Source organism: Drosophila kikkawai, chromosome 2R, assembly GCF_030179895.1.
Source record: "Drosophila kikkawai strain 14028-0561.14 chromosome 2R, DkikHiC1v2, whole genome shotgun sequence".
Taxonomy (NCBI): Eukaryota; Metazoa; Arthropoda; class Insecta; order Diptera; family Drosophilidae; genus Drosophila; species Drosophila kikkawai.
The window spans coordinates 4,924,420-4,996,508 of record NC_091729.1 but is presented as its reverse complement, the minus strand read 5'-3'; the positions used below and the strand labels follow the sequence as shown (position 1 = coordinate 4,996,508).

Here is a 72,089-nt window from a genome sequence, read left to right as displayed (position 1 = left end):
ATAGTCTTTGTTTATCTTTCACCCACCGTTCTCGCATCACCAGCCGCCACACACACACACACACCAGCGCAGGATCCGGGAACGATTTGGCCCCGTAAGGTGTTTCAGGTGCCTCGAACCTGGGCATATTGCGATCCACTGCAAGGGCCCTGTGGACAGAAGCGGATGCTGCATAAACTGTGGCGGGCCGGGACACAAGGCTGCTTCGTGCAGCAAGGAGCCGTCATGCTTCATGTGCTCTGCGGCTGGAAGAAAGGAGACGAGGCACAAGGCAGGAGGCAGGGGATGTCCAGCCTCAAATAGTGGGAACACGAATCCTAAGCCTGCATGAAGTTGATTCAACTCAATCTGAATCACTGCAGGGCTGCGCAGGATCTCCTGTCGCAGACGGTACGGGAGCTTGGCTCGGAGGTCGCAGTCCTGAGCGAACCCTACAGAGTTGGTAGCAGCCGCGACTGGGCCACTGACCGCTCTGGCAAGGCGGTCCTGTGGCTCTGCGGAGCGGATGCGCCGGAGCTGCGCGACACCAAAGCAGCGGAAGGATTCGTCCGAGCGAACATTGGCGGCATTTGGCTGTACAGCTGCTACTTGGCACCCAGTCTCTCACTGGAGGCGTTCGGCAGGATTCTGGACGAGCTGAGCAGCGATCTGCGTGGACGGAGCAACGTTGTGGTTGGCGGCGACTTCAACGCCTGGGCCATGGAGTGGGGGTCCTCCCCGACCAACGCCAGAGTCCGAGCGGAGCTGGAGACTTTCGCCTCCCTGGACGTAGTCCTTCTGAATGAAGGCTAAAGGCAGTCCTTTAGCATGGCAGGGGTGGGCTCGGTAATTGACCTCACCTTCGCCAGTAGTGCGCTTTGGAGCCCGCTGGAGGATCAGCGATGCCTACCGCTCACCGCACAAGAGGGCCCCTACTCCCAGATAGGAAGGCGTTCAGGCAAGACACCTTCAGGCCGCGGGCATTTGCAAGCGCCCTTGAAGGCTTCACGGCATGTGAGGACGTTGGAGCCGACGAAATGGCCAACAAACTAGCGGCTGCGGTTGATGGCGCGTGCAACCAAAGCATGCTACTGAGGAAGCCGTTTAGGAAGCATCACTCCCCGGAGTTCTGGTGGAGCGAGGAGATCGCTGACCTTCGCCGCAAATGCCTCCGAAGCAGAAGGCTGCTGCAGCGAGCTAGAGGCACCTCGCGCCTTCCTGTGTGCAACGACCGATACAAGGTGGCAAGGAAGGAGCTGAAGACTGCCATCAGGAACAGTAAACGCGAGTGCTTCCTCAAGCTGTGCGACGCCGCCGATGAGGATCCTTGGGGAGGAGCCTACAAAATGGTGGTGAAAAGGCTCAATGCGGGCGGCAGTGCCCCAACTCACCCGGCGACTCTGGAGAGCATAGTCGGCACGTTGTTTCCTAACGGACGGCAGGTCGCGATCTGCCCCAGTACCGAGTTGGGCATCCGCTGGGTTTCGGAAGCTGAGGTTCTACAGGCCGGCAGGAGCCTCAAGCTTAAGAAGGCGCCGGGGCCGGACGCCATTCCGAGCAGAACAACCAAGCTTTCTCTATCGCTGCTGTCGTCCGAGGTGGCCTGCTTGTTCAACAAGTGCCTCCTGGAGGGGACGTTCCCCGACAGATGGAAAAGGCAGCGGCTTTTGCTGCTGCCCAAGCCAGGCAAGCCACCAGGTGAGGCATCGTCTTATAGGCCAATCTGTCTGCTGGACACGATTGGCAAGGTCTTCGAGAGAGTGATCTCAACTCGGTTGGGCGAAGCCATCGAAGCCGCTGGTGGTCTCTCCCCTGAACAATACGGATTCACGAAGGGACGGTCTACGCTGGACGCCATTGAGAGGGTCGTCAAGATCGCGGAGGATGCCATTGCAGAAACCAGATGGAAAGGTGGATCCAAATCCTATTGCCCCGTCACCCTCGACATCAGGAATGCCTTCAATTCTGCAGACTGGAGCCGAACGCTAGAGTCCCTGAGGAAATTCAACATTCCGGGGTACCTACTGAATGTAGCGCTCAGCTACTTCAGCAACAGAGTTCTCACGTTGGACACGAGCAGAGAGTATAATATCTCAGCCGGAGTCCCTCAAGGCTCCGTCCTGGGACCTCTTCTCTGCAACGCCATGTATGACGGCGTACTGAGGCTTCCGATGCCTGCCTGCACCAGCCTGGTTGGCTTTGCGGACGACGTCGCTATCGTCGTGGCAGCGAAGGAGATAGCTTCCGTGGAGGCGCGAGCGGACACGGCCATCCAAGCCGTAGAGGCGTGGCTGGCTCTCGCGGGGCTAGAGTTGGCGGCTCACAAGACGGAAGCTGTCCTCATCTCGAGCCGGAAAGCAGTGGAGACGGCCAGCGTTCTTGTTGGAGGGACGAGGATCCGGTCGCAGCGGGCGATAAAATACCTGGGCGTCCTCATCGACACTCGACTATCCTTTAAGGAGCACCTGGGGTACGTCCACAAAAAGGCAAGCGGGACGGTAGGAGCGCTCTCCAGAATGCTGCCGAACACGAGAGGGCCGAAGCAATGTTCGAGGAAACTGCTATCGTCAGTTGTGACCGCGCAGATCTTGTACGCGGCATTAGTATGGGACTTCTCTTCGAAGGGCTGTTGGACGCACAGGCTGATCCCAGACCTAGCGCTATGGGTAGAGAGGGCGCATGGGCAGGTGAGCTTTCACCTTAGCCAGGTGCTTAGCGGCCACGGATGCTTCCGCCAGTACTTGAAGCACTTTGGCCATGAGACGGAAGACTGGTGCCTGGAGTGCGGCTCTGGCATAGTGGAGGACGCGCACCACGTTCTCTTCGAGTGCCGCAGGTTCGTCCTCGGGAGACATGAACTGGAGGAAGCAGCGGGATCATCGATTACACCGAGTACCGCACGGCGTGAGCTCTTATTCCCTCGCACCTTTCTTCGTCTTGTTGTTGGAGCATTATTGTTATTATTATTAATACTATTATATTAGGGAATAAATAAATATTTTGAATACAAAAAAAAAACACCAGCGCAGCGATGGCAAACTTACCACGAAAAAGTGGTCACATGACCCAATGCCGCTTAAGTGCGAGCGAGAGGGAACATACGATCGAGCAAAGAACAACCCCGAAAATAGGCACGCGCCAAAGGAAAGAGCGAGAGCCTAGGAGTACCGAAACTTCTAAAAGCGAAAAAGGAAGTTGCAAAACGTACAAAGGCACGTGCCATTTTTTTTACTCTGGCGGGCGTGACAAAGTTGAATAGACTTGCGAACGGAAGAATATTTAACTTCGAGACCGAGTTTTGCGAATTTAAAACGTGCGAAAAGTTGTGAACAAAACCCAAGGCGAATCGAGTGATCTAACCCGAGACCGACAGGCGGTTTTCGACGAGGAAGTGCCAAGTGACCAAGGAAACCACCAGGAAGGACTCGCTGCAGCCCACCAGTGGCCAAAGCGAAACCCAGCCTTCGACGCGCGAATTTTCAGCCACAAAATTTCAGCGCCAATTTTCAGCCACCGGCTGCCAACCTTGGAGGAGATCAACCAGGCGATCTCGAGGAGTGTGTCCCGGCCCAGGACCAGCTGCGGAGCACCAGGAAATCACGCGTGTGTGTGTGCGTGAGAGCGAGACGGGTGAGTGTTTAGAGTAAACCGTATTTTGGCCAGCGAGAATCACGTGCGATGAGAAATTTCTCGACGGCAAAGCCCGTGAAGAGAAAAAACACACACAGGCAAATATGCAGAACAGAGAGAAAGAGAGAGCGAGAGAGAGCTACCCTCTGGGTAGCCAATTCGGGTCGCGAGAGTCTCAAAAGCACGAGGTAGGGAAAAGCTAACGAAAACTCCCCACAGCGCAGCCATTTTGTTTTCGCACTTCACTCTCATCGTCGTCTCTCTCACACCAGCAAGCGTCAAGGAGTACAGTCAACGGGATCACATCGTTTTTCTCTCTTCTCATACAACCGTCGTCGAGTCTCTAAAACATCGTCGTGAAAATTTAGAAGTTTAAGGGGGGGGGTAAGGTATTTAATTTTTTTTTTCGAAAATTTTTTTTTATTTTTTATTTTTTAAGTTCAACATCTTAAGAATATTGTGTCCAATTTTTACATCGATCAGAGTAAAATTGACGAAGTTATGCGGAGTTGAACGAAGGTCGGTTGGTGTTCAAAGTTTAAAGCGCTCTCCTGAAAAATTCAATTTTTCAAATCGGTGTACACGATTACAGAAAAACTACTGGACCGATCGATTTGAAATCGATTCTTTAACTAATTCCTCAGGTATTCACGTCGGCCTTTTTGTTATTTTTAATTTTTATATATTTTTAAATTAAGAAATAACGTTTTTTTTTAGTCAAAAATCGGGTTTTTGACTTTCAAATTTCCTAAAAAATCACAAAAAAACTAAAAAAAAAAAAGCTTCCTGAATACCTCGGGACACTTATCCTTTAACAAATGAGGTATAATTTTTTTAGATCGGATGATCCTGTGGACTGTTAGGATGTACACCGCAAAACAACTTTTTTTGGAGGCGACTCGGGAGATTCCCTATAACTTCTCTACCTCTAAATATTTTTCAATTCAAAATTTATCAAAAATTATTCAAATGTTGTGTTATCATATGGTATTTAATTCATTAAGCTAACTTTAGCCGTTCCGCCACAATAATTTTTTGAAAAGTGGCCTTTTTGGCACCGAATTAACCTTACCCCAATCCCCCCCCCCCCCCCCTTAAATCACCGTCGAACCAAATCAAATCACCGTTGAACAAAGTTAAAATCGCCGTTGAACAATATTTAATCACCGTCGTGGAAAATTTAAACTACATCGTCGTCAAATTCGTGAATTAAAACGCCGTTTGACATCGAATTTTGTGGTCACCCTAGTTGCACGAGGGCAGTTTAAAAACTTTCTGTGGCAAATAAAATTTGATTCTGAACATTTTTGGTGGCAAATAAAAGGAAATTTTCGCTAAAGATTTTTATCAATTCGACCCTCGTTTGACCCATGATAGAATTATACAAGGTAGTCCCGTCGAAAAAAAAATAAGCCCTAGTTCGGCTTATCAAAGTGTGTGTGAGACGTATAGCCTGAAAGTTTGAATGAAATAACTCAATGAATAAGCACGAGCTGTCAAAATAAGCCCTAAAACCTGAACGATTTGGACCCGACGGGACTACCTTGTATAATTCTATCATGGTTTGACCCGTTTAAAAATTTTCTCGTCTTATCGGAGATTTCCCCTTGTTCGCCAATTAACTATTATTTCACAGCAATATGGGCGCGCGTTGGATTTCGTATCTCCGGAAGCGAGAATTGGAGGCGATTCTGAAGGTGTTTTCTTTGGAAGCAACCGGAACAGTTGAGGAAATGAGGAGCCGGCTGGCAGCTTTTAATAATTGGGATGATCACGTACTGAAGATAGCCGAGCGACTGCAGGAATGCGAGGCGGAAATCACAGCCGCGTTAACGGAGAGAAAACAACGCACACCGAGTCTGAGCCCGCACCCTCCGGGTCCTACGCAGCTTCAGGTACCAACACTTGTAGGCAGAGCAGCTTGCCGATGCCATCGGAGCCTTGGAGATCCACCCAGTCAGACGGGACATTTTTCCCAAGAAAACAGAGATGTCCGCAGCCATGCTAGGGGAGAAACTGAAGAATTGGGGAATCACTTTTGATGGAACCACGGACCCCATCACATTCATTCAACATCTCGAGGAAAGAGCCATCGCATACGAAGTCGACGTGGAGAAGATGCCGCAGGCCATCCCTGGTCTTTTGACGGACACGGCGGAGCACTGGTTTCGGACAAGCCAGCTGCTAGGAGAATCTTAGACGAACTTCAAGAAGGCGTTTCTTGACTTCTTCCTGCCACCCAGGTATTTTCAGCGACTCGAGGATGAGATCCGCACCAGAGATCAGCGACGAGGAGAGACCTTCAAACAATACCTAGTCAACATCAGACTCATGATGCACCGTGCGGGATATAACGCGAAACAGGAGTTGGAACGCATTTATGAGAATCTCCAACCGGAGTACCAGATGTACGCCAGGAGGCATGACTTCACGACTTTGGAGCAGCTTATCACGTGAGCAGTTAACTATGAGGTCACCCGCTACCGAGGGACAGGAAGCCATGCCAGAATGTTGGCCAAACCACAGCCACCGCTGAGAAGGAACGTCTACGAGGTCACAACATACGCAGGAGCGCCGCCATCGAATCAGCAAAATTTGACGCGATCAGTCAGGCGACCACCCCCACCAGCCGCAGTGCCGCAAGCAGCTCTGCGAGTAGGAAACATGTCGATGGTGACGAATTTCAGGTTTGCTTGTTGGAATTGTGCTCAAGAGGGTCATCAGCAATCAACGTGTCGCAATCCCAGAGTTCTCTTCTGCTAGGATTTTGGGCGCAGAGGAATACGCACTTACGAGTGTTGGCGTCTTACCCAGCCAGGAAACGAGAGGAGTCTTCGCCCACTCGGGGAGCGGGCGGAGACGGCCCTCAGGAATCCCCGGAATTAGGAGAGATTTTATAGGTTCAGGCTAGCAGAATTATCGCACAGGTGCAGATCGAGGGGCAGAGTTTAAACGCGACTATAGATACCGGAGCTAGCAGAAGTTTTGTGAGTGAGCGAGTTGTTCAACGCGTAGGAACAACACATAACGTACGGTCGGTACGCACTCATGTCAGCCTGGCAGAAGGCTCGCGCAAAGAAATAACCAAGTCTCTGGTAGCCAAAATCCAGTTGGACCAACCTTGGGTAACTTTTCCACTGTTAGTTTTACCTTCGATCATGGAAGACGTGCTATTGGGTATGGACTTTCTCTGTGGCGTGTCTGTCACTATTCAATGCGGTCGCGCTTCGCTACAACTGAACCCTCTCCAAATAGCCAGCCCCAAAAATGACAGCTATGCCTTCGCTCTTAACAAACGCATTCACTCCGGAAACAACAGACCACATAGAAGCCACAGAACCCGAACCGGCAAGCAACGATCCAGATACCGGGATGCAAGCCACCCTGACCAGCAGTATTTTAGGGCCTCGAGACGACAATGCCGTGCGAAATAATCCGTTTCGACGAAATCAAGCTTCTGCTTCAACAGAACCAGTAGCGGAAGTGCGATCGCCTTTCCCAGCCAGACCAGAGTACACACCTGACGCTGGAGAAGCACTAGCCGTGATCAAAGAAAACACAGACAAAAAAAACACCAACAACTATTTTGGGCATACTTGCAGTTTGGCGCCACATTTTAAATGCAATATTGTATTTGTTCCTCGCCAAATTTGTTACATTTTCGTAGTGAATGGTTAAATTTTCACTGTTAACAAGAAGAAATCCGAGTTGCACCGAAAAACTATCGCCTATCGCCAACAAACGGTGGTTAAATTTAAATGCGTTCTAACGCGGAACAAAATGAGAAATTTCGGAACGACAAAACCTTATGTGCAGTTTTTTTTTGTGCTTTAACAACGTAGTGATTTACTGTTGGTCGCAACTGATGTGTTATATTGACCAGATATTTATTTTTCAGTTGTAATATTTATACCCTTGCAGGGTATTATAATTTGAGTCAGAAGTTTGCAACGCAGTGAAGGAGACGTTTCCGACCCTATAAAGTATATATATTCTTGATCAGCATCAACAGCCAAGTCGATCTAGCCATGTCCGTCTGTCCGTCTGTCTGTCTGTCTGTTTCTACGCAAACTAGTCCCTCAGTTTTAAAGCTATCTGAATGAAACTTTGCATATAGTCTTCTATATGCTCTCACTGCTATATATGTCGGAACGGGCCGGATCGGACGACTATATAGCTGCCATACAAATGTTCGATAAGTTTTTAGAAAAAAAATTATAACTTAGCTGTTTTTCAACATATGTGCACTATTTTTTACATATGACCATTTTATATTATTTCTGAATTTTGGTAAAAATTGTATGAAAATCGGGCGACTATATCATATAGCTGCCATAGGAACGATCAGGAAATTAATAGAAAAAAAATTATAACTTCGTTGTTTTTCACACTATTTTTATCTACTCTGAGATATAAGCTTATTTTATTAGTTCAGAATTTTGGCATAAATTTTATGAAAATCGGACAACTATATCATATAGCTGACATATAAACCGATCGGTAGGTGTTCAAACATGAACACGGTTTTAGATAAGAAGCATCTGTTAGCGATTAAGTCCCAGCAGCAGAGCACGGCCTAGCACTTGTATGTGCATATCTATCTATTAATACAACCGCCACTTGAGCCTATGTAACAAGTAACCCGAAATATGACCTCCTGCGAGCGGTCTGGGTTTGTTTAAGATATGTTCTTTCGGGGTGACTGTTTGCACCCTTATCGTACTTTAAATATTTCTCACGATCGGGAACTGTCCGATGCGTGGGTCTAGAACTAAGATCTACAATGTACATTCTCATGTTAGCTATATAAGCTAGGGTTTGAATGAAATAAAATCAGTTTCTTACAAAAACTCAGCATATGAAGACTTCTAATTTATTTGGGGTTTTCATTTTGGTCAATAGAGCCTTCGGAGCATTTTTGCTTCGACAACTCTGCAGTTTCCCCCTCTATGGTAAGGGACTCAGAGTGAGGCCAGCTCCTTCAAGCGAAGCAAGTAACACTTGTAGCTAAAAGGTAGCAAAATAATTAACTCTTGTTTCCCCCCACCCGTGGTAAGGAACAGAGTATAAGATAAAAACAAAAAGACACAAAAGAGTCTTTTATGTTTTAAAAACATGCACCATGTAGGTTGCTGTAATACCATGAAAAAAATGGTAAGGCGTGCTGGAGCCAATAATATCAGTAGAAAATGTGCTTAAAGAAAATGTAAAAAGTGCATAAAATTATGTTATGGTATTTGAAATGGCCAACATATACCATATATATGCAAAATGATAAAAAAAGAGTCCTTCTTGTTAAAAAAAAAAAAAAAGTGATCGAGGAATCGACAAAATTAAAAAATAAATATAACAAATATTTATTGTGGGCGTTTTTTCGAGGCCTAAAACATCGAAAAGTCGCGGTAGTGAAAAAAAAAACCTATCGTGACAAAATTAAAAAAAAAAAAACACAATAATAAGAAAGTTTTTGTGGTCGTGAAATCGATAATTCAAAAGGTCAAAAAAGAGTCCCTTTTGTTTTTACACAAAAAAAATTTTTTCCAACTCCATTGGTTGGTTTTTTAAAATTAAAGGACAATAAGAGTCCTTATTAATATTTTTTTCCAACTCCATTGGTTGGTTTTTTTGTAAATGCCAGATATGGCAACCAGAAAATAAGAATAAAATAATTTTCTGGGGTCGAGAAATCGACTAAGATATTGTGTGGACGTTACCCAGCCCTTGACGGAGAAAAGGAGAAGGAGAGACGACCTCACGGCAGCAACTACAAATAAGTCTGCAACAACAACGACGGCCGCAGCGACGGTACAGATACAGGCGGCAGCAGGAAATCATCCTGCAACAACAACGGCGGCAGCGACGACAGCAGCAGCAAAAACAACAACATCAAAATTAAAGACGACGGCGGCGCGGCAGAAGCGGAAAAAGCAGCAGCTAAGTCGACTTAATTAAAATTCTTTTTTTTTAATATAATAATTTTTGGGTTAAAAAAAAAAAGAATCAGGAGTTGCTTAATGCAATATTCCCCCGGCAGGACCTCACTTCGGAGGTATTTATAAAGCTGGAGTTAAAGTCATAAAGTCAGTTTCAATACCAATTGTTTAATATAAAGGAAATTCAAAAATAATAGAAAAAAGAAATACAAGCGGATAAACAAATTTTGATGAATTAAAAATTAAAAGTTAAAAAGAAATAAAATTGTACATGTATTAAGCCATGATACGGAGGGCTTTGTAAAATATTAGTTGCAAAATTAATTATATCGAATGAAACAAAATAAATACAGTCCACTTAATTTTAATTGCAACTAATTTAAATGTACCCCGAATCTTGCTGGCCCTTGGCAGAATGTTCAAACATGAACACGGTTTTAGATAAGAAGCATCTGTTAGCGATTAAGTCCCAGCAGCAGAGCACGGCCTAGCACTTGTATGTGCATATCTATCTATTAATACAACCGCCACTTGAGCCTATGTAACAAGTAACCCGAAATATAAATAGGGTATTTAATTTTTTTTTTCGTAAATATTTTTTTATTTTTTATTTTTAAAGACCAACATCTTAAGAATTTTGTGTCCAAGTTTTATATCGATCAGAGTAAAATGACGAAGTTATGCGGAGTTGAACGAAGGTCGGTTGGTGTTCAATGCATGAGAATCGCAAAGTTTAAAGCGCTCTCCTGAAAAATGCCATTTTGAAAATCGGTGTACATTTGGAACATAACTTCTTTGGATAATTCTACAGGTATTCACGTCGAGCTTTTTTTAATTTTTAATTTTCTTCTTATATATATTTAACAAATTAACTTAATTTTTTTGTCAAAAATCGGGGTTTTGACTTCAAATTTTGATAAAAAATAGGGAAAAAATTTTACAAATAAAAACTCTTCGTGAATACCTCGGGACACTTATCCTTTAACGAATGAGGTATAATTTGTTTAGATCGGATGATCCTGTGGACTGTACACCGCAAAACAACTTTTTTTGGAGGCGACTCGGGAGATTCCCTATAACTTCTCTACCTCTAAATATTTTTCAATACAAAATTTATTAAAAATTATTCAAATGTTGTGTTATTATATGGTATTTAATTCATTAAGCTAACTTTAGCCATTCCGACACAATTATTTTTTTCAAAAGTGGCCTTTTTTGCACCGAATTAACCTTGTCATATGTGTCGTCTGTCGTAAGTCTGTTAATCACTTTTATACATTTAGCTTTCCATTTTAGATTGTGCCATTGACGTTTTGGTAAGTTAAGAAAGTAGTTTGAAAGTGTTGAGCCTCTCGAAATGTATTTGTTTTTAGAGTCCTCGTTCCATTTATTCTTTATTTTATTTTTTCTCTTTGATAAAGTCATATTCACTAAACTATCCGTTTTTTCATTTATGTCAATACCTTTACGCCCTGAGGCCCATAGAATGTCAAAATTTTCTGCTTCCGAGTCCTTTATCATGTAATGAATTGCCTTAACTATATATGATTCTGTGTTCTTATTTCCACTAATTTTATCCCCCCCTAACCCATCACATAATATATGATTAGACTTCGTTTTTTTTTCTGTTTTTGCAATATCACGTGCTAGGTTTATTCCGACTAGTTCCTACCGAGGATAAAGGGATTTCCTTATTTAAACTGTGCGTTCTTCCAATTGGCATTTCTAAAAACCCCACTTCACTGCCGCTAGAAGTGACAGAAGCACCAGTGGAGATTATCTTCCACCTTCTATTTGATACTACCCTAATATTTCAGCTAACCTGGCGCTGGGACGCACCTGGGTCCCGGGTTTCACCACCTACAACAAGCCTCTGGTTGCAGTATGTATACTGATAGCGCTGAAATGTTTATTAATCTTGTTCCAAATTAAGAAATTGTACATTTTTTCTCATCTTACACTTGTGATTTGCCGTTGTTCAATTCACAAAGTGACGCTTACATATATAGCCGTCTCATTCTCGCAAAAAAAAGTGTTTTCCAATACAAATTGGTGTTGGTCACTACAGCTTCAGTGTTAACAAATGCAAATGCCGTCCTCTTCAAATTAGGCATCTAGCGCAGGGCAGCAAACCTTCGCCAGCATCACAACATTCCCCACCTCGTAATTCTTCTGCGTGGCTACGCTGAGTATTACCATTCATGACGATGACCAATTAAGCCAACTTAATCGCGGGGCGAGTTACGAATCCTTCAGTTGATCGTACTACAGCGCTCCTTACTTGCCCATCCTTTCCGCAATGAACGTCAGCAATGATTCCTTTCGGCCAGGAGTCCCACTTGCTCGTCTCATCCACGACAATGACATCATTCACAGCAATTGGTTTTGGGTTCGGCTGGAACCATTTGGTCCGACTCGTAAGTGTCGGTAGATACCCTCGAACCCATCTTTTTCAGAAGCGATCCGCCAATTGGCCAGCTATCCGGAAGTTTTTAGCCAATCCAAGTCCAGTGCTCTCCATCGTGCCTCGTTCGCGTAGTCCACTTGAATTACCGATCAAGAAATGGTTTGGAGTCAGAGTTTCGGAGTTCTCAGATTCTAACGGAATATACGTTAAAGGTCTGGAATTTAACGTACATTCGGCATCAGCCAGCGCCGCTCGTAATACTGCTTCTCGCAGTCCGGCACGCTCCAAAATTTACGTCAGGATCGACTTTGTAGAACGCACCTTGCGTTCCCAGGCTCCGCCCATGTGAGGTGTTCCGGGTGGAATAAAGGCAAACGACATTTCCGGATACTTCGATTTCACGTCCGAAGTTAATATGCGCTCGATCTCTTTCGCCAATACTCTGCTTGCACCGCGAAAATTAGTTCCGTTGTCTGACAGCATCTTAACAGGAACCCCTCGGCGAGCAGTAAACAATTTCAGGGCTAGCAGGAATGAGTCTGTCGATAGAGATGAAACGATCTCTAAATGGACAGCACGAACTGTTAGACAGGTGAACGAACAATACTCTCCATCTTTTCTTCCTACGTCTTCCCACGGCGATTTCCATTGGTCCGAAATAGTCCACTCCTGTGTACGTGAAAGGCAGAGTGAACGGTAAAAGACGTTCCTTGGGTAAATTTCCCATTATTGGTGGAAGCGGCTGCGCGTGGAAGCGGATGCAGCAAGCCGAACAGTTTTTGACGATGTCCTTCACAAGTGCTCTCAGTCCTGGTATCCAATATTGTTGACGAATTTCGTTGACAACAATCTTTCCGTGCAGATGATGATATTTGCGATGATAGTATCCCACTATTAGATACGTTACCCTGTAGCGTGAAGGGAGGACAATCGGATGCTTCACGTTCGCCTCCACATCTTCAATGGCTTCGATCCTCTCTTTAGACAGCGTATTTAATCAGCAAACGCTTCTTCTTGGCATGCTCGTATAATAACAGTATCCATTTCCACATAGTGATTTAGTTTGAATAGTCTCACCAGTTCAGGCCCACGCGGTTCCTTGCATATACAGCGTAGAAAATCCAGCACTCGTCTTTGGGCAGCACGCAGGCGCTCAAGTCTACTGGAACGCAACGGATCCGGCATAATCGAATCAAAAGGTGACTTGTTCACCCACGTTTCCTCATCATGGTACATTAGTTCACACTCGCTACTAATGTGAACTCCTGTTCGCGATGGCCACTGAGCTGCAATAAAAATTCCGGGCCAGTAAACCATCTTCCTGAGCTGTTTATTTCGCAATTCTTAGTCCATTTGGTCCTTTCATCCGCCACATTCTGTTCCGAAGGTACCCAGCGCCAATCTTCAATCTCAGATTCTTCAAGAATCTCTCCAATACGTAAGCCACGAATTAAGGGGACTTACGGGCGTCGAATTTTATCCAGTACAAAACGTCTCGCGCATCAGTCCAAAATATGTTCATAATGTTCAACACGCAGATATGCTACTGCAGTATAAGCTGCAGGCTGGCATCGACAAATACATGCAACTGCACGCTTTTGACGGAACTTGAATAGGACATGTACTATTGCGTGGAATGCGGAGATCTCCAAGTTTCTTCAGTAAAGGCTTCCATGCTATCCAGTTATTCTCTTCCGGTTCTTTAATGGCGTCATCCCAGCTCACTCCTGATCTCCATATATTTTGCAGGATGATTTTGGCGCGGATGTTGAAGATGCAAGTATCCCAAGCGGATCAAAGATGGACATTACAATACTCAACACTCGACGCTTTGTGTGGGTTGCTGACCTCGGGCCTGATGACGAACGTTAGCATGTCTGATTCCGGTAGCCACTACATGCCTAAAACTTTCTCCTGAAGTTCTTGCTCCACGCCAAGATATTTTGGTGACGCCTCCCGTGAGTTATTCAGGGATTGAAGGACGCTTTTGGAGTTTGAAAGCCAATTTCTCATTTTAAATCCACCTAAGGTGTGGATATCTTTCACATTTGTTGCCAGTTGAATCACCTGATCTTCCGTATCTACCGACTCCAGCCAGTCGTCAACAAACGTGTTTTGGAAGATCGCCTTTATCGCGCTTGGATGTTTCTCGCCGAACTGCTCCGCATTGCGCCTCAACACGAAGTTGGCAAGTGACGGCAAACAAGAAGCGCCAAAGGTCATCACTTGCACTACATATGTATCCGGCGGACAATCAATTTCTCCATTTCTCCATAAGAACTTCTGCGAAGATTGGTCGGAGGCGCGAACTTTAGTCTGGTGAAACATCTCTCGTATGTCACCTGTTACAGCCACAGGTCGCTCTCGGAAACGCAGCAGTACTCCCATCAATGATACCAACAAATCCGGTCCTTTTAAAAGTGTATCGTTCAAAGACACGCCATCGACCTGTGCTGCGGCGTCCCAGACCAATCGTTTCTTTCTTTTGTTAGGATTTTCCACTACAAAGACAGGCAGATACCAAGAACGTTGATTATGAGTCAGCTCTCGTTTTTGCAGTTTTCGAATGAAACCCTTCTTCTCGTAGTTCCGCATGGTATCAGTAAAAAACTCATTCAGCTCCGGATCCTTAAGCATTTTTGACTCGAGACATTTGAGACGTCTTAGAGCCATGGGATAGGAATCAGGCAGCTCAACATTCTCGTATCTCCAAAATAATCCAGTTTCATTGGAAATGTAATTCGTAGTTTGACATGCAGCACACGTGGCGGCATGGCTTCGTCCAATCCATATCAGCCATAAACAGACCATCCCAATTGGGAACGAACCGCAATAAGATCGGCATTATCAGCTTCTTGTACCTCCAGTGGCACAGAGATCTTAATGTGATCCAGTCCAATGATCATTTGGGCTCTAGCATTTGAGTACGTCGAGACAGGAACGGACATTAGGTGATTGTGATCATTAAGCATCAATACTTTGCAATGGCAGATCCGATTTGCTCACAGTGCGCACTCCTTTCAGCACATATTTCACATCTAGGCAACCGGCAGCAACAACATTGATACAGATGAGCTTGGATTTGGCTTCAGTCTGCGTCATATCGCCGGTCCACTTCAAACAGAGCTCTTCTTCTGGTCCGTCTAAGCCCAACTTGCGCTCCATTAGCGTATAGGATGATCCCTCGTCGATAAGGGCCAAGACATCTACGGATCTTGATCCATTGTGCAAAGGTACTGGTATATATCGGAGCAGTGCCTTTTTTGTCGTTTTATCATGGAAGAAAACAGTTGACTCACTGGTTATTATATCGCTAGTTTTCTTCTCTTGTTCGACCTGGTCCTCGTTCTCAACTCGCTTCAAGCGTAGAACCTTATTGTGCTGTAACTTGCATCCATTGACATTGCAAGTCTTCTTTACTCTCAGTTCCGAGCAATATGCTTCCCAAAGCAACAGAAGCATAGTCGTTTTGCCTTTATTATGTCCAATCTAGACTTGATTGACATGGTCAAAAATACTTTGCATTTTACAAGTTCATGGTCACCGACACATCCCTGGCACGATGATTCTTGAACATCCTGCAGATTCTGATTGTTCTGGTCATCGCCTTCCACCGTATTGTGGACTCATAGGCGTTCCTTCACGTGTCTGCAACGTTTTTCTTTCTCTGCTGGCTGATAATCATAAGGCGTCACCAACGTAGCGCACATAGCTACGCCAAATAACCAATTATCAAAGGCGGCTAAATTTCCGCCGCCTGCTGCCAAACGATGTCTGCCCCAATCTAGCTTCAAATCGCTCAGCAGGGCTGAATCGTTTAGGTAATCACGTAGACCCATCGACAACATGGTAGCGCAATAATTCTGCACCGCAAGTGCCATATAGCATTCTCAACGTTCCAATCGCATATGGAAGCATAGCTGGAACCATAAGCTTACCTCGTACAGCATTTAAAGCTGATCCTCTAAGGCACTTCTGAAGTCTGATGAGATTCTCCTCCTTGCTAAATCCGCATCTTTCTGTTGACTGCTCATAGTTGCTTATGAATAACAACCACTCCTCGGGCTTACCGGAGAAAACAGGTAATTCTCACGATATAACTTGACGCGCAGCTATCTGAGTCGGCGTCAGCATAACTGCATTGTTTCCTGCTTCACCGGCATTAACTCCAGAATTGTAGGGTTGGGAAAAGTTCGTCGTATTGGGGTTACATTGTGGCATGAAACCCAATCCACTGATCGGCGGGGCAAATCCAGCTGAACCGCCTTGGAATCCAAACATGGCTGCGTTATTCGCCATGAATCCAGCAGCATTCCCTGGCAGTACTGGTTGCTCTGCTTTATTTGGTATGAATCCTGCCGCGCCCCTTGGTGCTGCGGCCTGTGCTCCATTATTTGCCATGAATCCAACCTCATTTCGTTGTGGAACCGGCCACGTTGTACTGATCGGTAAAGGCACAGCCGCGCCGTTTGGCGGTGCCTTGTTCCCTTGGATTTGTGCATAGGAAACAAGCGTCAAGATTGGACCACGTGCAGCCCTCTGTTGCATATAGGGAGCCGTTGTCCATGGGGTATTTCCCTTTACTGTGTTCATTTGCTGTGCAGAAAACTGTATAGCAGCATTTGGTTGCAACATGTCGTGACTGGCTTGATTCATACTGGTCGGCGTGCTCGCACTGTGAAGCGGCGCGCACCGATTCGACCCCATCACGGTCTGTGCAGTCTAGCTTCCATCGTAGAAACCTGCGAATGGTCCTGTGACGCTATGTTACAATTAGAGCTTCCAACAGAACCGTTCTTAATGCCCATGGCTTCAGCATTCTGATCGCCGCTCTCGCGATCCATTACGTCATCCATGACGTCACTCTCCACAGGCCAGAAAATCGCAACCCTTGTGCGATTCACTGGCTACAAACGTCCGAATCTGGATTCCAATTGAAGCTATCCTGTAAGGACCCTATTTGCCATGAAGCTCAAAACCCAGTCTAATAATTCCTTTAGGAAGTTTTCGCTTTCTAAGATGATTTGTAGAACGTTTATGTTTACACAATTGTATGCATTTTTCAAGTCAAGAAACACTACTGCTACGGCTTTTTTGCTTTGCTTTAATTGCCACCATATTTATCATGTCATTTATGCACATGACCGCAAATTTATTATTTTTTTTTGTCGGCATTTGACCTGTATGGGAGTATTGTGTTGTCCTTTATATCTTTCTCTAACATAACCTATTGATTCTTTTGGCTATCACAGATATTAGCGAAATTGGTCTAAAATTTTGTGTTAGTCAAGTCTTTATTTTTCTTTGGTATTGGAGTCACTTTTATTTCCCGCCATTCCTCAGGAAAATTACAGCTTTTAACTTTGACATTAAATAGATTTACTAGCTCTTCCTTAACTCCTTCTTCTTGCTCACAATTTTTAAGGTTTTTTAGAAAGCGCCATGCTTAGATTTTATATTTAGCCCCGTTATCCATGGTTTGTTGGCAACTTTTATCCATTTTATCCACCTCATCTTTTGATTTACTGATTCACAGTAGTTTTCAGCAGACGGTTACCAAAACGTTAGAATAGGGGGATGAACGGGGATGAGTTTTTGGATTGTGGTTAATAACAACACTCACAAGTACAATCTGGACCAATTAGTTACTTTCAGCATGGAACAGCTTCTTAGTTTTATTCCACGAAACACGGAGAACGCATGTTAGTTTTCTAAATAAATACACATCAATTGGAAATTACACAATACTAAATCCCTAGAACTACACATAAAATAACAATATACACTAAATAGTGCATACCTTGAAGACTATTTTCCATAATTTAGTTGAATTTTGTGGACCAATTTAAAGCGTGTGACACAACATAAAGCAACTAAATATTTTGGCGCAAATTTTATTGGGAAGTAAGCTGATCGCAAACTCACTTTTAAAATCTCTCAAAAAGTTTTTTTGGCGCTTTTAAAGCTTTTAAAATGTTTATAATGTATGATGAATTTACTATAAATAAAAAAATTAATCGACTTTATGCAAAAAAAAACGGAATCTGGACCATAGTGCACTCTACCATCATTTCCTTTATTTATCATAACATCTGTAATGTCATCATTGTGGGCAGCAGGAGGATCTGCAGATGGCCCAGAGGTTGTCGCAGTAGAGCGTCGGCAACCACATTGTACGTCCAGCGGCGGTAATGTCATTTTGATATTGCTGGAGCTCCAACGCCCATCTAGCAATCCTGCCGGTGGGGTTCTCTATCTGGTCGAGACATTTAAGTGCCAGGTGATCGGTGATGACGTCGAATCTATACCCTTCAAGATAGCATCTTAGCTTCCGGATTCTCCAGACAATTGCTAAACACTCCTTCTTCGTGGGTGAATAGTTCAGCTCAGCGGCGTCAAGTTTCCGGCTGACGTAAGCAATGACTCGCTCATGGCCATTGATTTCCTCTGATTTTTCCTCAGTAGGTTCGTCATGGCTTGCACTACCGAAGCGAAGTTTGGCACGAATCGCCTGTACCACGAGGCCATACCGAGGCATCTCCTCAGTTCTCGTAAGCTCGTGGGAGGGCTCAAATTGCGCACTGCGCTACCTTGTCCGGATCGGTGTGGATACCTTGGTCGCTGATCACGTGTCCCAGATAGGCTATCTTCCTCTTGAAGAACGAGTACTTCTCCTGGTTGATCCGCAGGTTGGCTCTCCTTAGCCGTTGGAACACTTTGCGTAGGTTCTCCATGTGTTCATCGAGACTCGCTCCGATGACGATGATGTCATCGAGGTACGCGAATGCGTGTGGGTCGAGGTCAGGACCGATCACGCTATCCAGTGCCATTTTAAATGTTGCCGGGGCCGAATGCAGCCCAAATAGCATGACTCGCCATTGAAATAGGCCTCTTCCAGGCACTGTGAATGCGGTGCATGCTCGGCTGTCAATAGCCATGGGTATTTGCCAGTATCCATTGCGCAGATCCAAGGTCGAGATGTATTTGTCTCCCAATGTTCTCTGTCGTTGTTCTCCTCGCGTGTTCTCAGCTTGCGTTCCACGACGCGCTGCCCATGTGTTTCCAGCACGTGGTACGCCTCTCGCTTTACTTTATTCTCCTCGCTTGCTTCCGTGCTCCTCTCTGCTTCGTTGATCTCGCCCTGTGCTGTAGTCTGGTTTCCTTCCCATGTTCCTTCGTTTCTTTGTGGCTCTGTGCCATATGATCTGGGTGTTCCGGGTTCGTTCGTATCCTTGTTGCTCCGTGGGCTTATATCGTGGTTGGCTATGCCTAGCCGATTCCGCAGGAGGTGGGTTCAATGGTGTCGTTCGTGGTCGAGTCTGGGGTCCTGATGCCGGTTGGTGGTTACTTTAATCGACATGCACTGGTCCGTTGTGCCTGGTGTTGTCGAGTTCTTCGGGTCGGTGTAGAGAGAGCGTGAGGCTTACCGTCCCACATCGGAGGGTGGTGCCAATAGAGGCGGGGAAATCCATCCCGAGGATTAGTGGCTCCAGCATTGCGGATATTACAAGTAGGGGAACCTGAATTGACTTCTGCGCGAAAGTCACATCAGCTAGGAGCAGCCTTGAAACTTCGACTCGAGACGTGTCGACGAGGTTGATCTGCGTGAGGATTTCCCTAAATTGGTGGGGTTGCCCCACTACGTCGGCGATGTCCTGGCTGACAAAACTTCTCGACGCTCCTGTGTCGATTTTGGCTAGGCGCACGTGTCCGTCGATGACGACCTCCGCAGCAATCCTCCCTCTCTCTATCCTAAGCGGTGCAGTTACTGATGATGCTCTGGATTGGGTCCCATCCCGTTTCCCTGTTGTTGACGTCGACAGCATTCGACTGTCCACACGTCTCGACGTCCGCAATCCCAACAGAAGTACTGTCGGGCATTCCGACAATCGAGGCTGAAGGGCCACGGCTCTCCGCAGTTGCGGCACGCATCTCGGACATCGATTCGCCGATCGGATGCGATCACCCGGTTGACCCTGGCGGGCACGGGTGCTCGAGGCTCAGGCTGTGCACGAGGCACGTTTCCCTGACTGGGTCTCGTCGGAGAAGGAGAACGAATCTGACGTCGAGGGAGTGGATTTCGTAAGGTTGCCGTGTCGTCGCTCGCGGCTTCGCTTTTGGACAGCCTCGAACTCGAAATTCGCTACGCCGGATATACATTTGATATTCCGGCGCGACGTTTTCGTATAGCCGATTCAGCTCTTGGGTCTCGTCGTAGCCTGCGTGGCGCATGAGAACGCGAAGGTCTAACATAAAATCCTTGAAGGTTTCCCCTTCCAACTGCTCGCGACTCCGAATTCGGTCGTCTAAGCGCTGGAGGTACCTGGGTGGAAGGAAAAACTCCAGGAACTCCCGTCGGAAGGTGGTCCAATCGGCCCCTTGGAGGCGACTCGTTTGGAACCACTTGTCGGCTCTGCTCGTCAGCAGTTCCGCCATAGCCTGCGGGAGAAGCCCTAGGTCGATCCCATAGGATACAGCCCGGCCTTCGACCTGTTCTCGACACTTTGTATTACATGGTGACAATAAATAACCCGGACAAACATTTTTTATCATAACTTTTTAAGGAACTGTATTTGAGAAAAATTGCAGATACACAACTAAATAGGTATTGTGTTAACATATATTCAGCCGGTTTCGAAGTGGCTTCATTGGGCTGCGATGCAGAGCCCTAAACGTTTCAGGTCTTCTTCCGATAATCGATCACATTCTTGGAGCAATGATTGCTTCAGCGCCTCTAAACTTTTGTGGCTTTTAGCACATGCCCTGGACTCCAAAATAGACCACACACTGTAGTCCATCGGATTAAGGTCTGGCGAGTAAGGTGGCCATTCATTGGATGTGATAAAGTCCGGAAAATTGGCTTTGCACCAGTCCTGAGTCAATTTGGCTCTATGGGCTGGCGCTGAATCCTGTTGAAACGTCAACTCCGTATCACCGAAGTGCTGCTGGGCCCAAGGAAGCACAACAGTTTCCAAAATATCCCGGCCTTACACTTCCTGATTGATTTTGACCCCTTGATCGATGAAAACAAGAGGTGTTTTGCCGGTGGCGCATATTCCTCCCCAAACCATTAAAGACTGCTCACATTGACGGCGCTCGATTATTGCAGAGGTACCTGGAGCTTCAGCCGACCAGCTTCTGTCATTTTGGTGATTGTGCGCCTGTTGGATGGTGAATATCTTCTCGACCGTGAAGAGAATACGCTCCCATTTTTGACCTGCGGCCCGACGCTTTAGCTGACGGCATCTTTGGAGTCTCACGCGCTTATTGTCATCCTTAAGAAGCTGCACTTTTTGGAGCTTGTAGGGCTTGAGATTAAGTTCATTTTTTTGCAATCAACCGAACACTTTCTCGATTCACTCCGATTTCACGGGCTATTTTTCTGACCGAGACTCTGCAATTCCGAGTGATTCGCTTTTTCACGATCTGGCGAATTCTGGAAGTTTTAGCGGTGCATGGTCTGCCTCGTCCAGGACGGTCACCTTCATGACCAAGCTCATTAAATCGCCGGATAGCGTCAGAGACCGTTTGTTTTTGTATGCCAAGCAAACGAACAATGTCGCATTGGCGATTTCCTTGTTGAAACAGTTTTAAAATTGCACGATTGTTAGACATCCCGAAACAAATATAAAATTGATTTAAATCACAAAAATGTAAATATATTTGTTTCAGAAAAGTACAAGCTATCTATAAATGCATTTATTTATTTATTTGCTCCCTACAGTCCCTGTTCGGGCGCCACTTGTCACGTAGTTCTCTGGCCGGGATAGAATCTCAGTCGGGGCCAAGGAACCTATACAAGAAAATTTATATAGAGGGATATGACCTGTAGTAGGAATGGTATGGGGGTGGCAGAGTACCGGGGAACGAGGCTAACCGTACAAAGACCCGTAAGAATTGTGTCGCAGACTGCGTATCCGGGCGCAGCACTACGTGGTTTGGTGCCAAGAGCAACTGCACGGTCCCACCCGTAAGGCTGATGGTAAAAATGGGGTCGCCAACACCACCTGGCGGGCGAATGAGTGAGGCTTCGACACCTGCGCTGCGGGTGGCAAAAACTCTGAAGGAGTCGGCAATCAGGCGCGCGTCACAGCGTACGAGCGGGCGTAGTAGTAGCGCGGCGGAGCACGGGTTCGCGTTGTATGAGCGAGGTGTCTCTTCATTTTCCGGTGGTGGCACGTGTCTTGTCGATGCGCGGGAGGATGCGGCGAACGTTCGCACGTCTGTCCTCGTCGGAGTCGTGAAGCGGAAGTGGAAGAGTGAAAAATCAGTGGTCGCACTTAAGCGACGCGTCGGGCTTATCGATCGGCCTCATTGCTTTCGATTGGCCTATCGATCGCGGTTAGTGCGATATCAAGTTAGGGAACGTCTTTCACGGGTCGTGTCTCGGCTAAAGAAAAGGCTCAAGGGTTGCCACGTAGGTTTTCTTGGGATCTCCATTTAAGGGGGTTTCCTGAATTAGGAGGCAAAAAAAATCGATTTTTTTTTTATTACTTAAATCGATAGATAAACTATCTAAGAATATACCACAAAGAATATACTCACAAAAGTGAGAAAACGGGCCTCAAAGTTCGCCAAGCGCCTGAAAACCTACCCGGCGCTCCTTTGCTTTCATCTCTGTATCTTCGAAAATACTTCGAATTGGCTTCTGAAATTTTTGTGGTATATTCTTAGATAGTTTATCTATCGATTTAAGTAATAAAAAAAAAATCGATTTTTTTTGCCTCCTAATTCAGGAAACCCCCTTAATCTTAGTCTATTATAATACGAAATTTTTACACTTAGCTTAATTTAATAATAATAATAGTTAACAAAGTATAAGCAACAAATGAAATGACTAATTCTCGGCACGCAGCTGGGGCAATTTGTGCGCCCCAGGATTTGGGGCGTTACAAATCTTAAATATTTATAAATAATCCAACTTATAATAAAAAGGGCATTCTGACGTCGGTGAAATACTCTTTCTTTTTGAAACCTGCATCGCCATATCTCTCTCTCCCTCTCTCTCTCTCGCAACCGCAACAACAAAGATATAAATTCGAGAAACCCTCGGCATTAGCCGAACGTACGTAGAATTTGTTTCGGCTATTTTGTTTCGAACTTCGCTGAACGAGGCCCATGTAATTTGTTTTTGTTTTTCGAGCATGCCGAATAAATTAAAATAAATAAATATATGTAAATTTAGTCAATATTAGTAGATTAGTAAGAGATTGTACATATTAATCTATATAAATTTAACACTTACCGTTGAAAACACGTACGTCTTGTCAAAAACTGTTCACTCACGTCCGCACAACTCGCCGGGCAAAAGAAAAAGAGTCGCGACGGAATAAGTTCCTCAAACAAAAAGAGTTGAAAGATGATGCAATAATAACTTATGTCCCTCCATTTAGTATTTGCATCTCGCTCATTTGCAGCAAAATAACAAAAAACAGCGACAAGCGACAAAAAAAGGAAGGAAAACAACCGTTCAGCGATTTCCAGAAATTTCGCTGGCGACAAGATTTTTAACGCGTGCGATGCGTTATAGTTTCCGTTAGTGGGCCATTTGCGGCATTTGCACGGGTACCAGTGTTCGCCCGTTTCAGTATCCGTTCTCGGGTCAGGTTTCGACAATTAGGCAAACCTATTGCGGTAAGTCCGCTATTTGGCCGCCCACTGTCTGTTAGCAATACGTTTTCGGTACATTCACGAGGAACGCCACAGTTTTGCTTTTCGTCTGTTTGCTCGTCCGTTTTTGAGCAATCCCGAACCTAATGTGGAAACTACGATTCTTTGTCCGTATCTAATATTTTTAGTGGACATTTCTCGGATCCATCCGCACTGAGGCCGCTCTTTGTCTGCTGGGTTTGTTTGTCCGTGTTTTTTTTTTTTTCTTTTTTTTTCGTTATATTCTCCAGTAATAGCGGTTTTGCATTAGATTTTTGTTTTGTCAGTTTTCCGTCTGTTCTATTAGTTTTTTTTTATGTCCAGTGTTCGCGTCTGAAAAACTCATGTATTTCGCTGGTTTGACCAGTTTGCCGAAAACTTACCTAGTTTCTTTACAGGAAAACACTAAAATTATGTTTATCTCTACACATAAACAAGAAAGGAAGCTAACTTCGGCAAGCCGAAGTTTGTATACCCTTGCAGATTGGTTTTGATGTTTATATTATAGTTTTAATTGCTGAGTACACTCACAAAACAAAGATTCATTACATTTTACCTATACTTATTATGTTTTGCAGTTTGACAGTTACAGTTTTACACTCCCAGCTTTACATATTTTATACATTTACCGATCGCTTCTATGGCAGCTATATGATATAGTTGCCCGATTTTTATGAAAGTTATACCAAATATCTACAATAATAAAAAAAGCTTATATCTCAGAGTAGATAAAAATACGCTGAAAAACAACGAAGCTATAATTTTTTCCTATTAATTTCCCGACTGTTGCTATGGCAGCTATATCATTTTCATAAAATTTTTACTAAAATTCAGATTTCAAATAAGTCAAGGCAACCTATAGAATGCGAGTAAATATGTATCTTTTCATATATAATATAAATTTAGATTTTTTACTACCATTTTATAGGTTGCCTTGACTTATTTGAAATTTGACAGAAAATAGTAGTAGATAATCAAACCAAAAAAGCGGTTTTATTCGTTTAATAAATCCAATAATGTCCTCATGAAAACGCTTTAAACCGAAATTAAAGAATACAATGAACAATAGATTCAATGAATATTTAAAATTAGTTCCATATAAGATTTAATTCTCAGAATTGTTTTTTCATCACAGAAATGTTGAAAATTTTGGGAGTTTAAACTTTGGCGTCGAATTCCAAAGACATGGGCACGGGTCCACGATTGGGACTATTTTTTAGTAGTGCCGTGATGTAGGTCCTACCGAAAATAATAAAGGTAAGTCCAATTATATAGGCCACGTAATTCAAAATGTCGGCAAACATCGGTTTTTTGTATTCTTAGGTATACCGCGGAACCTGTAGGTGATGGAAAATAATTTTGTATGGGACTTTTACTCAAGAGCACCCAAATATCATGGAAAACTTGAAATGGTTCGTGGAAATTTCACAAAGTTTAATTTTGTGTTCCTGTGAAATCGGTGTACACGATAACTCAAAATCTACTGAACCAATCGGTTTGAAATTTTGAACATAACTTTTTTAGGTAATTCCACAGGTACCCACGTCGACCTTTTTTTAATTTTTAATTTGAATATATTTTTTATTTAACTAATTAACTTAATATTTTAGTCAAACATCGGGGTTTTGACTTCGAATTTTTATAAAAAATCGGCAAAAAATTTAAAAAATAAAAACGCTTCGTGAATACGTCGGGACACTTATCCTTTACCGAATGAGGTATAATTTTTTCGATCGGATGATTCTGTGGACAGTTAGGATGTACACCGCAAACCAAAACCCCCCCCCCCCCCCCATTAGTCACGTTAGTCTAGCAAAATGAAAAGAGCAATATTTATTTCCTTCCCAATTCCACTCATATCGCATTTTCATAGTAAGCCTGCAACACAGTAAATAATCGTTATTTATTTTCTTTATTAAGTTACAAAAGTTTCACAAATTTAACAGAAATCTATCTAGTGTACTTTTTTTCTTATGTTTGAGCACTTTGGTACACACATGCTATATTGATAGTCTACTTAATATTGTATATATTAAATATACTTTAAACTGCTGCAATTTATGCTTGTATGTTTGTAATTTTGTTTTAAATTTTCTGAGTCTTGGTTCATTAAATATAAATAATATATATATATATATATATATATATATATATTTGTCATACCTAAAAGAGATTTTAAATGATTTAAATGAAACCTTTTATAAATAAAACGTTTCACGTACAAACTAAAAATTTTAAAAAGCAAGCATGATAATATACAAAGTTGCAACATACCAAATAGTTGTTTCGTTAGCAATTTATCGATTTCTATGTTGTTTTTTTTTCACTACAACAGTGTCGATCACTGGCTTTGAATTGGGTTAATTAAAGTATTAATACACATTCACTTTCACTATTTGCTTAACTTTCAAAAATTCTTATTTTTATGTATATTACTTAGTTTGACACTGTTTCTCATCCCTATTCTATTCGTTGTTCTCTCCAAGCCAGAAATAAGTTTTAAGATTATGGACCATTTTTGTATCCGTTCTCCGTTGGTTTAGTCGACTGCAAACAATCACAATTACAATTTGTGTCTTCATTACCAGTTAACTTTTTCTGCTGCTGCTTTTGCTTCTGGACCAACTCTAAGCGCGTTTTGTAAGTGTATAGCGACTGCAGGGGTACGTGCAAGAGCTCAACGATTTGCGTAAAGTCTAACACTAAAAAATAACAAACATATTGAATTTTCTTAAAATCTGTGTTCAAACCCGAAGTACTTCTTACCGTCATCAGCCGTGATGTGTCCATGGCGAATAAGAAAATCAATAACTACTGGCGCTGAAGTTGTCTTAAAATCTGGCGTGAAAACCCGTTCCACGCACTCCTTAGCCGGAAGAAGCTCAAAAGCTTGTACCTCGCCGTCAGCGTTATGGGGAACAAAGTCGACTGGCAGTTCCAAGTCAAATACGTATTCAGTATTGGGAAAAAGTCCTTGTCGACTTTCAAAATAAAATGAGACACATCCAGCCGACACCAAATTCTTAACAAGATCACTTGGAATAGATGCTTCCTCGGCAGCTTCTTTAATAGCTGTCTCCTTTATGCCGAAGCCGACAGACAGTCCACCGCCCACCATGTTATCCCACTTTCCAGGCCATGTTTCTTTGGTATTGGATCGCTGTTGCAGCCAGATGCATAGCCCTTGGGTTGGATGACGCACATAACCATTGATGTCGACGCCGTACTTACGAACACCAAAGAGGGGTGTAGCTGCTCGTTCCATTTTTAGCAAAGCCCGGTGCTCGGACTTTACCTCAAAGTACTCATCCCGCCATCCCTGAAGGGCGGGGAACAATCCTTCTAAGCGCAGGTTACGAAGTACTTTTTCCAATTGTTCTGTGCGCTCATTGTAGTCCCGGAATGCAGGATTTAGTTCAACTACACCCTATAATTGAAATTGAATTGGATTAAACAAATGGATATTATTCATGGTATTAATGGCTTGACCCACCTGTTTGGTTTGTTCACAGTCCCGAATGCAAAATACTTCTGGGTATTTCAAAAGCTGCTTAAATACTTCTGATTTAACAAGCCCTACTTGTTGACCCTCAACCACAAATGGACGTATGTCGCTCTTCTGGAGACCTGGGTTGCAACATAAAGATTAGATAAGCTACGAATTTTTAAAAGAAAAAAGAACTTGCCAAATGGCATGGTTTCAAAGGCAATTTCAATTTCATGAGCACATTCAAATAACTTAAAAAATTTTTAAATCTAAAAAAGTAATAACATGTCAGTATATATAATTATAAAAATTATAAATTAACATTTTCATTAGATATACCTATTTAGTTAACATTTACATTTACCAATTCCATTATAGCTTTTTCATATGCCTGCTATAAGAATTTAAATATTGTCAACAAAATAAAATATCTAAAGATTGAATCGCAGACACAAAGATAAGAAAATCGCTTGTTGATACAGAATAAAAATCAAAACAGGAACTATTAAGAGACCAAATGTTGAATATGGAAAATATTTACATTAAAACCGCGCGCGCGCATAATGACAAATGAAAAATTCGTCGTCCCTGGACAGGAGACAAATAAGATAAGCCTGGTAAATAGTCTTAGTAGTTATCGGATCGGTCGCGGCCCGATCTTATCGCATTGGTAAACCTTAGGGCCTTCAGCAACTCTTTATATAAAGTGGTTGGCTTTAGGGCCTCTACAACTTTTCTCTTTACCTGGTAAACCTTAGGGCTCCACAAACTATTCTCACCTTGGTAGACCTTAGGGCTTCCACAAACTGGTAGACCTTAGAGCCTCCGCAACTCTTCTCATTTTGGTAGACTTTAGGACCTCCGCAGTTCTTCCCATTCTTCGTAGACCTTAGGGTCTCCATAACTCTTCTCATTACTTGGCAGACCTAAGGTTTCTACAAACTGGTAAACCCTTAGAACCTCCACAACCTCTTCTCACTTTGGTAAACACTATGGCCACAAACCGTTCTCATTAACTGGTAGACTTTAGGGCCTCCACTAAACTTTTCTAACCTTGGAAGACCTCGGGGCCTCCAAAAACGTGTTCACAGACACCGACGTATTAGAGACAGGTCAGCTATACCCTGAACCCTAAATTATTCTGAAGTTGTAACATTTAAGCAAATAAAAATTAAGATACTTTTTTTCGGCATACTTCATTAGCGTTAGTCTGAATCTCTTTCAGGAACCACACCTGAACCCAAATAAATATCTGAGATAAATCCTGGCCATCCCTTGAACAACGACAGATACTCACAAATTAACTGGATTGAGAAATAAATCGGGAATTTGGGGGATCAATATTTCACAAGGAGTATACTGGAGTAACAGATTAAAAATGTTCAGGTCAGGAGCTTCCGTGCCCCCCGCGTCCCTGAAGCTCTCCCACTTCTCCAAAGGTCCTCCGCTTGCGCTCCCACTCTCAAAGCTGATGCTTCGGCTCTGGCCGATCTTCGCGTCGCTAGGCGAAGTTCGGCCGCTCGAGGACTCCAATTTTATCTCCGTTCTCCCGCTCCCGCTATTTAGTTAGTGATATTACTGAAGCCAAATAAAACAGACGTGAAGTCTACCCATTTATATTTATGAAAATACCCCGAAGCCCACAGCTATCTTATTTTCTGGAGGTTTCTTTTCGACTGCGTCGCGGAAGTTACTGTTGTTTTTTGATCGTAGTTTTTGGTGCTCAATTGCTCAGTGGAAAAACTCCAAGAAGAAAGAACTTCCCCAGCCCAACATTTGTTTTTTTTTTTTTTGTGTTTTTTTGTCGGGGTAGGAGGTGCACTTTAATAATAAATAAGGATATATGGTATAGTACGTATAACAGAAAGGTGCATACAATGTATGGAAGCATAAAAGCCTGAGATAATGTAACAAATAAGATACAGTTTGCAATGTATATTTTAACGAATATGAACCCAATGGAATCAACATTGGAAGCGGCTCAACGTTAATTAGACTTTACACCAGACTAGAGTCAAAGAGGTAATGTTGAAATTTAGTATTTTACAGTATCTAAACTCCGAAACCGTAGCCAAAGAATTAGTGAGAGGGTTTTGAGGGGGCGATTGCTGGGACTACTAAGCTGTGAATAAACAAGCGGGGGATCCATTAAATAGAAACCGATACCATTCAAATAAAAACAATTTTGCATAACCAGCGAGTGACTTGTGCCGGAATTGTAGTGACGCTTGTTTAGCACTTCTAAGAAATTGCTTTTCACTTTCCTCTTGCACACACTATGCCGACCACATACCATCCCAAACCACCTCATTCAGGATGTAACTCGGACCGTGTGTGGCATACAGGGCCAACTCTGAAAGCTGCATACCAGGAGTAAATGAAAGAAAGTGGGACAAAATTCTATGGCGTCAGAGCCAGGTTTATATATCCTATATGCGGTCGGAGATGTCTCCTTCTGCCTGTAACATACATGGTTACCGATTAAAATATATATACAGGTAGAGAATCAGTCATGATTAGAAAGAAGTAGACCACTGCCCATGATAAACAGCAATAGGGCAGTCCAGCAGCGTAAACTTAGTTGAAAGATTAAGCCAGGTGATCCTGGTTCACTGATCTGACGGAAATAAGTTCTAATAAGGCACACAAATTTGTCTATGCAACTGATTGAAAACACTGCTAGTCCCGGAAATAAGGAATCTAGACAATCAACACGGTATTACACAAAACAATCCAATTCTTTATTACGTAACCTAATCTAAAGCTGGAGACCGTGATGTGGTAAGAGGCAGGGTTTCCTTACAACGTTTCAAAAATGCCCAAAAACAGATTTGTCTGTCACATAATGTGTGGAAAAGAAGTGTTGTCGTTGATGGCACTTCTAGGGGATTGGACAGAGAATGTCTTAGCCAGTCGTCCATTCGTGAGACTGAATGAATTGTCGGGACCAATTGAAAGAACTGGTAGAAGAGAAAAAAAAAAGTGAGGTAATAGAGATAGCGGAGGACTCTGCTTCATTAGAAAGACAAACCCATACATTACACAACCATTTAAGGGTCCATTTTTTGATAGTTATGTGTCTAGAATATCATACTAAAACGGCAAATCGAAATCGGCCGACTTAAGAGGGGATATACATGTAAGCGGTCAAAATTTGGTCATTTTTCGTGAATTTTTTTTTATAAGAAATAGTCAAGCAATCGTCGTGAAACTTTGGATATAGTTAAAAGAAGAATCAGAGATGAAAAAAAAAATTAGTTATAAACAATATTTTACAAAATGGCGGACTTATGGAACATATGCCGTAGCGCCTCGAGCTTTGAGTTGCCGTGCTATGGACACGATAAAGCTCGTAATTCCTGTCCGAAATCCGTAAACTAAATTTAGTTGTATTCATTACACCTTTATCTTCTATTTGAACCTAAAAAACCAAAAAGAAATCAAGACAAAAAAAAATAATTTTTGATTTGAAGGAAAAAATGCCATTTTCAGGTGATCAGTTTTCACTTCCCACCCTCTTAAAAAATAGTAATACTCAGTTTTATAACAACCATGTAGGTTCAAATAGAAGATAATTTCATGCTAATCATAATAATTTTTGATTCATTCCGATATGTTACATAGTTTTTGTGAATAGTGTCCAGAACATAGGTAGAAATGCAAAAATTAGAAGCTAAGAAAAAGACGTTTAAAGTTTTTGATGCGCCCACGTTAACACTTGTGAACCTTGCGTGCATACTTGATTTGAGGCACTTAGAGCTGGAATTCGATAATGAAACTTACACACTATATTCTTTAAATAAGAAACAATTTTTTAAACCAAAAAAAAAAATTTGCCCAAAAAATTTTGGTTTACATGTATATCCCCCCTTAAAGGAGGTATAGAGCAAACATCAAATTTTAAAAGCGTTGTCTGGAAAACTACATTTTTCGAGCTGTCAGTCGAGCTTAATGTTTTTTTTTTAAATACTCGTAATGAAAGTGTCCATGGAATAGACTAGAATTACATTGATAAGTTATACATTGAATTTTTAATCGAAGTGAAGAAAATTTTCACGAAAAACAAAAAATTAATTTTGAATCGCCGCCATTTTTATACCCTTGCAGGGTATTAAAATTTCAGTCAGAAGTTTGCAACGCAGTGAAGGAGACGTTTCCGACCCTATAAAGTATATATATTCTTGATCAGCATCAACAGCCGAGTCGATCTAGCCATGTCCGTCTGTCTGTCTGTCCGTCTGTCTGTTTCTACGCAAACTATTCCCTCAGTTTTAAAGCTATCTGAATGAAACTTTGCGTATAGTCTTCTATATACTCTCACTGCTATAAATGTCGGAACGGGCGGGATCGGACGACTATATCATATAGCTCCCATACAAATGATTGATACATTTTTAGAAAAAAAATTATAACTTGGCTGTTTTTTAATATTTTTGCATCATTAAGATATAGCCATTTTATATTATTCTAGAATTTTGGTTAAAATTGTATGAAAATCGGACGACTATATCTTATAGCTGCCATAGGAACGATCAGGAAATTAATAGGAAGAAAAATTTTTATTTCGGTGCTTTCCAACGTATTTTCATCTACTCTAGGATATGACCTTTTTTTTATTATTTTAGAATTTTGGTATAAAATTCATAAAAATCGGACAACTATAGATGTAAAGAAAATGTAAAGCTGTGAATGTAAAACTGTAACAGTCAAACTGAGGGTAAAATGTAATGAAACTCTGTTTTGTGTGTGTTTTCAACATTTAAATTTATAATATAAATATCAAAACCAGAGCTTGCAAATAACTGTCGACAGTTTTTTTTCTTGTGTTCTCGTTGCGAGCACAACCGAACATGTTCATACTCCCTCGCTCTCGTTCTGAGCAAGGGAGTTTTGCTGTCTTCACTTCTGTTTTCTGTTGAACGCTTTTCGTTGAGCTCTTTTTACTTCGGCCTTTCAATGAGCAGTGCGTAAAGAGCGGGACGAGAAACGCTCGCACACAGAGAGCCAGCAAAAGACCAAGTGACCGAACAGCTCAGCGAGAACGGTCTTCACCTTTGTATGTTTATACCCTTGCAGGGTATTATAATTTCAGTCAGAAGTTTGCAACGCAGTGAAGGAGACGTTTCCGACCCTATAAAGTATATATATTCTTGATCAGCATCAACAGCCGAGTCGATCTAGCCATGTCCGTCTGTCCGTCTGTCCGTCTGTCCGTCTGTCCGTCTGTCCGTTTCTACGCAAACTAGTCCCTCAGTTTTAAAGCTATCTGAATGAAACTTTGCATATAGTCTTCTATATACTCTCACTGCTATATATGTCGGAATGGGCCGGATCGGACGACTATATCATATAGCTGCCATACAAATGTTCGATAAATTTTTGGAAAAAAAATTATAACTTGGCTGTTTTTCAATATTATTCCACCATTTTTGGGATATAGCCTTTTTTTATTATTCCAGAATTTTGGTAAAAATTTTATGAAAATCTGACCACTATATCTTATAGCTGCCATAGGAACGATCGGGAAATTAATCGAAAAAAATTATAACTTCGTTGTTTTTCAACGTATTTTATTCTACTTTGACACATGAGCTTCTGGTATTATTTCAAAATTTTGGTATAAATTTTATGAAAATCGGACGACTATATCTTATAGCTGCCATAGGAACGATAGGGAAAGTAATAGAAAAAATTATAACTTCGTTGTTTTTTAACGTATTTTCATCTACGAGATATGAGCTTTAATTATTATTATAGATATTTGGTATAAATTTTATAAAAATCGGACAACTATATCTTATAGCTGTCATAGAAGCGATCGGTAAATGTATAAAATATATAAAGCTGGGAATGTAAAACTGTAACTGTCAAACTGTAAACATAATAAGTATAGGTAAAATTTAATGAAACTCTGTTTAGTGTCTGTTTTCGGCATTATAATTTATAATATAAATATGAAAACCAATCTGCAAGGGTATACAAGCTTCGGCGTGCCGAAGTTAGCTTCCTTTCTTGTTTTTTTTTTATTTATTTATTTTTGTGAACAAGTGTCCATACAACAAAATGCTATTAAAAAGAAAAGAAAAAGTTTCAGACAATGTTGTTTTTAAATCGCAACTAAACGTTTAACGATTTGCTTGCCTATGCATGTGAATGTATACCAATACATACGCAAAAGAACCTTTTCACTGACCACGGTTCATGGAACAACAGAAACAAAACAGAAAAAATCGAGTTCGCTCTGAACGCGCGCGAGCTCATTCCAAGAACCCATGAAACGGGTGCTCTCTGAATCTTTTCGTAAAAAGTGAGAGAGAGACACTTATATGCAGACAACTAGAGACTGTCGACAGTTATTTGCAAGCTCTGATCAAAACCAATCTGCAAGGGTATAAAAAACTTCGGTGTGCCGAAGTTAGCTTCCTTTCTTGTTTTATTTTTTATTAAATTTTTATAATTCTAGTCTATTCCATAACCAATTCATACTAAACAAGAGCATCTTTGAATTTTTTATTTCAATCTATTTCTACGTCCTGCAGGACGGTCGCCAGAGGGGTTCCTTTTTTTTGCATTGGCTTACGTCGTCCTGTATCCTGCTTCAGGACATGCTCTAAAAATTTTGAAAATTTGCGCTAAATCATCTTTAAACTATGAGAAATAAACGTGCAAATTTGAACTTTCTATGTCTTTTCCCTTTGTCAAAAAAAAAATTCCTAGAGATTGCCTATTTTTTGGCACAACTAACCAGAATGGACCCTTAAAATAAAAATCTATAAATTTAAAATGTAAATGCAAATCAATAAGTATTTATTGAAAATGTTGGCCCAACTTGTCCCTCTACTTCAGTAAGGTCTTGCACACTTTGTTCTGGATACGGCAAGAGACTCGCTATAGTGCGGTATTCCGCAGAGGATCCCAAGGCGTTCAGGGCAATCCTTGAATTTTGCAGCTCCTCGAAGGTTGCTGGAGACATCCCAGCCAAATCCATGAACTTAATCTTTATGTTGCTCCATTTCTGATATAATCACGCTTTCGTCGTTCATTTTCGTAATTTTTTTTTGTTGTTTCCAATAACTCTAAACAAGCTGTCAAAAACTAACGCTATAACGTAGGTTTAACGTAGTATAAACATGTGTCTTGCGTTATTGCGTAAATTTCGATTTCGATAGGTGACTCAGGTCAGTGTAAATATACTATAAGTCAATTCGATTTAATGGGGGGGGGGTGTATGCTATTTACATTTTTTCCCCTAATTTTTTTTTTTATTATTATTATAAATGGGTAATATCTTTAAAAAAATTTTGTAATGATCATTTGGTGCTGAATGTATTTCACCTATCAATATGCCGAAGCTATTTTTTTTGATATAGCGTATTTGAACCAAATTTTAGAGTATTCAAGGCAAGGCCACTTTTCACAAAATTATTGTGGCGGAACGGCTAAAGTTAGCTTAATGAATTAAATACCATATAATAACACAACATTTGAATAATTTTTGATAAATTTTGTATTGAAAAATATTTAGAGGTAGAGGAGTTATAGGGAATCCCCGGAGTCGCCTCAAAAAAAAGTTGGTTTGCGGTGTACATCCTAACAGTCCACAGGATCATCCGATCTAAAAAAATTATACCTCATTCGTTAAAGGATAAGTGTCCCGAGGTATTCACGAAGCGTTTTTATTTTTAAAATTTTTTCCCTATCTTTTATCAAAATTTGAAGTCAAAACCCCGATTTTTGACTAAAAAATTAAGTTAATTTGTTAATTAAAAAATATAAGAAAATTAAAAATTAAAAAAAGCTCGACGTGAATACCTGTAGAATTATCTATTGAAGTTATGTTCCAAATTTCAAACTGATTGGTTCAGTAGATTTTGAGTTATCGTGTACACCGATTTTCAAAATGGCATTTTTCAGGAGAGCGCTTTGAACTTTGTAATTCTCATGCATTAAACACTAACCGACCTTCGTTCAACTCCGCATAACTTCGTCAATTTTACTATGATCGATGTAAAACTTGGACACAATATTCTTAAGATATTAAACTTTCAAAATAAAAAATAAAAAAAAAATTACGAAAAAAAAATTAAATACCTTACCCCCCCCTTAATTAATTCTACAGGTACTCACGTCGGGCTTTCTTTAACTTTTAATTTTATTATCAGGCCTTTTCTAGTTTCCACTTCCGCAAAATTTATTCAAATTCGGATTTCCCTGACCTGTTCAAGTCTTCACTTCCAAAAAACTTTTACGGATTCGTATTTCCCTCTGTTAATACGGGCATGACACTGCCGCATTAATTAGAGACTTCATTAAAGATTTGACAGCGCTATAGCGTTTTACACACGTGCGAGCAAGACGACTATATGGCGCTCTAATAAAAAGTAAAAAGTGAGAGAGAGACACTTATATGCAGACAACTAGAGACTGTCGACAGTTATTTGCAAGCTCTGATCAAAACCAATCTGCAAGGGTATAAAAAACTTCGGTGTGCCGAAGTTAGCTTCCTTTCTTGTTTTATTTTTTATTAAATTTTTATAATTCTAGTCTATTCCATAACCAATTCATACTAAACAAGAGCATCTTTGAATTTTTTATTTCAATCTATTTCTACGTCCTGCAGGACGGTCGCCAGAGGGGTTCCTTTTTTTTGCATTGGCTTACGTCGTCCTGTATCCTGCTTCAGGACATGCTCTAAAAATTTTGAAAATTTGCGCTAAATCATCTTTAAACTATGAGAAATAAACGTGCAAATTTGAACTTTCTATGTCTTTTCCCTTTGTCAAAAAAAAAATTCCTAGAGATTGCCTATTTTTTGGCACAACTAACCAGAATGGACCCTTAAAATAAAAATCTATAAATTTAAAATGTAAATGCAAATCAATAAGTATTTATTGAAAATGTTGGCCCAACTTGTCCCTCTACTTCAGTAAGGTCTTGCACACTTTGTTCTGGATACGGCAAGAGACTCGCTATAGTGCGGTATTCCGCAGAGGATCCCAAGGCGTTCAGGGCAATCCTTGAATTTTGCAGCTCCTCGAAGGTTGCTGGAGACATCCCAGCCAAATCCATGAACTTAATCTTTATGTTGCTCCATTTCTGATATAATCACGCTTTCGTCGTTCATTTTCGTAATTTTTTTTTGTTGTTTCCAATAACTCTAAACAAGCTGTCAAAAACTAACGCTATAACGTAGGTTTAACGTAGTATAAACATGTGTCTTGCGTTATTGCGTAAATTTCGATTTCGATAGGTGACTCAGGTCAGTGTAAATATACTATAAGTCAATTCGATTTAATGGGGGGGGGGGGGGTATGCTATTTACATTTTTTCCCCTAATTTTTTTTTTTTATTATTATTATAAATGGGTAATATCTTTAAAAAAATTTTGTAATGATCATTTGGTGCTGAATGTATTTCACCTATCAATATGCCGAAGCTATTTTTTTTGATATAGCGTATTTGAACCAAATTTTAGAGTATTCAAGGCAAGGCCACTTTTCACAAAATTATTGTGGCGGAACGGCTAAAGTTAGCTTAATGAATTAAATACCATATAATAACACAACATTTGAATAATTTTTGATAAATTTTGTATTGAAAAATATTTAGAGGTAGAGGAGTTATAGGGAATCCCCGGAGTCGCCTCAAAAAAAAGTTGGTTTGCGGTGTACATCCTAACAGTCCACAGGATCATCCGATCTAAAAAAATTATACCTCATTCGTTAAAGGATAAGTGTCCCGAGGTATTCACGAAGCGTTTTTATTTTTAAAATTTTTTCCCTATCTTTTATCAAAATTTGAAGTCAAAACCCCGATTTTTGACTAAAAAATTAAGTTAATTTGTTAATTAAAAAATATAAGAAAATTAAAAATTAAAAAAAGCTCGACGTGAATACCTGTAGAATTATCTATTGAAGTTATGTTCCAAATTTCAAACTGATTGGTTCAGTAGATTTTGAGTTATCGTGTACACCGATTTTCAAAATGGCATTTTTCAGGAGAGCGCTTTGAACTTTGTAATTCTCATGCATTAAACACTAACCGACCTTCGTTCAACTCCGCATAACTTCGTCAATTTTACTATGATCGATGTAAAACTTGGACACAATATTCTTAAGATATTAAACTTTCAAAATAAAAAATAAAAAAAAAATTACGAAAAAAAAATTAAATACCTTACCCCCCCCTTAATTAATTCTACAGGTACTCACGTCGGGCTTTCTTTAACTTTTAATTTTATTATCAGGCCTTTTCTAGTTTCCACTTCCGCAAAATTTATTCAAATTCGGATTTCCCTGACCTGTTCAAGTCTTCACTTCCAAAAAACTTTTACGGATTCGTATTTCCCTCTGTTAATACGGGCATGACACTGCCGCATTAATTAGAGACTTCATTAAAGATTTGACAGCGCTATAGCGTTTTACACACGTGCGAGCAAGACGACTATATGGCGCTCTAATGCATTAGAATAATGCATTAGCTACTTCATTGCCGCGAGAATCGATAGATCTACATAAAAATACTAGATACTCGATAACAAAATACGGGTTTAATGAAGAAAATTGTAATTGAAAAATGTATTAGCCAGCTCATTGACAGTATGGTCTCACAATGAGAAGTTTATTTTTACATCATTTCGCTGGTTTTTGAACTCAAAATATATTAGAAAATTAGCAAAAATAATATGTTTTGCGGTGGCAAGGTTCTTGCGCTGTAAAATTAATTGCATTATTTTTTTTTTGTAATAATTAAAAAAATTTTAAGCATTATAGGTTAAAAACATAAATTTAAAGGATTATGCATTTATTTATGCAAGAATACTTCGACGAGGAATTCAGAAATTCATAGTAATACGCCGCGAATGGCGGCCGTTCTTTTTGTTTACCTTTTACGGTCGGTGTGACCGTAGTCGTATTACCAAAATAATCCAAGAAAATGACACATATAGTGGACTCTTTCAAGGTTCTAATGAAGTAGCTAATTAATGAAAATTGCATTACAGTATCATATGGGCATAAGGGGGGATATACATGTAAACGGTCAAAATTTAGGCATTTTTCGTGAAGCGTTTAATGCAGGAAATAGTCAAGTAATCTTCGTGAAACTTTGGTGTAGTTAAAAGTACAATCGCAGATGATAAAATAATTTTGTTATGAACAATCAATATTTTACAAAATGGCGGACCTATGGAAAATATGCCGCAGCGCCTCGAGCTTTGAGTTTCCCGGCTATGGACATGATAGAGCGCGTAATTTGTGACGGAAATCCTCAAACACAAATTTTTTTTGTATTCATTACACCCTTACCTTCTATTTGAACTTAAAAAACCAAAAAGAAATTATGACAATACAAGAAAGGAAGCACCCCGAAGTTGCAATTTGCAATTGAATCATAAATAAAAGTTGAATATGCATACCATATAAAATTTTGGTTTTGACAAAATTAAAAAAGAACGTTTAATTGTATAGGAAATATATATATTTTAGATTTAAATATCTAATACAATAAACGTTATAAAGCTGAAAACACAAAAAACAGAGTTTCATTTCATTTTTCCTATACTTATTATGTTTACAGTTTTACAGTTACAGTTTTACATTCCCAGCTTAAAATTTTCTCTACATCTAGTGATCGCTTCTATGATTTTCATAAAACTTATAATAAAATTCTTAAATAATAAATAAAGCTCATATCTCAGAGTAGGTGAAAATACGTTGAAAAACAACGAAGTTATAATTTTTTTCTCTTAATTTCCCGATCGTTCCTAGGACAGCTATAAGACATAGTCGTCTGATTTTCATAAAATTAAAACCAAATTTCTTAAATAATACAAAATTGCCATATCTCAAAAATGAAAATATTTTGAAAAAAAGCCAAGTTATAATTTAGTTTATAAAAATTTTTCGAACATTTTTACGGCCCGTTCCGACGTAAGAGTATTCAGAAGCGACATGCAAAGTTTCATTCAGATAGCTTTAAGAGTTTATATACAGTTGTACCGCGCAAAAATGCAATTTGGTCGATTTTTTTTTGACATCATAAAAAATATTTATTAAAAATGTTTTGCCGACGTTGTTTAGTACATGTTTCTGGGTACTTTATAAAATTGTTTTATAAAAAAATATTCAATATTTAAAATGGTTATGGCCGAATTCCAAGATCGTCTTTTTTTTCGATGGTGACTTGCGGTGGACATCATATCCCGAGAACGGTTCATCCGAAATCAAAAATTAAAAAAAATGTCGTTAGTATATTGTATTGCCTAGTCCTCTAGACCATGGATTTGTAAAAATTTTGATTTAAAAAAAATGGCGACGGTTTTAACAAAAAATGTACTTTTTCAAGGTATAAGATTTTCGATTTTTATGCTCTAAAAAAAAAAATTTTCAAAAAAAATTCATTAGAGGACTAGCTATTTTTATAATAAATACGTGGTCAAAATTTGGTGTTGATAGGATTAATAGTTTTTTAGTAATCGTGTCCACCGCAAAGGTAATTTCGAAAAAACAAGGTTCTGAGATAATCGCGTTTAAAGTTTCAAGTTTGTTCAAGCCGATGTGCAGGTCGTGCACTAGAAATAGCTACAACTTCGGTTCTAATGCTCCGATCGTCATGAATTTTTGTGAGAATATTCTCAACATTATATACTTGAAGAATATGCAATAAAAAAAGTCGGTTTTTTTATCATCACAACTGTATATAACCCCTTAATACAGAGGGACTACATTGCGTAGAAACGGACAGACGGAAGAACAGACGGACGGAGGGACAGACGGACATGGCTAGATCTACTCGGCTGTTGATGTTGATCAAGAATACATATGCTTTATAGGGTCTGAAATGTCTCCTTCACTGCGTTGCAAACTTCTGACTGAAATTATACTACCCTGCAAGGGTATACAAATTAAATTTAGATTTGAAGGAAAAAATGCTATTTTTAGGGAATTAGACTTCACTTCACACCCTCTTAAAAAATAGTAGGAATGTCGGAAATATATAAAAATATCAATATATCGATATTTTTTTTCTTAGGTTAGTTGGGCCAAAAAATAGGCCATTTTCAAAAATTTGTTGAGGACAAAGGAAAAGAGATAGAAAGTTCAAACTTGTCACACATATTTATCATACTTTAGAGATGATTTAGCAAAAAAGGAACCCCTCTGGCGACCATCCTGCAGGACGTAAAAATCGACTGAAACAAAAAATTCAAAAATGTTCTTGTTTAGTATGAATGTGGTTATGGAATAGGCAACTTTATTTAAAAATTGAATAAAAAATAAGAATATGGTGGGGCCTCAAAATTTTTTTGTCGTTTTTTTGAAAAATTTCTTCACTTTTTTGTTGATTAAAAATCCAATGTTTAAGCTATCAATATAATTGTAGCCTAGTCCATGGACACGTTAATTAGGCGTATTAAAAAAAAAAAATCATTAAGATTCGTTAAAAATTGACTAATATTTTGGTCGCCTGCCCGAAAAATGTAGTTTTGCAGAAAACGCGTTTAAAGTTTTATGTTTGCTCAGTAGCTGCTTTGAGTCGGCCGGTTCGGATTCGATTTGTTCTTTTAGTATGATATTTTACACATTTAAAGCTATCGAAAAATGCAAAAAAAAAAAAATTCGATTTTTTTTCAACTAACCATAATGGACCCTTAAACAAAAATATTATTATCGCGATATTTTTTGGGCAAACATAGGCGATATTTATTTTTTTCTTTAGATGATATTTCCGATATTTTATGTTTGGTCACTCTTAAGCCAGAAAGTGAAAAACACGGATGTACATAAATAGAGTTCGGCAAAAGATTTCTATACAGAGATAAAATCAACTTTAGCAAAATGCAAATTGTGCCTAAAAGTTAAAAAAACTAGTGGAAACTCTAGTAATCACATTAGTGATTCCTATGATTTCTGTAATTAATACAAAATTAAAAGATGCTAATATGGTTACCGCTGAGGGCACCCTGACAAAAGATATCCTTCTAAAAATATCAGAAAAGCGATTGAGTGGTTTCCTGCAGAATAACATACTGATGAAAGCTACTATGCTTGATATCCTCGTTTAAAAAAAATGTACTTCGATATGTCTCTTCACGTGAAAAATGTCACCGATGAAATCATTAAGCAGATGGTCTGAACGAGAAATCGATTTCGGAGAAGAGTATATGGTCGCATTAAGCATACAGGAAAGTTTTTTAGATCTGCACAACAGGACTATAGAACTCCCAAACTCTGTAGTAAAGAGTTCCGAAAGAAAGGAAATGTAGCTTTTCTTTAGTATGCCAATTCGTAGTTAGGAGACAAACCCTATGGAATTCTGGATCTCAACTATGTCAACTATGCCCATGCTAGCGAAGGTGGCATTAAGTTGCCTGATAACGCCTGGTATTTCGGTTTCATCTGAACGGTTGGCTTCTGCCATAAAGTGTGTTGTTTGTGACTCCCGAAGTCGTATGACAGACCAGCATGTAAACGAACGAGTTTTTCTAAAATCTTTAAATACAGATTTGTTTTACAATTAATAATTAAAAAGTACAAATGTATTCCATTTATTAATTTATTAATATAAGTCATATCTATCATTGTAAAATAAATATGTATTAAATAAAACAACTTAATGGTCTATACCATATCCTTCATAATTTTGTTATTATATTTCTATACCGAGAATCTTAAATAAGAGTTGCTTGAGAGTGGGTATAATATTTGTTTTTTTAAGTTCGATTATTTCTATTCACTTTTTAAATAAACAAGAAAGGAAGATAACTTCGGCACGCCGAAGTTTGTGTACCCTTGCAGATATTATTGCATTACATTTTACCTATACTTATTATGTTTACAATTTGACAGTTACAGTTTTGCATTCCCAGCTTTACATTTTCTCTACATCTACCGATCGTTTATATGGCAACTATATGATATAGTTGTCTGATTTTCATGAAATTTTTACCGATAATCTGAAATAATATAACATGGCCATATCTAAAAAATTGTGCAAAAATGTTGAAAAACAGCAAAGTTATAATTTTTTTTCTAAAAATTTATCGATCATTTGTATGGGAGCTATATGATATAGTCGTCCGATCCGGCCCGTTCAGACACATATAGCAGTGAGAATATATAGAAGACCATATGCAAAGTTTCATTCAGATAGTTTTAAAACTGAGGGACTAGTTTGCGTAGAAACGGACAGACGGACGGACGGACAGACGGACATGGCTAAATCGACTCGGCTGTTGATACTGATCAAGAATATATATACTTTATAGGGTCGGAAAGGTCTCCTTCACTGCGTTGCAAACTTCTGACTGAAATTATAATACCCTGCAAGGGTATAAAAATAGTCTATTATGTCTCAAATAGCTCTTATTTACTGTTCATGGTTAATGAAATCAAAAATTATTCTGATCAGCATGAAATTATCTTCTATTTGAACCTAAATGGGGTAATAAAAATGAGTATTACTATCTCTTAGAGTTGTTGGTTAAAAAAAAAAATATCGTATTGATGATATTTGCTGTTAAAAAAATATCACATATTTTAAAATATCGTAAACAAGAAAGGAAGCTAACTTCGGCATGCCGAAGTTTGTATACCCTTGCAGATTGGTTTTGATATTTATATTATAAATTATAATGCCGAAAACAGACACTAAACAGAGTTTCATAACATTTTTTCTATATTTATTATGTTTACAGTTTGACAGTTACAGTTTTACATTCCCAGCCTTACATTTTCTCTACATCTACGGATCGCTTCTATGGCAGCTATAAGATATACAGCTGTGTTCACGGAAATAGCAGTGCCCAACGACCTGCACGTTTAAGATCGGAAAATCCTGTTACAAACACTATTTTCATAAATTTTTTTTTCATAAAAGCTTAGTATATTTAATTATTAACAATACCACAATCATTTAATTTAGGTAACATAAACCCTTTAGAAGATATAGCTAATAACAACAAAAAAGGTCTATATTATGCCGTTCATTGAAATAGCAGTGAAAAACTAAAATTCTTCATAAATTTAAAAATATCGTATAAGAAACCTATTTCTTCCTAAATTCTAATTGACTATGATCTAATATTTTGTTAAATAGCCTTTAGAAGCTATCATAGCCTCATACCTTGGTGGCAAGGAGTCCACCAAGTCTTAGCAACGCTTGAGGGGATTATGGTCTCATTCCTCCTGCACAAATCGCCAAAGATGCGGCTTAGAAGTCGGAAACTTCTCTAATACGTAGCCCTTGATGTCCCCCATAAGTTTTCGATCGAATTTATATCCGGGGACTGTGCAGGCCATGGCATTGCATCCACTTTTCCATTAAGAACCCACTCCTTGGCCACCTTGCTGGTATGATTAGGGTCACTGTACTGCTGAAATGCGCAAATTAATGGAATATTTTCCTCAGGATACGGCTGCAAGACAGTTTTTAATATTTGGACATAAACATAATGGTCTTTGATCCCACAGATCATATATACGGGACCTAAAACGTTGTATGAAAAGTATACCCAAACCATGATTTTTAGGCCATCGTGTTTTACTGTCTTCAGCGTATGGTTTGGGGGGCACTATCTATTTGGAGGTCTTGTCCTATTCCACCAAATAAAACCAGTTTGGAGTCAGTTGTCCAAAGGATATTACGCCATTTGAATACTGGCAGTTCAAGTGGCTATTGGCGAACTCGGATCTTGCCTTGATATGCCTTTAACCAAGCAGTGACATTTTCCATGGACTTCGCGAATCTAAAATTTATTCAATAAGTCCCCGGCGAATGGTCCCATGACTGATTCCCATGCAAATTCCCGCTCATATATCCCTAGAGGATGCAAAAGGACGAGCTTTGCTGAAGCGAAGTACGCGTCGAGCCTGTATAATTGTGGTTTTGCGAATCGTACCTCGGTTTTTTTGGGTTCGGTTCATATTTTATGACTTATAAACTATTTTAAAAGAACAATTTAAAAGATTTAGAGACTCTTTACATGTTTTGCTCTTCTTTCTAGGCTAAGTAATCTGATACCTTTCTCTCATGGAGCAGTAAGGTCCTCCGCCCACTAAAATAATTTTTTTTGCGTTGTAAAGGTGTATTATAGTATAAACTATAATAACGACCTTAATTAAAGTCATTTTTTACAAAATTAAAAGAAATTTCGGCACTTTTTGCGAAAGAAAATTAAAAACTGCTATTTCAGTGATCGGCCAAAACGAGCTGCATATGTGAAAAATATCAATAAAACATAAAAATAGAGCAAATCTAACGGAATTTTTTCTCGATTCTTATCTTTATGTTCCATTTTACAAAAACAATGTGCAATAGATCAGCTTGCAAAAAGGAATATGTACAAAAAAACGTTTTGAAGTTGTTCCTCTGTCGCACTGCTATTTCAGTGAACACAGCTGTAGTTTTCCGATTTTTATGAAATTTATACCAAAATTCTATAATAAGTAAAGCTCATATCTCAGAGTAGATGAAAATACGTTGAAAAACAACGAAGTTATAATTTTTTTCCCATTTCCTGATCGTTCCTATGGCAGCTATAAGATATAGTGGTCCGATTTTCATAAAATTTTTACCAAAATTCTGGAATAATACAAAAAGGCTATATCTCAAAAATGATGCAAAAATATTGAAAAACACCCAAGTTATAATTTTTTTTTTCTGAAAATTTATCGAACATTTGTATGGCAGCTATATGATATAGTCGTCCGATCCGGCCCGTTCCGACATATATAGCAGTGAGAGTATATAGAAGACTAGATGCAAAGTTTCATTCAGATAGCTTCAAAACTGAGGGACTAGTTTGCGTAGAAACGGACAGACGGACGGACGGACAGACGGACATGGCTAAATCGACTCGGCTGTTGATACTGATCAAGAATATATATACTTTATAGGGTCGGAAAGGTCTCCTTCACTGCGTTGCAAACTTCTGACTGAAATTATAATACCCTGCAAGGGTATAAAAATATCGATATATCGATTTTAAAAAATATTTTTTATGTTTATCAAAACTTGGATAAAGGTTTCCTGTTTGTGAAAATTTGAGTAAATTTTGAGCCTAAGAATATGTACACTACTGGCCGAAAAATTAAGTACATGCGTATAAGGTTAGTTTCAAGTCCTATAAAATTTATTTAACAACTTTGTTTTAAGTTTTCGTACTTATACCAGACAATAAGACTAACTGTCAATAGGATTTTACATTTCAAATTTAGGGACAGGAATCAATTATAAATATATGTATGCTAAACATAAACTAAGCAATGACAACTTTCATAAGATTTACATAATTACAATTTTACTGTAAGTTTTACATTCTCATCTTAACATTTTTCAGCAGGTATATGATACAATTTTCATAAAATTAAACTTGAAATTCTAAAATAATAATGAATTACCAAATTTCAAAGACGAAAATATATTGAAAAACAAGGAAGCAATAATTTTTTTCTAAAAATTTATTGATAGTTCCTATGACAACTATAAGATATAGTGTCCGATTTTCTTTATACCAAAAACAGAAACTCCTAAATTATACGAAATAGCAGTATCTAAAAGTTATGAAAATATGTCAAAAATTTAAAAAATTATAATTCTTTTTCTAAAAATTGTTCCATCTGTTCTATGGAAGCTATGTACATACAGTGGCGAGCACAACTGAGTGTATGTTCACGATTCTGACTTTGGCCATCAATAAAAACCAAACCACACAAGAAAATCCAAAAAAAAATGTTCTATAATTTTTCTTAATTAATTTTTAGTTATTTTAAGAAAGAAACAGCAACTTATCAAATAAATTCAAATATTTAGAATAAAAAAACGAAATAAACTCACATAAACTCAATTTTGCACGTTTTACCTACTTGAACCTTTTTTCGCTTTCCACATCTTTTATAAACTAAATTTTATGTTTTTTGTAAAAGATCTAACTCTATAATTGTTCAGTTATATTTTTGGTGGTTGTAGATCAGTTTAAAACGTGTTTTTGAAGACCGAAGCTGTATTTGGAAAAATATAATACAAATATATTCATAAAAGGCCAAAAATATCCAAAATTTTTGGATAAATTAAAAATAATGTTGTGAATCTGACAAAAAATAGCAGTTATACTCGAAAAGTGACAAAAGGACTTGGTATTTTCCAATTTCCATTCAGAAAAGTCGAAAGTTAACCCCCAAGCTGCAAGCTGCATAAACAAAAATGTCAGCAAATGGACTGCTAGAAGAGCATTGCAGGACATCGGATACATATCGAGCGTAAAAAAAAAATTAAGCCTGCGTTTTCCAATAAGAATGCAAAAGATCGTTTAAAATTAACTAAAAATCACCTAAATTCGATCATTGACGATTAAAAACAAGTTGACTAGTCTGATGAGTTAATGTTTAACCTTTTTCACAGTCATAAAAAACCGTATTGTTTGATTCCACCAGGCGATCGAACTCAAAGAAATTGGCATATTGGAAATTTACATGTCCACACATTTTTGTTTATGGTCAGACAAGCACCCTTTCGCATTAAAAGCTTATTATTTAGCATTTGGGACAATATTAGACGAGCACCTCAGTCCTTTAATAATATTTTCCGGCCAACGACTTGCAGCTTGGGGGTTAACTTTCGACTTTTCTGAATGGAAATTGGAAAATACCAAGTCCTTTTGTCACTTTTCGAGTATAACTGCTATTTTTTGTCAGATTCACAACATTATTTTTAATTTATCCAAAAATTTTGTATATTTTTGGCCTTTTATGAATATATTTGTATTATATGTTTCCAAATACAGCTTCGGTCTTCAAAAACACGTTTTAAACTGATCTACAACCACCAAAAATATAACTGAACAATTATAGAGTTAGATCTTTTACAAAAAACATAAAATTTAGTTTATAAAAGATGTGGAAAGCGAAAAAAGGTTCAAGTAGGTAAAACGTGCAAAATTGAGTTTATGTGAGTTTATTTCGTTTTTTTATTCTAAATATTTGAATTTATTTGATAAGTTGCTGTTTCTTTCTTAAAATAACTAAAAATTAATTAAGAAAAATTATAGAAAAAAAATTTTTGGATTTTCTTGTGTGGTTTGATTTTTATTGATGGCCAAAGTCAGAATCGTGAACATACACTCAGTTGTGCTCGCCACTGTATGTACATATATGATAAAATAGTCCGATTTTTATAAAATAGTAAATGAAAATCTAGAATAATATAAAATTACCGTACCTTAGGTTAGGTTAAAATATGTTAAAAACACAAAGCTATACTTTTTTTTTAATTTTTGATTGCTTCTATGGCAGCTATATAATATAGTCGTCAGATTCAGTCTGTTATTACATATATACTGCGGGTCATCAGATTAGCGCCCCCTTGGTATTCTCGTTTGAAGTGAAATATTATCAAAACTATTAAAGATTGAATTGTACAATTTTTTCCAATATAATTCGATTGATTCTCCAAATAAAATCATATACTAGAAAGCAGTTGGAATTTTTATTGATTTTTAATAAATTAGATACTAAAGTAACAGGTTTATTCGAAAGAAAAACGAAAGCACCATCTACATTAACTTAACTTTTTTCGATAAATTTCAATCAATAAAAAATTTTTTTTTGTACAAAGAAAAAGACATAGAAAGTTCAAACTTGTCACATATATTTATCATAGTTTAGAGATGATATAGCAAAAAAGGAACCCCTCTGGCGACCGTCCTGCAGGACGTTGAAATCGACTGAAACAAAAAATTCAAAGATGCTCTCTTTTAGTATGAATTGGTTATGGAATAGACTAGAATTATAAAAGTTTAATAAAAAATAAAAAAATGGCGGCGATTAAAAATTAATTTTTCGTGAAAATTTTCTTTACTTTCTTGTTGATTAAAAATTCAATGTATAACTTATCAATGTAATTCTAGTCTATTCCATGGACACTTTCATTACGAGTATTTAAAAAAAAAACATAAGATTCGTTAAAAATTGACGTAGATAGGACGGTCGCCAGCTCCAAAAATGTAGTTTTCCAGAAAACGCGTTTAAAGTTTTATGTTTGCTCTGTAGCTCCTTTAAGTCGGCCGGCTCGGAGGCTCATAACGTTTAAACTATTACGTATTTCGATTTGCCGTTTTAGTATGATATTCTAGACACTTATAACTATCAAAAAAATGCAAAAAAAATTTCTATTTCTTTTCAAACTAATCAGAATAGACCCTTAACAGTTTTATAACTAAGTTTAAACATTTTTTAAGGAAATTGAATAATGAGTTGTCCCTCTCTTGCTAACAAGGACTTGGCAAACTCGATTGGGGAGAGAGTCAAACAAGTTTTTTAGATATCCCAACGTTATTGTTGGCCAGGCCTGTTTTATACTGAAAATTACATCCTCCTTGGTAGCATATTGCATGCCACCCTCGTACACAACTAACTACCACCAGACTTTTTCTATTTTTTTCAAGTCTGGGGAGTATGGGGGCCACTTCAGGACACTGACATTTTTCTGTTGAATCTATAGTTTTATGTACCGGGCTCACGTAAGCGATCCAGATGATGCTCTTCCTTGCGTTAATCATAGAAATAATAATGATATGAACGATACGATTTTAAATTTTTTCTCCGAAGATAAGATCGTTCCCCTGCCCATATTGTATGACAAATTAAAGAATAATGTTTAATTTAACAGCAAAACAAAAATGGTTCCTGTGCTCAGCAAATTAAGAAAGAAGACTTTTTCGGCGAAAATAGAACAAAGTAAAATTAAAAATATAACGCTTAATCTCACATGTTTCATTTTACTCTTAATAAGAGATAAACCATTTATTTACATAAAGCAAAACAAATTACCAATTTAAGATCATTACAAAACAAGAAAGGAAGCTAACTTCGGCATGCCGAAGTTTATATACCCTTGCAGATTGGTTTTCATATTTATATAATAAATTATAATGCCGAAAACAGACACTAAACAGAGTTTCATAACATTTTACCTATACTTATTATGCTTACAGTTTGATAGTTATTTGCAAGACGTTGATGCACTATGTACAGTACATATCAAGTGGAACTTGCGACACCAAGCACGTGCTTGTTCTGTTAGTAATTAGTAAAACGCGAAGGACTTAAAAAAAAAAGGATGCGGGGAGACTACTACTGGCGTACTGCCGGATTGGTTGCTTGCATGCGTAAGTAGGTTAAGATTGAAGTTTTTAGTTTTGGGAGGCTATCAACGTTAGATATTATTGTGTACAAATCGTTATAATTTGCACAGAGGACTCTAAAGGGTTCATGCAGTTCAAAGGATGTTCTACAGTGGGGCAAAACTAATGGTAAAAAGGATCTAGTGTTTCTTATTGGTACGTGAAAATTTAGCTGACCGAGCAAGTCAGTACTTTCCACGTCACCACGGATTAAGTTGTATATGAATGTAATACCTAGCATGGTTCTACGATCAGATAAGGGGGGTAAGTTAATTAGTAAGAGTCTACTAGAATAAGACGGTAACCTCTGGTTTGCATCCCAGTTTAAACCGCGTAAAGCGAAAAGTAAGAAGTTCTTTTGAACCGATTCTATGCGTTTACTATGGACGCCATACTGAGGGCTCCAAACGCAGGATCCATATTCTAAGATAGGACGAACAAGTGAAGTATATAACGTTTTTGTGACATAGGGGTCATTGAATTCCTTAGACCACCGTTTAATGAAACCAAGCACGCCCCTGGCTTTATTCACCATGCACGAAATATGATCGATAAAGTCGAGTTTAGGATCCAGCCGGACACCTAAATCATCAACTATATTAATTTTTTCCAAAGAGCAGCCGTTTAGCGTATAAGTTGCAGGCTTAGGAGTGACACGGGAGAATGTCATTAGCTTGCACTTAGAGCCGTTTAAGTTTAATAGGTTCACGCAGCACCATGTTTGAAAATTGTTAAGATCTGTCTGTAAGTCTGATTGGCAAGTAGCATCATTATATTGCACACAAAGCTTGACGTCATCAGCATACATAAGTACTCTGGAGTTGGTCAAAACTTCGGGCAGATCGTTGATAAATAATGTAAACAGTAGGGGACCCAAATGACTCCCTTGCGGGACGCCAGATGTAACCCTAAGAACATTAGATAGTTTATTTTCGAAAAGGACCTTCTGCGTCCTGCCATTTAGATAACCTGAGATCCAATTAAGAAGATCAGTCGGGAATCCCATTAAATCGAGTTTCCGAACAAGAAGGGAATGGTTAACAGAGTCAAATGCTTTACTGAAATCAGTATAGATTACATCTGTCTGAAAGTTATTTCGGTATCCCTTTATAATAAAGGAAGTAAGCTCCAACAGATTCGTTGTAATTGATCTTCGTCTAATAAAACCATGTTGACATGGAGAAATAATTGACCTACACAGGTGCTGCAGATGAGGAGTAATAACATTTTCGAACAGTTTAGGGATGGCCGACAACTTAGAGATACCTCTGTAATTGTTGGCATCCAATTTGCTACCTTTTTTAACGAATGATTCCTTCCAAATAAGGGGAAAGTGGGAGGTTTCTAAGGATAAGGTAAACAATTTGAGAAGTGGATTGCACAGGGCTTCGGCACAATTCCTAAGCACATAGCCTGGTATTCCGTCGGGACCTGGTAAAAAAAACTGGCTTAACACGATGAAGATCCCTAAGAAGAGAGCTTTCGTTAATGGTAGGACTGAAGATTTGGTTCGATTTCGGGATAATGTAAGGATAAGCCTGATTTGGGTCTATTGAGTTGGAGTAAGTGGTTTCAAAAAACTGAGCAAAAAGATCGGCTATAGCCTGATCATTTTCTGCTGTTGAATTACCAAAAGAGAGCGAGGACGGACGAGTAATGGATTTACGCTTGGATTTAACAAAATTATAAAACTGTTTTGGGTCCTCAGAAAACTGGGACCTGCAACGAGTCAAATAATTATTGTAGCACTGCGCGTTACACACAGTAAAAGTGGATCGAGCTGATAAATAACTAGATAGGGCAATCGGAGAACCGGTACGTTGATATTTAGCATATAGATTTGATTTTCTATTTTTGAGGCGGGTCAACTCTTTGGTAAACCAAGGAGGCTTGTTTGATGTAGACGGACAGTATAACGGAACACAGTCAATAAAAAATGAATTCATAACACGATAAAAAATACCCACGGCTTCCGCCATGTCAGTGCATGTGTATAGGTCGGACCAGTTGTAATTAATTATGAAATTATTCAGCCGTACGAAATCTGTCTTGCTAAAGCAGAAGACTTCTTGGGCTGGACTATCAGATTTATTCCGTGAAACAGTCCCCATGTCGATAGTCACATCGAAAGTGGGATGATAGGGATCTTCGGGTTGCGTCAGGGGCGCCACCCTAGCTAAACTAACTCTTTCAGGATCTGAGACAAAACAAAGATCAAGCAAGCGCTCTAAGGAATTTCGAACATGATTGACTTGGGACAGCGAAATGTCAAACAAGCCAGCAATAAAATCATGATGTGTTGTCGTAAGAAGTGTATTTGTGGAATTATCTAGGGTCCAAATAGCCCCTGGGATGTTAAAATCACCAAGAACAACTAAATGGTCCCTATCCGAAAGTCTTTTGGAGACCAACTGAATAGCGGAAAGATGGTTCCAATAAATAGGAAGTTCCGACAATGGAGGAATGTAGGAACATGTAACAAAAATGGAGCTACCATTAACTGATAGCTTCACGCAAAGAAATTCAACATTGTTGGATTCCTCGAAAATTATTAATTCGGATGTGAGAGTGGAGTCGACCGCTATAAGGACACCTCCCCCACGTCTGATAGGCCGATCTAGCCGGTATACTGTGAACGCAGCTGGAAAAACTTCGGAGCTCAGAATCTCCGGCTTTAACCAGGTTTCTGTGAACACAATAACTTGGGAAGCAAATGCGACGCTGTCAGAATACAATTTAGGAAGCTTACTGCGTAAGCCTCTAGCATTCTGATAGGAAATACCAAGGGAAATGGTTAGTTTTTTGGGACGGAATTGGAAGACGTAGACGGAGCATTGGGCAAATCTGGCCTAGGAAGAGTAATTCCTACAGGCCGCTTTTTCTTTTTCGTACCTTCAAACTCTTTGACAACCACATACTGTGGCCAGGTTTCGGCCGAGCATAGAGTGCCAAAGACTTCGTCAGGAACATTTATCTTGAAAGACGAAATGTTCCTGGGGTAGGAAAATTTAAATTTTTCCACCTTAATTTTTTCCCTATCGACTTTTACTTTGCCTTGGATAAAAGCTATGACATCTTCCGATGTCAGATCAGGGGAAAGCCGAGAAACAAATAACTGTTTTGTTGGTGGAATTGCCGTAAGGGGTTTTGGCACGGCAGACTGAGCCGACATACCACTTTCGGCCGGTAGTCCGGGCCTAATACCCTGGCAGGGACTGGGATTAGGGCTCTGAGAGGGCTGAGACAACAGTTGGGACCCCCCAGTGGACAAAACGGAACTGGGCAACACCGGGGGCACGGTCGCACCCGCGACGCATTCGGGTACCGAATCTTTTTTAGCGCTCGATCTCAGGACTCTTGGAATTTGTCCAGGGGTCGGGGGCAGAGTCGAGGGAGGCTGCTGTGCAGTGCCTATCACTGGTGGCTGGGATCCGCCAATGTGCTGCCCACCAGTTGCGGTTTTTTTGCGCCTAGGAGACTCATTTAACAGCTTGAGGCTATTAAATTGAGTATCCAGCGCCAAGAGCATATCTTGAGTTTTGCGAAAACTCAATAATAGCTCTTTAAAACCACCCCTGGTTTGCCGCATAAAAGACATCATTTCCCTCTCCACCTCGCGGCAGGCCTCACAGCAGTAACGTACGCCGATATTTTTGGCCACGTCATCTACTGTCCGTGCAACAACGCCAATGCACTTGGCATGTACTATGTTGTCACACAGCCAACAGGTGATGGTGAGTTCACCGTAAGTAATATTTTTCTTACAGTTTTTGGCGAAGCAGACCATATTATGGGACATTGTAACGACTTACCACTGTACTTCGATATTTAAGAGAGGGCGCAAGGGATTAAATGCAGCGGCACTTGATGAGCGGGGGGGCAACGAGCAGGAGAGCGAGAGATAAGCGCTGAGTAGAACCGTTTATAGCTGTCGCGGCAACGCAAACAACAACAAACGCTAAAGGCACAAAAGGGAATGCAAAAAGAGCAAAAAGAGCAAAAAGAGCAAAAAGAGCAAAATGCAAAGCAACCGCAGCAGCCCAAACTAAAATGCAATTTAAATTGAATTAAATAGCACAAAATAAACAAGTAGCATGCACACGCGAAGTGAACGGGAATTATTTGAAACACCAAATATTAAATGTTAGTAAACCCCGGAGGTTTATAGACAAATTCTACACAAATCGGGAGCGCAAGAAAAAAACACGTCCGTTCACTTTGAAGGAAGGATGATGAAGGAAGAAGTTACAGTTATACATTCCCAGCTTTACATTTTCTCTACATCTGCGGATCGGTTCTATGGCAGCTATATGATATAGTTGTCCGATTTTTATGAAATTTATACAAACATTCTAGAATAATAAAATAAGCGTATATCCCGAAGTTGATGGAAAAACCTTGAAAAACAACGAAGTTATAGTTTTTTTCCTATTAATTTCCCGATCGTTCCTATGGCAGCTATAAGATATAGTCGTCCGATTTTCATAAAATTCATACCAAAATTCTGGAATAATATAAAATGGCTATATCTTAAAAATGATGAAATAATATTGAAAAACAGCCAAGTTATAATTTTTTTTCCAAAAATTTATCGAACATTTGTATGGCAGCTATATGATATAGTCGTCCGATCCCGCCCGTTCCGACATATATAGCAGTGAGAGCATATAGAAGACTATATGCAAAGTTTCATTCAGATAACTTTAAAACTGAGGGACTAGTTTGCGTAGAAACGGACGGACGGACAGACGGACATGGCTAGATCGACTCGGCTATTGATGCTGATCGAGAATATATATACTTTATAGGGTCGGAAACGTCTCCTTCACTGCGTTGCAAACTTCTGACTGAAATTATAATACCCTGCAAGGGTATAAAAAGATAGAATAATTCAAAGAGAAGAGTAACAGGTGGTGCTAACCTGGTGACGCGCAGTGTATAAGTGAGAGTAGTCAAAGGCAGATAGCTTTAAAAATGAGACTCGTTTCCGTAGAAACGGACAAACGGACTTGGCTAGATCGACTCGGCTGATGATGTTGATGTTAATGAAGGATATATATACTTCTTTCAAACTTCTAACTAAAATTATAATATCCTGCAAGGGTATAAAACAGTGCTCGGCGCGTCGCAATCCATGGCTTTGGCAAAGCCTCTGTCAGCAGCGCTGCCAGCACATGGATAGTGTGAAGAATTCGTGTGGCCTCAGCAAATATCGTCGGCTCAGCTGCTCAAAGCATCAGTGCTGTCAAATGATATGGCTCTGGCTAAATCAGCCAATTTTAGCTGAAAATAGCTATTTTAAATACTAATAGCTATTGGTTTTACATAGAAAATCAAATGCTAGCTACAGTGAGTCACAAAAGAATTCGTTGCAAGGTACCCAACGAATAATTATGTTATTTTTTTAATGATTAAGTATCAAATTAATCATTTTAGTTTTTATTTTATGTTACTCAGATATTAAACATTAGAAAAACAACAAAAAGTTGTTAAAAAACTAGCTTCATTGCTGTTTTTTTCTAAGAAATTCATTTGAACTACAAAATTTCATGTCACAAAAGTATTCGTTTTTTTGTTTCGGCATTAAATATTTATTATTTTTTTATTGTGTTATATATTATGTGCAATCTTTTGTTTTATTTAATAGCTTATAATCGTCTTTGCATTGGCTCTACCAAAGACAATAGATTTAACAAGATGCCTCACGACCATACATTCGTTTTGCAATATGAGGCTGCATTTTTGATGGCAACGACAATCGCGTTCTGAAAATAGATTGCGTTTGCTTGTATGAGTAAACACAAGAACACGCAAGTGCGTATGTGTGCGAGAATATGTGTGCGCAAGCGCAAGCACCAAAAAATTTAATTTTTATATTTTGTGCTGGCGACCGCTTGTTAGGAGGCGATGCACAGTAGCGCCTCTCGAACAATTAGCGTTGCAAAAATCGAAAAAGTCATGTTCGCAAAAACGATTTTAACCCTACTTATTCCACAGAACATTTCTCAAGGATTGAGAATCTGTAATAAAATCAATTAAAATTTTTTTTTTAATTCTAAGTGTAACCGCCACAAAACCGTGAGCGCTACAGTTAGTATATTTTTCTATTATTATGCAGTACATATATATATTTTACAACAATTATCTGTCTGTTCAAATTATTAGGTTATCTTATTTGGTTCAAAATATATGATTTTTGCAACGCTAAATGAGAAAAGGCGCTACTGTGCGATAGTAGGGGCAGCAAAAACAGCTGATTTCGAATATGGATTGTATTTTTATACAAGTTCAATCCAGAAAATCAGTTACCTAAATTTTATTTTCATCTGTATGTATGTATATCAGAGCTTGCAAATAACTGTCGACGGGGTTTTTCCTGTGCTCTCGGTGCGAGCAAAACCGAAAAAGATCATACTCTCTCGCTCTCGTTCAGAGCAAGGGAGTTTTGCTGTCTTCATTTCGGTTTTTTGTTGAACGCTTTTCGTTGAGCTCTTTTTGCTTCGGCCTTTCAATGAGCCGTGCGTAAAGAGCGGGACGAGAAACGTTCGCACACAGAGAGCCAGCAAAAGACCAAGGGACCGAACAGCTCAGCGCGAACGGTCTTCACCTTTGTTTGTTTTTTTTTTTATTTATTTATTTTTGTGAACAAGTGTCCATATAACAAAATGCTATTAAAAAGAATAGAAAAGTTTTAGACAACTTTGTTTTTAAATCCCAACTAAACGTTTAACGATTTGCTTGCCTATGCGTGTGAATGTATACCAATACATACGCAAAAGACTTTTGTTCACTGACCACGGTTCATGGGACAACCGAAACAAAGCAGAATAGAAAAAAACGAGTTCGCTCTGAACGCGCGCGAGCTGATTCCAAGAACTCATGAACGGGTGCTCTCTGAGTCTTTTCGTAAAGAGTGAGAGAGAGACAGATATATGCAGACAATTAGAAACGGTCGACAGTTTTTTGCAAGCTCTGATGTATATTTTATAATTTTATTATTAAATAAAATAATTAATACAAATAATTGATTTAAATACATTCATAATTACATATGTATTTACAATTATCTAATTCATATTATTATGATTCATACATTATACAAAATTAATTTATAAATCAATAAGTATATAAAATTAAAGAGATGTTAAAATAAAAAATTAATTTATTTACGAAATTAAATTGGCCTTCTGAGGCCCGTTTGCACACAAACACCCGGCGGCGTCGCTGAATGCGTACAAGAGAACGGCTGGCTCTAGAGCGCTCTCTTCGCTGGCTTTTGAACAACATTTAAGAGAGCCTGGAGCCAGTTCAAAAGCCAGCACGAAAAAATCGTGTGCAAAAAAATCGTATGGCGTTACCTATCTTATAACTCTATTGTCTTTGGCTCTACCCATTTTGGGCACCTATTTTAGGATATATTCGACCATTTCTTCCGCATTATATCTTTAAGTTCCTTTTTCAGCAGAAATCCGCTGTTCCTGGAACTTTAGCTTAAGATGGTGTCATAGAGTTTCAGTATGGCTAACGTATGGGCTCTGTGATGGAGTTTAAGTCTGGTTTCAATAGTACAACACCCACATCTTGACTTTCAAAGTCGTTTGTTTGGCGCTATTGTACTGGTGGAAATTGAACTTGTCGGGTTCTGGACACATTAGGGTGCCACTAGAGAGTAAAATACACCTTAATATATTTAAATATATATCAGCAATTATTATCCTGTCTAAAAAAAACATATTTCCAACTCCTGGGGCGGACAGACACCCTAAACTAGAACAGAACCTCTGACGTGCTTTACTGTTGCTGTATAATTTTTTAACTTGAGGGCTTTTCCGGGCTTGCGGCAAACTATCCCTTCTCAATCCGATCCCTAAACATTGAAAACCTTTTTTACTTAAGGGGTAAGGTATTTATTTTTTTTTTTTTGTAATTTTTTTTTATTTTTTATTTTTAAGGCCTAATATCTTAAGAATATTGTGTCCAAGTTTTACATCGATCATGGGAAAATTGACGAAGTTATGCAGAGTTGAACGAAGGTCGGTTGGTGTTAAATGCATGAGAATCACAAAGTTTAAAGCGCTCTCCTGAAAAATTCAATTTTTCAAATCGGTGTACACGATTACAGAAAAACTACTGGACCGATCGATTTGAAATGTGGCACACACATTCTTTAAATAATTCCTCAGGTATTTACGTCGGCCTTTTTTAATTTTTAATTTTTATATATTTTTAAATTAAGAAATAACGTTTTTTTTTTTAGTCAAAAATCGGGTTTTTGACTTTCAAATTTTCTAAAAAATCACAAAAAAACTAAAAAAAAAAAAAAAACGCTTCCTGAATACCTCGGGACACTTATCCTTTAACGAATGAGGTATAATTTTTTTAGATCGGATGATCCTGTGGACTGTTAGGATGTACACCGCAAAACAACTTTTTTTGGAGGCGACTCGGGAGATTCCCTATAACTTTTCTACCTCTAAATATTTTTCAATACAAAATTTATCAAAAATTATTCAAATGTTGTGTTATTATATGGTATTTAATTCATTAAGCTAACTTTAGCCGTTCCGCCACAATAATTTTGTGAAAAGTGGCCTTTTTTGCACCGAATTAACCTTACCCCCCCCCCCCTTAATATTACTTACCTTGAATACTCTAAAATTTGGTTCAAATACGCTATATCAAAAAAAATAGCTTCGGCATATTGATAGGTGAAAACAAGGATTTTATTTTAGGGCTTCTACCATCCTCATCATGGCTTTTAGGAACTGTTCCGATAGTTTAAGTGGATACATTTGTTCCTTAGGATGTGGTCATGGCGATGTTAATTTTTGCAGCCTATAAATCTATGTTTTTGCAGTTTTTTTTTAAGAATTGTCCTATCTTCTCTGATTGTCAATTTTTTTATTTTCCAGGAAATTTCTTGATTTCAGTAGAAAAACTACGCTTATTATGGTAAGAGGACTATTATCAAACATACCAGAAATATATTTAAAGGATCAACCCTCATTGTGTGGGTGTAAAATAATTTTCTTCTGAAAAATGTTTTAACTCCGTAGTTTTCGGCATTTTGTAATTGATTACGACCCACAATGACGCTTAAATGTTGTGTTTTTCCACGAATTCAATTTTAAAATGTAATCTCAACAAGAATCCTGAAAAAAATTGCACTAACCCATAAAAAAACAAAAAAAAAATCTCAGAAACGAATACTTTTGTGAGCATAAAAATCGATTTAGTTTAATATATGTATTTGTCTGTAGCTTGTTATTAAAAACGTTTTCTCTACGTTTTTTTTTTTGTCATATGCTCAACAAAATATAAATCTTTGGGATAGTAATCCATGTTTTCACATTTTGAAGCTTTAAGCTAGTGAAAATTGACATTTTCCTCTAGACCTCCTTTGCAACGAATACTTTTGTGACTCACTGTATATTATTTTCTCATATCTGGTCATTTATTCTTGGAACTCTCTCACGACGTCGTTCTTGCTCCGTTACTCACTCACACAAATGCGCTTTTGGCTTGCGATTGTGATCGTGCCGAGCACTGGTATAAAAACATAGAGTACCATCGATGTAGTCTTCAGTACCTGTCATCAGTAATTCATCAAATTACAGGTCGGTGTTGTTAATGAATCATCGATGACAGTCCATACAAATTACTGATTAAATTAAGGGGTTATCCCGGTTTTGAAGCACAAAAAAGGCCTATTTTCGTGGATTTTTTTAAAAGATCATTTGACAATTTTTTAAATTTCATTTATGGTTCATTAAAATATAAGGTTTGAACTGCATTGTGTAAAAATTTAAGCAAAAAATATTAAAAAATTTGCCGTTGAGGCAGGCTTGAACTTAACCCCACAAAAAATTATGTCCTTGCGGTAGGCAGTAGACATATACGCCGCCGCGCCACGCCGCCGCGCCACGCCGCCGCGCCACGCCGCCGCCGATTTTTTGCTTTATTTGACGCGCCGCACAGTAGCGCCTTTTCTCATTTAGCGTTGCAAAAATCATATCTTTTAAACCAAATAAGGTAATCGAATAATTTAAACAGCATTGGACAGGTAATTGCTGTAAAATATATATATGTACTGCATAAAGTACCACGCCCACAAATACGCCTTTTTAAAGGGTATCAAAGTGAAAAAATAATTTTTTTTCAATGAAAACAATTTTTAAACAAAAATTTTTATTTAATTTTTTATGTTTATTTTTATGTATTTGCTCAAATAAAAATAATTTGAAAACTGAAAAATTTTTTTTTTTTTAATCCGAAGTGTAATCGCCACGCGCTACAGTTAGTATATTTCTTGAAATGTATGAAATTGTGTCGGTATTTTGGTATATTTTACTCTGAGTTGTTTTGGTTTTTTGCGTTGCATTTCCGCAGACGCAGCTCGACGCAGCCGATGAAAGTTAATTCTGATCCAGGAAAGATCCACGGAACTTGTAGTCATAGTGTAGTCAGTGGCTTTCATTGGCGTCAGAAGATATAGACTACTTTAGGCAGAAAAAGGTGAAAAAAATTTACACCTGGCAGGTAGCGATTTACCTGTAGAGGCCCAAACCAAAGTGTCGTTTTTTTTAGGTTCTTTAATAGTTTATGAATGTATCTATCATTTAAAGTAAAAACCATGACCATTGGTTTTATGGTTTTTTTGTAATATTACCTGAAAGTCGACCAATTTACACATTTTTTTTGTATGATGCAAAAAACGAAACAAAGTTCAACTTTAAATGCTCATAACTTCTACAAAAAAAATCTTAAAATTGATTTTATTGCAGATTCTGAATCCTTGTTAAATTTCCTGTATGTATGGTTAAAGTATGGTTAAAATCGTTTTTGCGAACATGACTTTTTTGATTTTTGCAACGCTAATTGTTCGAGAGGTGCTACTGTGCGCCGCCGCCAAATTATGAAAATAACGGCGCGCCGCTGGTGCGGCACCGGCGCAGCATTTGCAGATTGCTTTTATATACACTACTGGCCGAAATAATAAGTACATGCGTATGTGGTTTGTTTCAAGTCCTATAAAATTTGTTTGATAAACTTAATGAAAAAACCCACTTCATTTTTAGTTTCCGTACTTATTCCAGATAATAAAAATAACTGCCTAAAGGATTTTACATTTCAAATTTAGAGACAGGGGTCAATTTTATCCAAAAAGCATGAAAATGGGCTGGCCGAAATAATAAGTACACCCATTCTTCTAAGTCTAGAACTCGGAACGTATTAGATATTTTTCACTTTTTTCTTCTTATAAGTAAACTTAGATTAGTATCCAATAAAACCACATTCGTTTTAGGTAACTTTCGCTATTATTTTTGGCATTCTAGCAAGAAGTCTGTTGCAAGTCACTACTAGAAACTCAGACCATGTTTCTTCAGCAAATCTTCACAAATCTTCAAAATTTTTAAATGTATTGGTTACAATACGACGTTTTAAGATTCCCCATAAATTTTTGATTAGGTATGAGTTCGGAAACTGACTTTTCCAACCCATGACGGTTACTTTTTTGTCCCTAAACCAGGCCATGATGACTTTTAAGGTTTACTTTGTATCGTTATCTCGTTGAAAAATCTATCGGAAGGGCATGTTTCCCCAAGCATATGGTTAGAAGATGCCAGTTAAAAAAGTTTTATTTTCGAATTTGGTCGTAATACCATTTATGAGATGTATTTGCACAACGCCATGCCAGGAAAAACACCCCCTGACCTTAATGCATCTGTCTCCGGGCTTAACTTTTTTTTTCGCGTTTCAAAGCTGAATTTTTTGACTTTGGTTTGACGTACAAACCGTCTAGAATCGTTTTCAAAAAGAAATATTTTTGTTTCATTGCCCCAAAGTATTTTGTTTCCACCTCCGGTTCAGACCATACCAAAAAAATGTTGCAAAGCTTTTGCTTCATCTGAAAAAATTTTCCTTGAAGTAATAGAACCTTTTTGGGGTATACGTCATTGTAATCCTGTCTCATGCAGTCTACGACAAACTGTTCGAGCTCAAATTTAAATGTCAATTTCGCCGGAAATGGCCTTGGATGACCAAACAGGTCCTTTTTGACAAGAGAGAGGTAACTGTTATGAGATGGTCAAGTCAGTCTCCTGTCATAAACCTAAACTAAACATTGTGGGGAAACTTAAAACGTCGAATTGTAACCAAAACATTTTAAAGTGTTGAAGATTAGTGAAAATTTGCTGAAGAAACCTGGTCTCAGCTTCTAGTACTGACTTGCCACAGACTTCCTGCTAGAATGCCAAAAATAATAGCGAAAGTTACCTAAAACGAGTGTGGTTTTATTGGATACTAATCTAAGTTTACTTATAAGTAGAAAGAAGTGAAAAATATCTAATACCTTCCGAGTTCTAGACTTAGAAGAATGGGTGTACTTATTATTTCGGCCAGCCCATTTTCATGCTTTTTGGATAATATTGACCCTTGTCTCTAAATTTGAAATGTAAAATCCTTTAGGCAGTTATTTTTATTATCTGGAATAAGTACGGAAACTAAAAATGAAGTGGGTTTTTTCATTAAGTTTATCAAACAAATTTTATAGGACTTGAAACAAACCACATACGCATGTACTTATTATTTCGGCCAGTAGTGTATATATAAATTATAATGCCGAAAACAGACACTAAACATAGTTTCATAACATTTAAACTATACTTATTATGTTTACAGTTTGACAGTTACACATTCCCAGCTTTACATTTTCTCTACATCTACGGATCGCTTCTATGGCAGCTATATGATATAGTTGTCCGATTTTCATAAAATGTATACCTAAATTCTATAATAATAAGTTAATCTCATATCTCAGAGTAGATGAAAATACGTTGAAAAACAACAAAGTTATAATTTTTTCTATTACTTCCCCTATCGTTCCTATGGCAGCTATAAGATATAGTCGTCCGATTTTCATAAAATTTTTACAAAAATTCTGGAATAATATAAAAATATCAAAAATTATGGAATAATATTGAAAAACAGCCAAGTTATAATTCTTTTTCCAAAAATTTGTCGAACATTTGTATGGCAGCTATATGATATTGTCGTTCGATCCGTCCCGTTCCGACATATATAGCAGTGAGAGTATATAGAAGACTATATGCAAAGTTTCATTCAGATAACTTTAAAAATGAGGGACTAGTTTGCGTAGAAACGGACAGACGGACATGGCTAGATCGACTCGGCTATTGATGCTGATCGAGAATAAAGGGTCGGAAACGTCTCCTTCACTGCGTTGCAAACTTCTGACTAAAATTATAATACCCTGCCAAATACTCATATAAATAATCGCCGCCGCCGGTTCTTTCTGACTACTACGCCGCCGCCGTGTGTCTGGCTTGGATTTTTTTAAATTAAAAATTTAATTTTTGGTAGCGCTTTTTATAAAAAGTGTCATATTTTACGTCATTTTTGGCCTTTTTTATAAAATGAGTTGTAATTGAAGATAAAAATCCTTCGTTCAACGACAACAAAACCATGTCTAGAAGAAGTGTGCAAAAGCAGAAGTCGATCGGTGCAATAGTTTTCGAGAAAACGAGACTACCGACTTCGAAAAAGTGGTTTCGAGAACGTTTTTCGAATTGTCAGTTGTGACTCATACGACGTGCTGGGCTTTAAATTTCTCCCATTCCTTCAGTTTTGATTTGATCAACTTAAAATTTTCGGACAACATTACTGACACTTTGTACTATTATATAAAATAGTTTGAAAAAAAAAACCTTTTTTAAGTTTCAAAACCCGGATAACCCCTTAACACGGCATGTCCCAGGCTGTCATAAGTAAATAGGGGGACAAAAAAAGGAATTGTATTGTTGGTTGTTAGTTTATCCTCACTTAAAACAATTAATTTAATCCACTAAGTTAAATATAATTTTTTTCAATATAATTAAACTATTTTTATTATACATATGTACATACAGTTGTGTTTGCTGAAATAGCAGTGCGACATGGGAACAACTTCAAAATTTTTTTTTTTTTTTAATTTTCCTATTTGCAAGCATTGCATTGCATTATTTTTGTAAAATGGAACATAATGTAACGATCACGCGAGATGTTTAGGGAAAACTCAGGCGCACGCGGATTTGCTCGGCTGTGCTCGTCGGCTATGGCAGTGGCCTGAATTTTGCGTTTGCCTATTGCAACCAGTATCTTACTAAATCTTGCGTGCAGCGACGAGAAAGGGGGAAGGGAAATCAAATAACCACAACACACACACGGACAGACTACTCCCCCATTAACACATACTTAGGGCTTGGAATCCTTTGATGTTGTCGAGGTCCATTGTCAGCTCTCCCTGCCTTGGCCATCTAATCCGATATTAAATATATATTTTTTTATGACCCCTATAAACCATCGCTGGCTCTACTGGAGCGGCATGCTGGTGGAGGCGAATAAATTAAGTTTTTTTAAAACATTATAAACAGTTATTTATTTCCTAATTAAAAACGAAGAACATATAAATGGAAAATTAAACATATCTGTTCACTGAAAAAGCAGTTTTTATTTTTTGTTTTTGCAAAAAGTGCCGAAATTTGTTTTAATTTTGTAAGAAATGAGTTTAATTAAGGTCGTTATTATAGTTTATACGATGATAAACTGTGAACACTGAAGGCTAATTTGATTGAAAGTGGTAAAAGGTAAGGTCTGGAAGGGGACTTTATTTTTCCTACCCGAAACACACCCACAATGTCAAGCTTTGGCTTCTCTATAATACAAAAAAACTGTTTCGAACTCCTCCACAATCACCAATCTTGAATCCAATCGAACATTTGTGGGATCTTGTGGAGCGTCGTATATGGAAACGCATCATTACATCCAAACCTATGCTAAAGGCTGTAATCTTAGAGGAATGGCAGAAAATAACAGCAGAGGATAAGGGAAGTTTTGAAGACTAAGGGCTACCCGACAAGTTACTAATCTGTAAATAAATGACGATATTCTTTTCTGTAACTTTTGAGACTGCAATTTTTAAAGGGGTTTGGGTAAAATGGTCATTATAAGAAAATAGCTAGGCTCATAATTCTACAAAAAAAAAAAAAAGAGGCGACGTCAATTGAATGACGAATAAACCAATTTTTGATTCTCAGTGCAAAATATTAGTAGAGTTATTTTACGTTAAAGTCAATTATGATTTTTTATTGTCATGTACGCAGACATATGAGAGCAAGTGTATACTGATCATTAATCGATTAATAAACCACACTTGCACCTTAAGTTCGCCAGATACCCCGGAATTTGTCTAACTTACAATTCCGCTTTTGCTAATGATGTCTAAAGTTGATAATGACTTGTATTTGCGGTAATGGCCATAAAGTTCCTATATACATACAGTGGATCGCAGCTTATTTCGTGCAGTCAAGAAACGAAAATTTAAAACGTCCCTGTGGCTAAACGATTGAAGATAATCCAAATATTTAAACGCAGTACTTTTAGTACTTGTACTAAAATTTATACTGAACAAAGACAATCTTCCTAATTATAAAAACGATTTTGTATTTTAATAAAAACTAATTTGAGGGCTTTTTTCATGCCGCAGCTTATTTCGTGCACTTCGTTTGATTCAACTTATTTTTATTAATTTAATATAAACAATTTTATGTGACCTCTTATTTTATTCTGAATACCTTTCAGATGATGTTTCAATTGAATTAACTAGTTTTTTTAATGTTTCTAGATTAATTTTAATCAATTCCTCTAAGGCACTACTTTTTTGATAATTTTGGTCAAAACTTTTAATTTTTGGGATGGCTAGTCCAATATTTGCTAAAAATTTTAAATAATGATTATGTCTGGGTGACATTGATGTTGTTTTTTTGTCATTAGGACCGTTTTGTGTGAGCTAAAGCTTCCGAAAGTCCGATAAGTAGTAGAGACCGCTGTACTAATAGTTTTGCAAACTATCCCGTGTGACCACGTTTTCTACATTTTGAAAGAAGTTAACATTTTATATTGAAGGGAACATATTGGTTTCCAAGATCCTGCCAAAAAAAATTTGGTTTCCTACTCTACAGGAAGCCATTTAGGCCCAAATAAGACACGATCGCCGCCTTGCTTCAGAGTAGCTTGCAAGTGTTTGGTTTCTAGCTCAATATTGGGTCTCCGCCAATAATTTATACTGTCATCAGGATTAAATTAGTTAAACTTTTACTTATTGGTAAAGATAAAAACATTCCAAAAGAAAATCGGACGAATTATAAGCTCCTATGAAAAGTTTTGATGTTGCTCCTGTGCTGGTTTCCTTATAAATGGCTCTTTTCATACTACTAGAGCCTTATAGATGTATTTTTGCAACAAGAGGCGTATTAAATCGGCACTACACTTGTTTCTTATTTCGTGCTCTATCTATATAACAAATTTGGCAGACGTTTGTTAATGATTTCACTTTTTTTTTGGTCCATGTAATGAACTTAATGTTCACTGAAAAATGTATTCGGTGCATTTCGGCCCTTATGTTTGGCCCAATCTTCACGGACAAACGATTAATTTATGTTTTTATATATGTGCGATTTAAGAATAACATTTTCGTAGTACCACGGTGATTTTTTTTCTGTCTTAAATTGAAAGAGAACTAATTATCGTATTTTAATAGAAATTCGCGATCCTATTTTACTTATTTCCCCATAACTTCATATTTTAGTGTGATCAGGCCAAGAAACTTTTAAAATATACATAAGCTACCAATACCAAAGCCAAAATAAAAAAAAAAATTAAAAATTAAGCCAAAAATTCATTGTTTCTTACATTTTAACTAGCTGCACGAAATAAGCTGCGGCGTGAAAAAAGGTCATAAATTTGTTTTTTTAATATTATTGTTTGTTCTTATTAATTGGGAAGATATTTTTTTTTAATTTAAAATGTAGGATATCTGATTCAAAACACTGCATTTAAATTGTTTCGATATCTCTTATGGTAGAGCAGCAGTGATGATTTATACTTTAGTTTCTTGACTGCACGAAATAAGCTGCGATCCACTGTACATACATCCATACATATGTACATATGTATGGACACAATATTCAAGATAAAAATTAAAAAATTAGATCAAAATTAAAAAAATCTTTCCAAATAGTATGTTTTTATATATGTACACATGTATCTATATACTGGCATATTTACATGTACCAATTGCCTGTGGGAAAACTTTTCATCCATATTTATTATAAGTACATGCATACATTTGTAGAAACAAGTGTACGCAAATATAGGCATGTGCATACATACATATATACATATGTATGTTAAAAATTCGCTTGATAAAAATGCTATTGCATAAGAGCTTTAACTGGTGTCGAGCTTTCTATATTTGAAACTTTTGGAGGTTGATAACATATACATACTTATGTATTTAAAAGTAACAAATTCTATTGAAACAACATTGAACATGCATTTCATACATACATATGTATGTACAAAGTTGTGAAGATGAGATACTCACAAGTAAACAAACTAATCGATATACAAATATCAAGCAAGACTTCACGTCCCGCTGCAGTTTTAGGTTGTAAACCATACAAACATCCCACTCATGCATGCATGCATATATGTACATAGAAACATATGTATATAGGCTTATTGAGCAGACCCTTTTTCAAGGACAATGCCTAGAGTTAATTTTTGCTTACCAGTCAAATAGAAGTTATTAAACTTCTGGGCAAGGATTAATAGCCGCGACAGCTTGACTTCGGTTGAAGACATTTGAGTTACAAGGTCCGAGCAGAAAGAAAACAGACTCCAGAAACGCCGACCAAATTGTCATCAACTTGTTACCAAGTCTCCCAGCAGGCTTTTGTTCTAGCCTTAATGTGCAATCGTGCACCAGCTAATGGAATCGTTCGCAATTGTTGGACAACCAAATTTCTTTTAATATTGCGTATCAGAGGGCCAAAGGTTACTTTTCCAATACTCCAGCAAAACCAACAGATCCAATAAAAACAGCCTAATATTATAAAAATGAGTAATATGAACTAGTGTTGGATTTGAGAACTGTGCAGCACTGTTTGTAGTCAGCTGATGCCCATCATTGATAGCTTTTTAGCTATTTTTCAACATACCTGTAATTGTTGACTGGAAATTTTAAATGTATAAAGGTTATTCCATATGCGACTAATAGGGTCTTCCCACACACCGTCAAAGCGCATCCACCGTCCGTTGAACCAACGGTCCATAATACCAAAGACAATAGATTTAACAAGATGCCTCACGACCATACATTCGTTTTGCAATATGAGGCTTCATTTTTGATGGCAACGACAATCGCGTTCTAAAAATAGAATGCGTTTGCTTGTACGAGTAAACACAAGAATATGTGTACGCAAGCGAAAGCACCAAAAAAATTGAATTTTTATATATTGTGCTGGCGACCGCTTGTTAGGAGGCAACGCACAGTAGCTACTCTCGAACAATTAGCGTTGCAAAAATCGAAAAAGTCATGTTCGCAAAAACTATTTTATAGGGTCTTCCCACACAACGTTAAAGCAACATCTGTTGAACAAACGGTCCATAAGGTTTTGCCGTTCCGAATTTTCCCAAATGGACCGCCATTAAAATCTAACCACGGTTTGTTTGGCGATAGTTCGGCGATAGTTTTTCGGTGCAACTCTGATTCTTCTTCTTAATTTGACCATTCACCACGAAAATGTAAACAAACTTGGCGAGGAACAAATGAGATATGGATTTTGAAACGTGGCGCCAAAGCTACAAGCATGCCCAAAATAGTTGTTGGCGTTTTTTCTGTATATTCTTGCCCCAATATGTACCCAATTGTTACTATTTAATATAAACTGCTTACCTCTACCTTATTTTACAGATTTTGGATGCCTATACCACCTATAGACACTCTTCGGGGAATTTGCTCTTTATTAGAGAAGAATCATTAGAAAAACTAAAATTCCTTGTCATTTAATTCATTTAAATTTATTGCGGATAAATTCTGCCCAATCTGTGCCTTTTGCTGTTGTACAACAGCCAAAATAGTTGGTAAATGCTCCATTTCAAATTTGCAATGTGCTTTAATGTTGTGTGGGAACACGAGTATCACATTTGTGAAAAATCCCAAACGTTCCTCACAAATGTGCTGTGTGGAGGATGTGAATGTAAATGTGCTTTAAAGTTGTGTGGGAAGACCCTATTAACCATACTTATTCGACAGAACATTTCTCAAGGATTAAGAATCTGTAATAAAATCAATCAAAAAATTTTTTTTTTCAATTCTAAATGTAACCGCCACAAAACCGAGAGCGCTACAGTTAGTATTTTTTTTTATTATTATGCAGTACATATATATATTTTACAACAATTATCTGACCGTTTAAATTATTAGGTTATCTTAGTTGGTTCAAAATATATGATTTTTGCAACGCTAAATGAGAAAAGGCGCTACTGTGCGATAGTAGCGGCAGCAAAAACAGCTGATCTCAAATATGGATTGTATTTGTACACAAGTTAAATCCAGAAAATCAGTTACCTAAATTTTATTTGTATGTATGTATATTATATAATTTTATTATTAAATATATATCCAAAATAATACAAATAATTGATTTAAGAACATACATAATTACCTATGTATTTACAATTATCTAATTTAATTGACTAATTAATTAACAATATATTATTATGATTCATCAATTATAAAAAATTAATTTATAAATCAATAAGTATATAAAATTAAAGAGATGTTAAAATAGAAAATAAATTTATTTGCGAAATTGGCCTTCTGAGGCCCGTTTGCACACAAACACCCGGCGGCGTAGCTGAATGCGTACAGGAGAACGGCTGGCTCTGGAGCGCTCTCTTCGCTGGCTTTTGAACAAAATTTAAGAGAGCCTGGAGCCAGTTCAAAAGCCAGCACGAAGAAATCGTGTGCAAAAAAATTGTATGGCGTTACTTATCTTATAGGCTCCTATTGTCTTTGATAATACTGTCTTCCCACATAGCGCATTTGTGAGGAACGGTTGGGATTTTAAAAAAAGTGAAACTCGTGTTCCCACAGAGCTGCATTAATGCGCATCCGCCATCCGAACAGCTGATCGATCAGCTGTGGCTCATGAATACGTAAACAAAGACTGTCGAATTGGCAGTTGCAAATTTGAAATGGAGCATTTACCAACTATTTTGGCTGTTGTACAACAGCAAAAGGCACAGATTGCGTCAGAATTTATCCGCACTAAATTTAAATGAATTAGATGACAAGAAATTTTAGTTTTTCTAATGATTTTTCTCTAACAAAGAGCAAATTCCCCGAAGAGTGTCTATAGGTGGTATAGGCATCCAAAATCTTTAAAATAAGGTAGAGGTAAGCAGTTTATATTAAATAGTAACAATTGGGGCAAGAATATACAGAAAAAACAGCAATAACTATTTTGGGCATGTTTGTAGCTTTGGCGCCACATTTTAAATTCCATATTTGTGTGTGTATACACTCTCGTAGTGTTGGTCAAATTTTCACTGTTAAGAAGAAGAAATCAGAGTTGCACCGAAAAACTATCGCCTAACTATCGCGAAACAAACGGTCGTTAGATTTTGATGCGCTTTGATGCCGGTCCATTTGGGAATATGCGGAACAGCAAAACCTTATGGATCGTTTGTTCAACGGACGGTAGATGCGCTTTGACGGTGTGTGGGAAGACCCTATAATTCATTTTAATTAATTGATGATCAAATCTGACGCAATCCTGTGGTTTTGTTTCACATATGCGAAAAATCCCAACTGTTTCACACAAATGTACTGTGGGCAGACAGTATAAATGATTAAAAATATCGTATAAATATGGGATCAGCTGTTGTTGTCGATATATTTAGTAATTCTAGGTGGTTGTGTGAGTCTCGTAATTGAAATACATAAATGATTTTCTATTGTTATTCTGTTTATGATTAGTGGCATCTTGTACGTTTTTCTGAAAATATAGAACAGTGTGAATAGACTATTACCGGCAAGAATGGTAACATTAATTTTTTTTGCTTTATGGCAACGTTGAAAAGGTGGCCATCTTTCTTTCTTTTCTGAACCTCGTAACCGCGTGGTCGTCGATACGTTAAAGGTTGGTGAACAATCCGAATTATGAATTTATATATATGCGTTTGAGTGCCCCTTTGTAGAGATTTGTTTCTAAATTCTTTTTTTTTTAGGTATCAGTATAACAAAATGACGAACTCTAAAGGCTACCGTCGCGGCACCCGGGACATGTTCTCCCGTCCCTTCCGCAAGCATGGAGTAATTCCGTTGTCCACATATATGCGCGTCTTCAAGATTGGAGACATTGTAGATATTAAAGGTCATGGTGCCGTGCAAAAGGGTCTGCCTTACAAGGCTTACCACGGCAAAACTGGTCGAATCTTCAACGTTACACAGCACGCAGTTGGTGTGATTGTAAACAAACGTGTCCGTGGCAAGATTCTTGCCAAGCGTGTCAATGTTCGCATTGAGCACATTCATCACTCAAAGTGCCGTGAGGACTTCCTTCGTCGCGTCAAGGAGAACGAGCGCCTATTGAAGGAGGCTAAGGAGAAGGGCCAGTGGGTCAATCTTAAGCGGCAGCCTGAACAGCCTAAGAAGGCTCACTTCGTTAAGAAGCTGGAGGAACCCATCGCCCTTGCTCCGATTCCATACGAGTTCATTGCCTAAGAGAGCGGAACGGATTGTATTTAAATAAATTGTGTGGAATGTTTGTTCAAAAGTAAATGAATTAACTTTCCATATAATTATTGAATATTAAAAAGATAAATCTTTTATTTTTGGAATTTTTACATCAAGATGTACACTGAAAGCTACTTTCCAATTTACCAACGCGTCAGGGAATGGTTAACAATTCAATCATGACCTACCTCAGTAAAATGTATATATGTGAAGTGATTTTTTCGATTTTTTTTTAACTCCTTCCAGTTAGATTTTTATATTTAATTTATGTAGGTAGTCGATCTGATGATTAAAATAGCCAAACAATTTTTTTGGTATGATATTGATTGTGCCTTCCTTTTGTTGCTGGGATCGTCTAGGTTGATTGCGATTTAGACATTGTATTAACCAAGTTTTGAAGGACGCTTATATAAGTATTTTCCCATTCCTTAACGAGTGCCTCCTTTAAGGTTTTAGAACTGCTTGCAACCTCCGAAAACTGTAGCTGAGAGAATGCCCCAAAGATCCATCTTTGGGAAACTTATAGAAGGCCACTGCATAAGTGTTTTTTTATTCCAGAAACACGCATACCGTGAAACTTGTAACGTGTATGCTATCCTGAAGAAACACAAAATACTCTGAATGGAACTTTTCAGAAAATTGTAACAGTTTTCTTTCCTAATTCCTAAGGAAGCTTAAAGCCGCGCAAATCAAAGGAGAACCTCTACCATGATTGCGTCTGAGGCAAGTCAGCCGGGAATGCCTGTGGTCCCGCCAACACTTTGAGTGTCCACCTGAGTAATCTAATTTAATTTATTTTCAACACCATTAAGGGGGGGGGGGGGGGGGGGGTAAGGTTAATTCGGTGCAAAAAAGGCCACTTTTCAAAAAATTATTGTGGCGGAACGGCTAAAGTTAGCTTAATGAATTAAATACCATATAATAACACAACATTTGAATAATTTTTGATAAATTTTGTATTGAAAAATATTTAGAGGTAGAGAAGTTATAGGGAATCTCCAGAGTCGCCTCCAAAAAAAGTTGTTTTGCGGTGTACATCCTAACAGTCCACAGGATCATCCGATCTAAAAAAATTATACCTCATTCGTTAAAGGATAAGTGTCCCGAGGTATTCACGAAGCGTTTTTTTTTTTTTAGTTTTTTTGTGATTTTTTAGGAAATTTGAAAGTCAAAAACCCGAT

General features: G+C 38.3%; 4 protein-coding genes across 4 annotated transcripts; 2 read left to right on the top strand and 2 right to left on the bottom strand.

The window, feature by feature from the left end:
• The first annotated feature begins 327 nt into the window (after positions 1-327).
• On the top strand, positions 328-792 carry LOC138928078 (uncharacterized). Its single transcript, XM_070284361.1, has one exon. The coding sequence runs from the start codon at positions 328-330 to the stop codon at positions 790-792; it is 465 nt and encodes a 154-aa protein (XP_070140462.1).
• Positions 793-11,994: 11,202 nt separating this feature from the next.
• Positions 11,995-13,266, bottom strand: LOC121503191 (uncharacterized). The gene is made up of 4 exons (XM_041777408.1): positions 13,041-13,266; positions 12,577-12,927; positions 12,245-12,488; positions 11,995-12,085 (listed from the first exon to the last, which is right to left on the bottom strand). Exons 1-4 carry the CDS (start codon positions 13,264-13,266, stop codon positions 11,995-11,997), a joined length of 912 nt encoding a protein of 303 aa, XP_041633342.1.
• A 12,227-nt stretch (positions 13,267-25,493) lies between these two features.
• LOC108074550 (uncharacterized) lies at positions 25,494-67,274 on the bottom strand. The gene is made up of 4 exons (XM_041777383.2): positions 66,896-67,274; positions 27,092-27,225; positions 26,365-27,025; positions 25,494-26,300 (listed from the first exon to the last, which is right to left on the bottom strand). Exons 1-4 carry the CDS (start codon positions 66,966-66,968, stop codon positions 26,104-26,106), a joined length of 1,065 nt encoding a protein of 354 aa, XP_041633317.1. The 5' UTR covers positions 66,969-67,274; the 3' UTR covers positions 25,494-26,103.
• Positions 67,275-70,199: 2,925 nt separating this feature from the next.
• Positions 70,200-71,003, top strand: RpL21 (ribosomal protein L21). The gene is made up of 2 exons (XM_017166798.3): positions 70,200-70,312; positions 70,401-71,003. Exon 2 carries the CDS (start codon positions 70,417-70,419, stop codon positions 70,894-70,896), a length of 480 nt encoding a protein of 159 aa, XP_017022287.1. The 5' UTR covers positions 70,200-70,312; positions 70,401-70,416; the 3' UTR covers positions 70,897-71,003.
• Positions 71,004-72,089: the final 1,086 nt, after the last annotated feature.

Coding starts and splice junctions, on each gene's coding strand:
- LOC138928078 (XM_070284361.1), top strand. CDS start 328: ATGAAGTTGATTCAACTCAATCTGAATCACTGCAGGGCTGCGCAGGAT.
- LOC121503191 (XM_041777408.1), bottom strand. CDS start 13,266: ATGGTTTACTGGCCCGGAATTTTTATTGCAGCTCAGTGGCCATCGCGA. Junction 12,928..13,040: donor CTGTATATGCAAGGAACCGC/GTGGGCCTGAAC, acceptor CGCTGTCTAAAG/AGAGGATCGAAGCCATTGAA. Junction 12,489..12,576: donor GGAAATCGCCGTGGGAAGAC/GTAGGAAGAAAA, acceptor CTCTATCGACAG/ACTCATTCCTGCTAGCCCTG.
- LOC108074550 (XM_041777383.2), bottom strand. CDS start 66,968: ATGTCTTCAACCGAAGTCAAGCTGTCGCGGCTATTAATCCTTGCCCAG. Junction 27,226..66,895: donor TAATAACTTCTATTTGACTG/GTAAGCAAAAAT, acceptor GTTGCAACCCAG/GTCTCCAGAAGAGCGACATA. Junction 26,301..26,364: donor ACACATCACGGCTGATGACG/GTAAGAAGTACT, acceptor GTTATTTTTTAG/TGTTAGACTTTACGCAAATC.
- RpL21 (XM_017166798.3), top strand. CDS start 70,417: ATGACGAACTCTAAAGGCTACCGTCGCGGCACCCGGGACATGTTCTCC.